The sequence below is a fragment of the Marmota flaviventris genome, chromosome 7 (assembly GCF_047511675.1).
Source record: "Marmota flaviventris isolate mMarFla1 chromosome 7, mMarFla1.hap1, whole genome shotgun sequence".
NCBI classification, from domain to species: Eukaryota; Metazoa; Chordata; class Mammalia; order Rodentia; family Sciuridae; genus Marmota; species Marmota flaviventris.
Window position 1 is genome coordinate 145,267,346 of NC_092504.1, and position 72,089 is coordinate 145,339,434.

General features: G+C 38.6%; 1 protein-coding gene and 1 pseudogene across 1 annotated transcript; one reads left to right on the top strand and one right to left on the bottom strand.

Annotated features, from left to right (window-relative positions):
• Positions 1–2,426: 2,426 nt before the first annotated feature.
• On the bottom strand, positions 2,427–38,608 carry LOC114105754 (zinc finger protein 420-like). The gene is made up of 3 exons (XM_027952322.2): positions 38,524–38,608; positions 12,171–12,297; positions 2,427–4,842 (listed from the first exon to the last, which is right to left on the bottom strand). Exons 1-3 carry the CDS (start codon positions 38,524–38,526, stop codon positions 3,614–3,616), a joined length of 1,359 nt encoding a protein of 452 aa, XP_027808123.2. The 5' UTR covers positions 38,527–38,608; the 3' UTR covers positions 2,427–3,613.
• A 12,477-nt stretch (positions 38,609–51,085) lies between these two features.
• LOC114105750 (PRELI domain containing protein 3B-like) lies at positions 51,086–53,712 on the top strand (annotated as a pseudogene).
• The last annotated feature ends 18,377 nt before the right edge of the window (positions 53,713–72,089 follow it).

The following is a 72,089-nucleotide window of genomic DNA, read 5'->3' on the forward strand; positions in this document are numbered from 1 at the left end:
AGAAGTGAGGCAGGTGGTATCACAATACCATTCCTTAAACTATATTACAGTGCAGTAGTAAGAAAAACAGCATGTAATCACACCAAAATAGACTTGTAGATCAATGGTACAGAACAGAGGACACAGAGACAAATCCACATAAATACAGTTATCTCACACTAGACAAAGGTGCCAAAAACATATATTGGGGAAAAGATAGCCTCTTCAACAATCAGTGCTGGGAAAACTGGAAATCCATATGCAGCAAAATGAAATTAAACCTCTATCTCTCACCATGCACAAAACTCAACTCAAAGTGGATCAAAGACCTAGAATTAGGCCAGAGACCCTGTGTCTTATAGAAGAAAAAGTAGGTCCAAATCTTTTATCATGCCAGATTAGGCCACTACTTCCTTACAAGACTCCTAAAGGACTAGAAATAAAATCAAGAATCAATAAATGGAATGAATTCAAACTGAAAATCTTCTTCTAGCAAAGAAAACAATCAGTGAGGTGAACAGAAAGCTTACAGAATGAGAGCAGATTCTTACCACTTGCACATCAGATAGAGAATTAATATCCAGGATATATAAAGAATGTAAAAATCTTAACACTAAAAAACAAATAACCCAATCAATAAATGGACTAAAGAACTGAACAGATACTTCTCAAAAGATGATATACAATTGATTAACAAATATATTTTAAAAAGTTCAACATCTCTAGCAATTAGAGAAATGAAAATCAAAACTACTCTAAGATTTTCTCTCACTCCAGTCAGAATGGCAGATATTAAGAGTACAAAGAACAGATAGTGTTGGTGAGGAAGTGGTGGTAAAGGCACATTCATACATTGCTGGTGGGACTGCAAATTGGTGCAACCAATATGAAAAGCAATATGGAGAATCTTTGGAAAACTGGGAATGAAACCACCATTTGGCCCAGTTAGCATATTCCTTAGTTTATACCCCAAAGACTTAAAAACAGCATACTACAGGGAGGTAGCCACATCAATGTTTATAGCAGCACAATTCACAATAGCTAAATTGTGGGACTAACCCAGATGTCATTCAATAGATGAGAGGATAAAGAAATTGTGGTATATATACACAGTGGAATATTACTTAGCATTAAAAGAGAATAAAACCATGGCATTTGCAGGTAAATGGATGGAGAATGTCATGCTAAGTAAAGTAAACCAATCTCAAAAAAACCACAGGCCAAATGTTTTCTCTGATAAGTGTATGCTGATCCATAATGGGGATGGGAGAGCATGGGAGAAATGGAGGAAGTTCAAATGGGGCAAAGGGGAAGGAGGGGAAGGGGGGACATGGGGGTAGAAAAGATGGTGGAATGAGATGGAGATCATTACCCCAGATACTTGTATAAAGACACGAATGATGTGATTCTACTTGGTACACAACCAGAGGAATGAAAAATTGTACTCCATTTGTGTACTAAGAACTGAAATGCATTCTGCTGTTACGGATAACAAATTTGAACAAACAAATAAATTAATAAATTAAAAAAATTACACACACATTATTACTATTTCCACAGTTCTCTTGCCCAGAAAAGTTATCATTAGATTGCAATGTTTTATATCCAAGTTAATTTAAATGAAATCAAAGTTTGTGGGTGTTTTGTTGACCCACAGTGCTAACACATGGAGGAAATATAGGATAATTTTTGTGTGTTTTTGGTGTTCATTTGAATCAAATTTTGTGTGTTTCTGTGTGGAGACATGTGCTACTGTACCTGTAAGACCTAAAAAGGGACAGGTTTAGTTTACAATATAAGGACTGCGATGTGCAGATGTACTGGGAAAGCATGCCATATACTATCTATCCTACAATCTGTAATAGCCCTTATATATTATAAAGTAGAATAAAAGAGGTCTCTAAAATCAAAAGATACCTAATAAAATAAATTGTAGGAGTTTTAAAAGTTTATATAATTTTAAACTTTTTTTTTCTGGTCATATTTCCTTGTGGGGTGTCCAAGACTAAACAGGTGGTCCTATTCTGGGCTGTTTTTCTAAATTTTTGGAGGTCAGTCAGGAGTTACTCTTATTTAGTTTATGAGGAATGCTTGTCTTCCTCAGTCTTTTTTCTCTACCGAACATGCCAAGAGCCATGATAGGCCAGTTTCTTGTTGACCACAGGATTTCCCATGCAAGCACTGAGAATATCTCTCTCTTCAATGACTCCTTTAAACAAAATATGCACTGTAGGATCCTAGTCTCTGGGGTGTTCTTAATCCACCTGATTGGGAGATTTTATGACTTTCCAGAGATGCCCAGCCTTTAGGAGTACTGTCATTCTATAAGGTAAGATATTAACATTGTAATTCAAAATATAAAGATCTAGGGCTCATTTTCATCTCTCTATATCATTCTTATAACTGTCTTAATATCTCCACAAACACAAACAGAAAAACTATAACAATTTGATTTATGCAAATTATATTTCCCAAATAAGTTTGATTAATGTGTTAAATAATTAAGAGATGTTACAGTACTATTTATCCAACAGTATGTCTGTTACATAAATCCCTTAGTCAAGTGGAAAACTGTGATATCTTTGAGATAATGACATGATTCAATACATGACAGTGTTAACATATTAACATTCACTTATATTCATTAACATGTTGCATACATAATGTGAATATAGGTAAAAATGCACTGTAAACTGGGCATGGTGGCCCATGCCTGTAACCCAAGCACATTGGCAAGCTGAGGAAAAATTTTCACAAGTTCAAAGTCAGCCTTAGCAACTTAATGAGGTTTTAGGCAACTTAGCAGACCCTGCCTCAAAATTTAAAAGGGCCAGGGGGGAAGACTGGGAATGCGGCTCAGTGGTTAAGCATCCTTAAATTTAACCCACAGTACAAGAAATAAAGTTTAAAACATTAAAATTTAATGTAAAGCCTCTTATAATTGTTTCTTATAATTGTTTTCTCCAGTATTCAAAAGTGCAAATATTCAGTAATCTTTGATTTATAAGAAATGTGTATCCTTTCAAAGATGAGTTATTTGCATTCTGGATGTATAATATTTACAATGATGTTGTTATTTCTCCATATCTCCTAATAATAATTAATAAATTTTAAGCAAATGTTAAAGCCAGTTGCTCATTTTCTATATTTAAATGATTTTCTCTTTTACTGACTCTCAAATATATCAAGTTATGAGGTATGGATAAGGACTTTACTATACTTCTTTTATACTTGTCAAGGTTTTTTATTGTAAATATTTTGCCTTTATATACAACATATATTTTGGACAAATGCTGTTTAACCTTCACTACAGGTATAAGGTTTCAGATGTTCAATAAATTTGAAATTTAAATAAAGGCTTGGAAACATTATTTAACTTTTTAAGATTGCTAAGCACTATGAATTCTCCAAAGTTCAATAATGTCTGAGCAATGGCTATGAGTTTTAAAACAATTTTTTCCACTCATACTCTCTCCTACTAGTATGTTTTCTCAGGTGCTGAGTAAGGGGTGACCAACTGTTAGAGACATTTTTACATTGTCACAGTTTTTTCATTTGAATAATTTTTCTCTGCTGTAATTACTCTGGTATGGAATAAATTTTGACCCACCCTTGAAGAAATGGCATAATGTTATCATTTGTAGATCTTGTCTCCAATATGAATTCTCTGATGTCTAGTAAGGTTTGATGGATGATTAAAAGTTTTGCCACATTCTTTGCATTTGTAAGCCTCTCCAATATGAATTCTGCTGTGGTAATTAAGGGCTGATTTTTGACTATAAACTTTGTCACATTCTTCACATTTGTAGGGCTTCTCTCCAGTATGAATTCTGCTGTGGTAAATAAGGCTAGTTTTTCGATTAAAAGCTTTGCCACATACTTTGCATTGATAGGGCTTCTCTCCACTATGACTTCTCTGATGGCGAACAAGGCTTGATTTTTTGCTAAAACCTTTGTCACATTCTGTACATTTGTAGGGCTGCTCTCCAGTATGAAGTCTGCTGTGGCAAACAAGGCTTGATTTTTCATTAAAAGCTTTGTCACATTCTGTACATTTGTAGGGCTTCTCTCCAGTATGAATCCTCAGGTGGGGAATAAGGTATGCTTTTTTAATAAAAGCTTTGCCACATTCTTTACATTTGTAGGGATTCTCACCAGTATGAATTTTGCTGTGGTAAGTAAGGTTTGATTTGTCATTAAAAGCTTTGTCACATTCTTTACATTTGTAGGGCTTCTCTCCAGTATGAATTCTGCTGTGGCGAATAAGGCTACTTTTTCGATTAAAAGCTTTGTCACATACTTTGCATTGGTAGGGATTCTCTCCAGTATGAATTCGCTGGTGGCGAATAAGTCTTGATTTTTTACTAAAAGCTTTGTCACATTCTGTACATTTGTAGAGCTTCTCACCAGTATGAATTCTGCTGTGATAAATAAGGTGCATTTTTTTAATGAAAGATTTGCTACATTCTGTACATTTGTAGGGCTTCTCTCCAGTATGAATTTTCTGGTGGTGAATAAGGTGTGTTTTTTTAATGAATGCTTTGCCGCATTCTTTACATTGGTAGGGCTTCTTTCCAGTGTGAATTCTCCGATGGCAAATAAGGTGAGATTTTTCATTAAAAGCTTTGTCACATTCTTTAAATTTGTAGGGCTTTTCTTCAATATGAATTCTATGGTGGTGAATAAGGGCTGACTTTTGATAATATAATTTCTGATGTTCATTCTCACTTACAATTTTCCATATTTTTCTTTGTTGTGAATAGTCAAGTTCATAATTTCCATATTTTCCATTTATTACTTTTTGACATATATGTTTTATGCCCTGTTCTTGTGAAAATTCTTGCATATAATGAGAAGCCATGCCTGAAATAAACCAATATAGAAATTATTTTACTTACTAGACTGGGATGAATATATTTTGCATAGATAAGATATGAAATTATCACAATGTAAGGAAATCAGTGGGATAACATATTAGTAAATCGAAGGTCATCATTACTCCAGAAATATATAAGTAAAAATGTACAGACAAAAATTACCTTGTGAAAATTACTCAAACTATTGTAGAGACCATAGTATCCAAGATGATTATATTACTAAGGAGAATAATATAGTAGAGAGAAAAAAAATGTAACTTTTTCCAAATACAGCCATTGCTTCTCCACAATATAGCATTGTGCAATTAGAAAAAATCCACCAGCTACCTTCATTCTCAGTAGAATAAGAAAAATATAAAAGACACACACAAGCATTTGTGGCTTTCTTGAAGTGTTTGAAAACTACTTTCCATCTACCATGACAGAGAGATCTGGAAATAACAGATAGATTTTGGATGATAATACCACAGATCCAACAAGAGCAAAGAGACTATGGACTCCTAAAAAAATAAGGACAAAATTTTTAATAAGAAAAATACACAATATGTCTAGAAAATTCTCCATGAAAACTAGTTTGGGAGGGAATAAAAACCTTACACAGCCTACATCCATATTATTTGGATGAAGCCAACATGGCACTCAAAACTAATAAGTTGTTTTTTATGTTTTTAAATTTGTGTTATTTGCTGATTTGTTTTATTGAAAAATTCAACTTTGTGTATTTGCTAAGTATATCATGGTATTTTAAGGTATATATATATATATATATATATATATATATATATATATATATAAAGCGAAATGACTAAATGAAGTGAATTAATACATGTATTAATTCATATATTTATCAGTTTTGTGCTTAACAAAATATTGCATTCATTCTATTAGTACTTACTAAGAACATAACATACTCACCATGTGATACAAAAATACTCTTGACCTTCTTATGCCCATTCAAATAAAAATTTCTAAACTTTGACTAACAATATGCCAACACTCCACAAAACACAGTACCTGGTCACCACAATTTTACTCTGTGGATTTCTGACTTCCACATGTTAGTCAAATTTTCCTGCAACTGACTTTCTGTATCTGCCTTATTTCACTTAATGCAAAGTCCTGCATATTCATCCTATGTTACTTTAAATGGCAAGATATTTTCATATCTAAATAGCAATGGCATATAAATACCACAATTTTACTAACTTGATCATTGATGGGCACACAGGTTGAGACCATATCTTGAATATTGAGAACAATGTTTTCACTGAACACAATAGTGGAGCTATCTCTTCCACGTGCTGATTTCATTTCTTATGGATACATATTTAATATTGGCATTTCTGTATCATGAGGTCATTCTACTTTTAATTATTTATGTGTTGTGCTTGGGATTAAGCCCAAGGGTTCTATACTACTAAATTACAACACAGCTATTAAAATTGTTTCAGACATGATGTTCCTAAATTTCTGTGACTTGCCTCAAAATTGAAATCTTTTGCATGGCCTCCAATTAGCTAGGATTACAAGCTAGTAGCACTATACTTGCCTTTTAAAATTTATTTTAAAACTATTTTCCACAAGGACTATATAATCTACTGTTGTCCGTTTTTTTTTTTTTTTTAATGGACAAATCAATTAACAATATACAGCACATAAAGATAAAGGAAACCGTGGTTTAATCAAAGTAACAACAACAACAACAACAAAAAAAAAAAAAAAAAAAAAAAAAACCCCAAAACATTAGGAATTGAACATTAGGATAGTGAGAGTTATAAATTACCCAAAACTACACTAAGTAAACATTTGAAGGGAGATTAGATAACTAAATTTAGACAAAGATTGTTAATATAAATAAGCAGAAATTGTGAATGCGAATAATTCCTCAAGAAAAAAGTGTCTGAAAGAGGCAGTCATGGTGTGTAAAGCTGTAATCTTAGCCATCTGGGAGAGGCTGAGCAGAAAACCCATAAGCTCAAGTCCAGTTTTAGCAACATAGTGAGATCCTGTGCAAAATTAAAAACCTATAGAATATATAAAGGGAAGTGGTAGAGAAATTCAAGTATGCCATTATGAAAAGTGATAAGCCACAAGTTAAAGCATTAAGCAAAGTAGGAAAAACAATTATAAGAAATATAGAAAACAACTTTCAAAGTAACAGTAGCAAGTTCTTCACTTTTAAAAATTCATTTGATTATTAATGCATTATTACAAGCCACAAATCAAAAGGAAAAGCTTTACTAACAAAATTAAATCTAAAAAGGAAAAAAGAATTGCTGAATTAATTCCACAGAGTGTGGTAAAAAATGGAGCATGGCCTGCTCCCTAGGGTGCTCTGGGGTGCTCCAGCCCCAGGCTAGTGAGGAGCTGGGGAGCCCATGAAAAGCCTAAAGTTTCTGCCCTGCAGACCCCTGGAGCTCCCAATGTTACTGTCCACTGGTTGGCCAAGGCTGTGAAGAACCTAAAAGCCTCTCCCCCTGCCTGGATGACCTGATAATGGCAATGATCTATAGAACCTCAGACCCAGGATCTCTGGGCTGCCAAATCTCCTGGCCCGATCCTGTCCATCCTAGCCAAAGCCAGCACTGAGAAAATGGCAACTCTGTATGGTGGGGGCATAGCATGTCAAGAAGACTGGTGGCCAACCAAATGCCTAGAGGCCATCAGGGGCTTTAAGGGCCTAAGAAGGTGAGTGGATGATGGGTTGTGCAGCCAATCAGCACAGACTAGGGCTCTCAGTGACCACTCCAGGAGGGCTTCACAAGAATACAACTTGTCCTGACAAGGAAAACAAAGGCCTTATCCATCCTGGAATGTGAGTGAAGCCCTGGAGCATAATGGGTGGAAGGGTGAACACCCTTGGGTATTTGGTGTTTATTCAACCAAAGAGAGAAACTGTAGGGTAACATACCATATTTGATCAATTGAAAATGTCTACCACACTTCAGGTAGATTTACTGGCCTGTTGTACAAGGCCTGTATATATAATATGAAAAAGCTGTTCTCAACTTTTAAAACTTTTGCCACATCTGGACATTCATTTTTTTTTTTTTTTGAGAGAGAGAGAAGAGAAGAGAGAGAGATAGATAGATAGAATTTTTTAATATTTATTTTTCAGTTTTTGGTGGACACAACATCTGTATTTTATTTTATGTGGTGCTGAGGATTAAACCCAGCGCCCCGTGCATGCCAGGCAAGCGCATCACTGCTTGAGCCACATCCCCAGGCCACACATCTGGATATTCTAAATGTAAACAGTTTGACAACATATAATAGAGTTACATAATAATGTCTTGAAAATGGCCATTTGTTTTAAAAAATCAGAAACATCTTCTGGAATTGATCTTGAAATGGAGTTTTTAGACCACATCTAGCAGTGGCAGTTATCCACATTTTTTTCAGTGGGTTAGAAGACATCACGAAGACTTGGACCACAAGAAGAAATTGTCCTGTGCCAGACTGGTTATATATAAAAGAAATTTTTCATATATTATAACCATTATTTTGTATGTGTATTTTACTCCTCATTACTAAGTACTAATTACTAATGCTAAGTACTTTTTAAAAGAAATATCTAGACTTTCTAGATGTACTTAATATATGTCAAAAGTAGAAGTAAATATAACACATTGTATAATTTTTTTTTTAAATTTATATAAAAATTTTTTGGGGGGTGGGGAAATAGCCAAAACCTCTGTTGAGTAATACATATTGTGTGCTGATTCTCTGGAGCACCATGCCAGTGTGCTTACAATGAGGCAAGAGTAACCACTGTTCCTATGTCTGTGGGTTTTGTTTTACTGTGCTGTGTACTTAGTGTATATAAAGGACCAACAAGTCCTAATCTACATCTAGCTTTTCTAGCTGTTAAAGAGGTTGCCAGTGTATGACAAAAGTATAATTAGTAAACAAGTTTTGTATGTTTTGTGTTAAAATTCTTGGGAAGAATTGTCTTCTAAAAATGTGATCATTAGAGTTCACAGGGTTGGGGAAGGGCCAGAATGATCATATTTTGAAGACATTTTCAAATTAGGACTCTTGTTACATATGTGCAATTTATTCAAGACTGTCATGTATGTAGTAGACAAATTGAGTCCTTAATTGAAAAATCTAGTCTGTATAGATGTTTAGAAGTGACTGTTGTGTATTAAATATAGAGGAAGTAAAATATTACTTCATAAGACTGAATGTTATCTCTGATATGCAGATGCTTATACACAATAAGGTGGGCAAAAATAGAAGTTCATTTTGGATAAGACAAAGGGGAATGAAGGGAAGGGAGTGGGATGGGAATAAGAAAGAAAGAAGAATGAATCAGATATAACTTTTCTATATTCATATGTTAATACACAACCAGTGTAACCCCACATTTTGTACAACCACAAGAATGAGAAGTTATACTCCATGTATGTAAAATATGTCAAAATACATATATCTACTATGGTATACCTAAAAAGAACAAATAAAAATTTCAAAAAATAATAAATCTGAAAGAAATTTAATTGTATGTAATCTACAGGGAACTCTAAATCTAAGGAAAGAAGTAGATGAAAGCAAGAAAATATGAGTGTTACATACAAAAGTCACCAAAAAAAAAAAAAAAAAAAAAGCTGGGGTTGCCAAATTATGATACAGAAACCATTTAAAACAAGAAGTTATATGGCATAAAATATATTCTAAATTAAAAAAAAATTTAAAAAGAGGCAAAGTAGATTATACAAAGATAAAAAGAACTTTTCCTTAGAATACTGCCATGAGAATAGATATATTTTCAAGTCTTCTCAGACATTAAAAAGGTAAGATTAAAAAAAGTAAATACAGAAATAGAAAGCAACACTATAATACTAGGAGACACTAATCCCCATTTACTGTAAGAAAAAGTCAAACAAAATGGTAATCACAAAACAAAAACTTTGAAAAATACTTTAAACATATTTGACTTATATACCAAATGTTCTCAATAGCAAATAGAATATTAAACTGGATTGACCAACTGGTAAGGAATAAAACAAAGGTTAATAGGTATGAAAATAGTAAAATTATTTTGTAAATATCTTAGCATAAAGTTAGAAATCAAAAGTGGAAGGGATGCTCAAAAATCTAGAAATATGTGGCAATTGGTTGAACAATCTTGAACATGGTCTTGTTCCAGAATTGAAAGATAAAATTAAGAGACCTTTGTACACCTCAGTTAGCTGGAGACTTCATGTAAATATCTATCAAACTCCCATTTCCTTTTGCAAACAGAAAAACATATTCCAGAAATTTTATGGAATCTCAAATTGTATGAAAAGCCCCCAAAATTTCAAAATATAAACAAAATTGGGAGAATGTTGTGTCATGACTTAAAAACATTGTAAGTTACAATATTCAATGGGTAGTACTGACATCAAGTTAAACAGATAGGCATATTAAATTGGGAGTGTGATAATCTCTTGCATATGTAGCAAATTAAAACATTTCATGCCATTGTTTGTTACAGTATTATCTAAAAGAGCTACCATGAGAAAGCACACCAAATATTCCTTGAAATAAGTGGATGAGACAATTTGTAATATAGAAACTAGAGAATATTTTTCACGTTAAAAAATCCATAAATTTTTGCAAAATCTATAATCAGGATAAATCTTCAGTATATTAGGTTAACTGAAATAAGTCCCTACCAAAAAGAAAAATATGGCAGAATTCTACTTATATAAGATGCCTAAAACAAAACAAAACAAAACAAAAACAAACATACAAACAAAAACTTTCTGAACAGAAATGAGAATGGCATTACTGAGGAGAGAAGATAGAAATGAGCCTTTGTTTACATAAGAATTTATGTATTGATTTTTGAGATGTAAACTTTCTACAGATATATTACATAAAAATTTGAATTAACATTACTGAACAATATACTTGATATGGTGGACAGCAAGTTTTGTTTTGTGGTTTTGATTAAAATTTCAAACAACACATAAAATATAAAAATAATTCCAAAATATTTTAAAGCTACCTTAAAAATGTCATTACACACACACACACACACACACACACACACACGTAATCCAGGTACTAGGAATTCTGAGGCAGGAAGATTGCAATTTCAAGACCATCCTCAGTAATTTAGTGAGAACCTTCCTCCAAACATAAATAGAAAGGGACTGGGGCATAGCTCATTATTAGATCATGCCTGGTTTTATCCCCATTACATTAACATATAGAAAATTTACATTACTCTGTACATAGGGAGAATGAAAAACTAATACAGATAAAATATAAATGTCATTAAAAGGGAATAATATTTATGCAAGCAAGTAAAAGCACATGTAATTTTATTGGCAATAGAAACAAGGATCATGCATATCTTAATTTCAACTTACATTGTCCTAATTTGTAAAATAATGGAAATTGCCATCTAATCATAAAAAATGGATAAAAATAAAGCAGAACCAAATTATTTGAGAAAATCTACTCCACAACATAAAACCTATTCAATAAAATGGAAGAAAAAGAAAATTTAACCAACAAAATTGTATATAACCACAGATATACTATTTTACAAGCCCTTTTATGTAACTACATTTTGCAACTGTGACTACAGACCCCAAAAGAGTATTCATTGAAAACCTTGATTCACTTCACAGAAAATCCATTACAAGTATTTTAGAGCTCTAATAAGAAAATTTTAATAAATAAATATATGAATATTATTAGAGAGACTGCTTTATAATATTAGTTTATTACAATGGTTTGACCTAGAGTTCTCCAAAAATGTGCATCAATTTCCTAGAGACCCACAAATAATGGTATCTCTTTTAGACCATGCTGATCCTCATAAGCTAAGGGGAGTTTTGGTGGTTAATTTGAATGTACTGGTACATCACTGGAGAAAAAAGGAGACTTTAAAGAATTTGAAAGCATGATAAATATAGAGCATATGTGTTCAATGATAACAAGAGAAATAAACCTAAGCTTCTAAAAAAATATTTTCTGGTGGATAACTTTTCCATCAACATTTGAAGTTTGACGTCCTCCTTGACATTTGGGCCTCTCAATGTGTCCAATGCTATGTGTAGGCCACAATATTTTACATCACTGAATTCGTCTAAGTACCACTTATGTAAAGTGAAGAATATATAACTAACCAAGAAAGGAAGAGATTAAAGACTCAAAGGAATATCATTAACACTTATCTGTACCAAACAATTCCTTTTTCTTGAAAGCACAAACCTAAAACTCATTCTTGCAGAGAAGTTCCCAGAAGATATTCTGCAAGGGAAGAAAATTAAATAACAATAATTAAGAATTCTGAATGGAAGTTATACATACCCAGGAAGACCATGTTTCTGTAGTTCTCTAACATTACATCTCTATATAATTTTTGCTGAGCAGGTTGCAGGCATTCCCACTCCTCTTCAGTGAAATCAATGGCCACATCCCTGAATGTCAACAGTTCCTGAAACAAGAATAGGTAAATAAATAGCACATTGACCAAATGATAATCCACAGAGTTTGTGATCTAATTAAAGTTGAGATGAGAGTTTGTAAAAAGACTCTCATGTGATGACTTTAATTATTTATAAAGATACTTTTAAACACAGTGATACCATTATCTACCTCTGAAGAAAAAGTGACATAAGTCCAAAAAGAGTGTATATGCTCCACTTTTATGAAATAAAATATAAAAATTCAGGCATCAACACAAGAATATACATTTGTTATTTTATATCATAATCTAAGTTGTATATATCTCTCAGATGAGAAAGTTATGATGATTAAGAAGGGGAATTCTCAATTTTAATTGCATAACCATGAATCAGAGATTTACTAAAATGCAGAATATGATTCAATAGTTCTGGGATGGAACTGAGTTTTCTGAATATGTAGCAACCTCTCTAGTGATTCCAATACCAGTGGTATAAGACAAACTTTTGAAATGCAATGAGGTAGAAAACTAAAGGAAATATTTACTTTAGTAAATATTGAATTTGAATTCAAATATTTTATGGTATTTATGTATATTATTAAAATAACAAATAGCAACAACAATCTTGTTTGAATATTTTTGTTTTTTAAATTTAAACTTATTTTTAATAATAAAATAAAAATTGTACATATTTATGCAATAAAAATTTTGATACATGTATAAATATGTGATGTTTCTAACAGCATAAACTTATCTCACTCTTCAAACAATTTCATGTTTTATTTAATTTTATTGGTTCTTCTTAGTTCTATACAAGCATGGGATATATTGTATTCTAATTAGGATCCTATTCTTGTGGGTGGGCATGATGATAGGAGAATATTGGGAGGGAGGATGGAGATAAAAGAAGGTAATGAGGATTGAAAGAGAGCAAATCAAATTGAACCTTGTATGATTTTGTCAAAATAAACACAATTAATATGTATAACTATAATGCTCTAATAAAAAAATTCCTTTTTAAATTTTTTTTTTTTTTTTTTTTTGTAGTGGTGAGAATTAAACCTGGGTTCTTGCACAAGCAAGACAACTTCTCTACCATGGAGTCACATCTCCAGCACAAATGTCTTTCTAATCTTGATTATTTCTTTCTGTTAAAATAATCTAATCTCACTCTTTCTTATATTTATTGTTTTATACCATTATTATTGTTAAAATGATTTTTTTCTCATATCTTAAGTAATATCCTATTATTATAATCATCATCATCATTATTATTCTTGTTATTATTAATTATCTTCAATACACATGCTAAGAATTCCATGTGATCAACCACAATCTTGTACTATTTTACACACATGTCTTCTATAATTGCCTGTGTATCTAACTCAAAATCAAACCTTGTTTCCCTGATGATCAGTGTCATCCCTCTCACCATGTATTCAGTACTCTGGACTTTATAGTCTCCTCAGTCTTGCATTAGCTCCAATCTACACTAGTACATAAGCCCTACTTTTGTATCTACCACACCTAGACACAAGATTGTGCTGGGAAAAACAAACAAAACCTACATCTGATATTCCTGTACTAATACAGAAGCAACTGTACAAAAGGGACAGTCACCTGCATGAGAAATGAGCCATATTGACAATAAATAATAGAAAAATGAAACCTGACTAATAAGTAGAACATAAGAAGATATCTAACATGTTATTTTTAGATTGTCCTTATGAATATTGTAGACATAGGCTCATGACAAAAATCCAATTTAGATAGCTACCTGATCATTTTATTACTAACATCACTATTTCAAAATCCAACTCCCACAGGTTTTCCACAGTTTTATTCCAAGTTCACTATGATATTTGTAGGGATTCTGACTGTGGAAATATACAGGGAAGCATTCCTCTGGTGAGCAAACTCCTGGGGGATAACAGGCACCCTGTTTCCAACCCTTAGAATGCTCTGCAGTTACTCCCTGGAACTAGTAAGATAACTAATACATGTGCAATGCCTAGCTGCTATGATAATGTCCTTTATGAGGAGGCTCTGTGCTAGAGTCTATCAGCCTTGACCTTGATCTCAGGCACACACTTCCTAGAAATAAAGGATCTCTCTTGTTAGACACCACAATGTTTCACTGAGCCTAAAGCTGCCAACATAACAGTAACTTTTTACAATGGATTTTCTTGAGAGCTACACAAAGCTCATAACATTGCACATTGCAACTTATTATATAACTGAGAGATAAGCTGCATAATGTTGCTAAGTCTGTAACCTGACAATGAACAATGTGTACTAATGAAGCCAATGACCTAAAGTAATCTATTGATATAAATAAAGCTGGCATCTAAGGTGAGCAGTTTTTGCTTTTGCCTCTGCACTTCACTTCTGTATCCATTTGCCTTCCCTACAATCATATGAAACTGATCTAACACGACCATATCTACCTTTCAATTACAAAATCAACCCTAATTTTAAAGAAAACAAATGGCTTGCATTCTATCACACTATAGATAAAATGGAAATAATAAGGATCTATAAGATATTCTGAGTAACAATAGCTGATCACACTTTATTTTCACCTGATCATGGAACTCTCTCCAAAATAAATCATATTTATGGCCACAAATAAAGTCCTAACAAATAGAGAAAAGTAGAATCAATGCCTTGTATCTTATCAGATAATTATAGCCTAAAATCCACAGCAAGAAAAATTAAGCTAGTATACAATCATATGGAGATTGAATCTCACACTTTTGAGTGTATGTCATAAAAATCAGGAGATAAAAATCTTAGAATCAACCAACAGAAATACAATGTACCAGAACTTCTGGGATATTCTAAAGGCAGTTCTAAAAGGAAAATGCAGTTGTGTTCCTAAATAAAATACCAGAAAGATTCAAATCAAATAATTTACATATCAATCTCCCAGTCTTATAACAACAACAACAAATTATTCCCCAAATGAGCACAAGAAAAGAATATGAATCAGAGATGAAATTAATGAAATAAAGAATAAAAGAATATAAAGGATTGATGAAAAAAAAAACTAGTCGGTTCTTTGAAACAATAAACAAAATGAATAAACCCTTAGACAAACAACTCAAAGAAAAGAGAAAACTCAAATTCATAAAATTAGAGATGAAAGAGCTCACATTATCACATAAACCAATGCAATTTAGAGGATTATCAGGGAATTATTTTGAAAACTCATATTCTAATAATGGGAAAATCTAAAAGAAATGGTTAAATTTCTAGGTACCTATGACCTACCCAAAATGAACAAAGTGGATATTGAAAACCTAAAATAACAATAAAAAGCAATGTAACTGAAGCACTAATACCAAGCCTTCCAACACAAAAACTTCTGGACAAGTGAATTCAATACTGAATTCCATCAGATAATCAGAAGAAATTAACACAATGCTTCTCAAGTTATTCCTTGATATAGAAAAATAAAAACCCTCCCAAATTTATTCTATGAAGCCAGTATCACCATGATATTAAAAACCAGCCAAAAGACCAGCACCCACATGATCCAAAATTTGGGAGGCTGAGGCAGGAGGATCACAAGTTCAAGACCAGCCTCAGTAACTTAGCAAGACCTTCTCTCAAATAAAATTAAAAGAACTGGGATTCTACTTAGTGTTAGAATTGTCCTGGGTTCAATCCCCAGTACTATTTTTTTTTAAAGAGAGAGGAGAGAGAGAGAGAGAGAGAGAGAGAGAGAGAGAGAGAGAGAGAGAGAGAATTATTTTTTAATATTTATTTTTTAGTTTTCGGCGGACACAACATCTTTGTATGTGGTGCTGAGGATCGAACCCGGGCCGCATGCATGCCAGGCGAGCGCGCTACCGCTTGAGCCACATCCCCAGCCCTCCCAGTACTATTAAAAAAAAAAAAATCCAAATCCCGACAAGAACACTTCTCTGATGAAAGAAAACGACACACCAATATAATTGATGAACTTAGATAAAACCCCCTCAATATAGTAGCAATTCAAATGAAATTCAATAGCATGTTAAAAAGATCATACAACATGATAAAGTTGTTTTCATTACAGGAGTGCAACAAACACAATTCAAAAGAAATTCTATATATGACAAACCTAAAGCCAACATCCTATTTAATAGGGAAGAGCTGAATGCATTTTTTCTAAAATGAGGAACAATAGAAGGATGTTCTGCCACTATTCCTATACAATAAATACTCAATTTTTAGTTGAAGCATTTGGCAAGAGGCAGAAATAAAAGGGTTACAAAGAGGAAAGGAAGGAGCCAAATTGTCTCTGTTTGCAGATGATATAATTCTAAACTTAGAAGATACTAAAAGTTCCACCAGAAGATTCCTAGTGATGATAAACAAATTCAGCAATGTTGCATAATAAATAAATCAAGATATGAAAACCAATAGCTTTTGCCCACAATATGAATCTGTTGGGAAAAAATGAGGAAACTTGTTTCATTCCAAATAACTAAAAAATTCTTAGTAAGCCAGTTACAGGGCCGTATGCCTGTAATCCCAACTTGGAGGATCAGCAGTTCAAAGCCAACCTCAGTAACAGTGAGGCACGAAGCAACTCAGTGAGATTCTCTCTCTAAATAAAAAATATAAATAGGGCTAGGAATGTGGCTCAGTGGTTGAGTGTCCCTGAGTTCAATCCCTAGTACAAAAAAAAAAAAAAAAAAAAAGTTTAGTAATAAGTCTAATAAGTCTAACCAAAGAAAGGAAAGATCTCTACAAGAAACATTACAAAAAAAATTACTAAAAAACTTAAAGTCATCTACATATAAACTAAAGCCACATACATTAACTACATTAAATAAACTAAAGCCATCTGGAGATTAAATAAAGACATCAGATTAACTAAACCCACCTACAGAATCAATACAGTCTTCATCAAAATACCCATATTATTCTATACCTAGAAAAAAACAATCCTAAAAATCACATGGAATAACAAAAGAACCAGAAAAGCAAGGAATTCTGTAAACTATAACCTGAAGGCCTCATTATACCTGACTTCAATTTATACTACAGAGCCATAATAACAAAAGCAGACACAGAGAAAAATGAAACAGAATAGGAGCTACACAGACATATGAACCTTGATTCATCTAATTAGTGATAAAGGTCCCCAAATATACATTGGTGAGAAGAAATCCTCTTTACCCAGTTATACTGGGAAAATGGGAATATCCATTTATAAATGTCAATCCAAAATGTATCAAAGGCCTGAGAATAATCCCAGGAACTTAAAAACTGCTAGAATAAACCCTAAGGGTAACACTACAACATTAAGGAGTAGGCAGCCTTTTCCTCAAAAATACTCATATATCTCAACAAATAATATCAAGAACAAATAGCATGGGAGCAAAACAAAAATGCTTCTGCAAGGCAAAGGGGAAAAAATGAACAGCATGAAGAGACAACATACTGAATGAGATTTTTTTTGTCATTTACTACTGACAAATGATTAATATATAAATATATGGTGAATTTTTAAAATCTCAACATGAAAAAAAATATTCATTCATCAACTTGGCAAATAAACAGAAACTTCTTAAAGAAGAAGTTCAAATGGCCAACAATTATGTAAAATATTTCAACATCTTTAGCCACCAGGGAAATGCGAATCAAACCTCTACTGTGACTTCACCTCCCTCTAGTCAGAATGGGCATCATCGTGAGAAATGGCAAGCATCTGGGGAAAGGCAACCCTGTAAAATGTTGTTGGGAAAATCATTATGTGTGGAGAGCAGTGACAGTGATTGGGATATCAGTGTCTGAGATTGGGGTCCCTAATGACTTCATGGCTGTAGCATGCTTGGTGCCTGGGAAAGTTTCTGTGCAAAGGTGCATGGTGCCTGGTTGCTATGGTAATGCTTTCCATGGAGGCTCTGTGCTTGAGTCTTATTATCAGCCTCAACCTTGCTCTCAGGCACAGAGCTCCTGGGAATGAAGGAATTCTCTTCCTAAGACAACTGCAATGTTCCACCAGTTCTGCTGCACATGAACCTGCCCACATAATAGTAACTTTAAACAATGGACTTTCTTGAGAGCTACACAATGCTCCTAACATTACACATTGTAACTGTAGAATATAACTGAGGAATAAGTTGCATAATGTTGCTAATTCTGTAATTTTCATGAACACAAAGAATAATGCTTGAATCTGATTAATGAGAAATATATAATAAAGATTGCTGGTGTAATTCTTTAGACCTGCTTCTCCATCAGAGAGCTTCACTCCACCCAATCCCAGCTGCTTTATCTTCAAGACATGCATATGTGAGTCCTATTTCTTCCAATCTCCCATCACCCCTCATGGAACCTCCTAATTTGGCCACACTGGTAGTGGCAATTATGAATACTTCCTTAGAAAACTAAAAACAGAATTATCATATGATACAGCTAATGTATACCACTCCTCACCATCTAAAAGACTAAAAAACAGCACGTTATAGACATATTCCTGTGTTTACAACAGCACAATTCACTATGACCAAGTCATGGACTCTGTCCAGATGTACATGAACAAATAAAAGGATAAAGAAAATGTGGTATATACACACAATGAAGCTTTATTCAACCAGAAAGAGCAAAAATCAGCTGTTTGTAGAAAAATGTATGCAAATGGAGAGCAATATGTTAAGACAAATAAGCCATGACCAAGTAAATGTTGTACGTTTCCTCTCATATATGGAAGCAACAGAGAAAAAAAGAATCTCATGAAAGTAAAAGATAAAATATTAAGATAAAGGAAAAGAATTGAGAGGGGGGCATGGGGAGATCCTGTGGAGTGACATTGATCTAAAGGGGCATTCTGCACCTGAAGTGCTGATCTCTTCCAGGCTGGTGGCCAAGGAAGATAGAGCAATAGGAAATAAGAAGTTTAACTACTTTGAACCCTTTTGTAGAAACTCTTTTGCTGATAGTCCTAAGGTCAATTATGGTGAAGATTTCTGGAGAAACTTAAGATTTTCTGTGGAGAGGGGGTGCCACTACAAGGTGAAATGATTAGATTATGACTACAAACAAGTATTATAATTTTTACCAAAATCAGACTTTTGATCATTAAATACTAGCTACTCTCACATTTGTTTCAACTTTTTTTTTTTTTTGCATTTGATTTTCACCTTTACTTTTTACTTTGCAGTGGACAGATCCTAAATTTATTTATTATTTTTCCTACATTTGTGAATGGATTTGTGTCTCAATTTTGACACTGCTCATTGTTAGAGTAATTTATATAATTTTATGTTGACCTTATAACCTATGCTTGTACTAAACTTGTCGCGACCCCTCACCGGCAAGGGAAAACACGACACAGGATTCTTCTTTCAGCAGTTTATTCAGGCCTTGATTAAAGTATCATCTTCTAGCGACCCCCCCCAACGAGCGCCCAAGCACAGCCTAATAAAGCCTCCCACATACCAATCTTAAGCTGCCACGTGGATCTTTCTCATAGGGTGGTCAGGGATTGCGTGCCAATCTTTCCATAAAAGGAGTTGTTTACCACAGGCCACAGTGGAAGCCGGCGCCATCTTCTAATGGCGGCCACGGTCCATAGGAACGGCTCACCACAGTTCCCCCTTCTGTTTTATAAAACAATGCAGGCGAAAGTAGAGGTCCTATCCCACTGTGCAGAAGTGGCTGCAATGTATGGTTCAGTCCTAAGGAGGGCCCTTCCCTAGACCTGGTCCCATATCAGCCGACGCCTTTTTTCGTAGGGCGGGGCGTGGACGTCAAACCCGCACGCAATAGGACATGCTTTCCTTGAGGTCCATTGAGGGATCACTCAAGTGCAGTGCCTTGCCTCGCATCCTGCATCGTGACGACGGTGAGAAGTAGGATAACACAGGTAGCCTGGTAATGATGACAAAATTTAAGTTGGCAACACAATCCCTAAGCCCCAGAGGAAGGTAAAGAGTCTGTAGCCGAGAAGAAAGACCAGTCCTGAAACCCATCTGCGTGCAATGGTAACAAGACCTGCAGAGTGCAAGGGCTATTCAGCACTGAGAAAGCATAGGAAAGAGGGCACGCCAATCCCAGTGCAATGTGAAATTAACTTGGGGTGCAATGGCCATGCCCAGAAATCACTGTTTAAGATGTGCAAGCCAGATTTGTGGAGAAATGCCATTTTCTAAGGCCGCAAGAGCCTGTACAATCATAGCCTTCTCTTGCGCATGGCGAGCTTTAAGGCGACAGAGAAGCCACAAACAAAGTACAACACCGAAGCAACACATTGCCCCAAAAATGCCCACTCCCACCCATTCCTTAAAAAAGGAAAAGGCAGAGGACAGCCAACTGGTGAATTGACCCAAAGTCACTGGTTCGACACGGGTGCTATTCAAAACAGCAATATGAGTTAGTTGAGACTGGATCAAGTTTTCTGCTTCCAAGGACCAGGTTCCGGATAGATATTCCCCGATGATGCGGGAGGCATTTCTGGAATCATTAAATCTGACAGAGGTTATACATAAATGCACACGTTGATCGACACAACCCAAATGTACTAGATCAGATAACTCCTCAACTTGAGCTTGAAGCAGATCTATCCTTTGATTAGCAGCCAAAATCCCAGATAAAATGTGTTGATTAATTTTACTTTGGGATTCAAGTACGGTGGATGTTTGTTGAATAACCTGATTAATAGTGGCAGCAGTTTGTACTTGGCTGGCCATGGCTACTCCAGCTGTAACTGCTGCAGCAGCAGATACCACCACAGCTGTCACTATAGCTGCCGTAATTCCAAAATCTCTACGGGCTCTAATCAATTCAACAATAGGAAAGGATTTTGGATCTGCAGTAACTGGGATCGGGACAAAGGTTGGAATTTTCATAATCACTGCCATAGTCCAGGAGCCATTCCAACACTCAGACAAGTAGCAAGTAACATTAGAACAATTAAGCATCCCCTGTGATGTATCATTAGCCAAAAGAAACAGAAACGGAGATTGGAGACAGACTGCTGTGGAGGGTAATGTAGCATTAGATAAAAAGCATATCCTTATCCCAGGCAGGGCGTCCCGCTGCATGATTTTGTGCAGCCTGCTCTACCGCGCCCTCTAGCATAAATGCTCTCCAGTCCAAGTATTTGCCTGGGGAGACACAAGCGCGCACCAGACTAGCCCAATCTGAGGGAGTCATGTAAAATCTAGTAAGTCCCTCCACCTGAGTAAGAGTGAAAGCGGCATCTATGCCATAAGTGCGGATGGATTCTGCCAAGGTTTTAACTATCTTAAAGTCTAAAGGCTCATGATATCTTCCCCTGTTATTGTCCTGAAATACAGGGTATGCAAGTCCCATATCTGTATTAACTGTCCTCCAAACTTGCGCATGAAAAGACCTCCCGGAACCTTAGCTCCCCCCCACATACGGGGGTGGGGCAACAGGCATCATATCTTCTTCTAAATTTTCAACCTCCTCCTCCTCAGAATTTTGTTGACCAATATTAGATCCCTCCCCCTTCTTGCAGTAGGCTTGCATGCCTTGTGTCTCCCTTTTCTTCTTTTTCATTTTTATCTTATGTAGTTGTTGTAACAATATATCAAGGTCCTCAGAACTCTCTGAGTCGCTTGTGTTCTCAGGCGTTCTGAATTCGGTCAAGTCTGGGTAGAGCCTTCTCCTATTTTTATCTTCAGGCTCTTTTGCCTTCTCACTACTGTTACTTTTGATACTCTCTGCCACTTCACTATGTGATCCTTCAGATTTTTCCTCATGTAGTTGTTCAAGAACAGCTTGACCCTCACTCACAGCTTCTTGGCATTTACCATCTGTTATACATCCTCTAACTAACTTCCAAAGTGGTATAACACCACCCTCTAAGGTGCCTTGCTCACGAGCGAAATCTAGATCTTTCCCTAATTTGTCCCAGCTAGGAATCGCAAGACTCCCTGAAAAAGCAAACCAAGGAGCCGCTATATCAGCTTCTCTTAAAAACATCTGCAAAGTACTCTGCTTTATCTTAAGTCCTTTTGAATGTAACAACCCATCTAGGGCCAACAAAATTGGGCTTGAAGAGGTAACACCCATAATGTTTTCAGAGCTATAAAGAAAGTGAAAGTACAAAAGTCCCGCTCTCTCTTTGTTTACAGAGGAGCGTCCCGCTATTTGCTTGCGGATTCCCACTTACCTGGGAACTTACCGGTGCACCACCCTGACTGCTGAAAGTTCTGGATCCTGGGTTCGAGGAATATAATTCCCCGTACGGGCCACCAACTGTCGCGACCCCTCGCCGGCAAGGGAAAACACGACACAGGATTCTTCTTTCAGCAGTTTATTCAGGCCTTGATTAAAGTATCATCTTCTAGCGACCCCCCCACCGAGCGCCCAATCACAGCCTAATAAAGCCTCCCACATACCAATCTTAAGCTGCCACGTGGATCTTTCTCATAGGGTGGTCAGGGATTGCGTGCCAATCTTTCCATAAAAGGAGTTGTTTACCACAGGCCACAGTGGAAGCCGGCGCCATCTTCTAATGGCGGCCATGGTCTATAGGAACGGCTCACCACATAAACTGATGTAGTTCTAATGTTTGTTAGTGTGTGAAAATTCCTTAGAAACATTATATAAAAGATAATATCATCTGCATATGCTATTTTTTCTTTGAAGTATAATATCCATGTTTAATATTCTCAGAATAATATTTAGTAGAAGTCAGAAAATCATACTATTTTTTTTCCTTTTTCCCAAACTAAGTTGTGAAGCACTTAGATTTCTATCATAAAATATGATTACTGAAGGTAGCTCTCAGCTGCCCTTTAGTGGATTAAAAAAAAAGTTTTCCTCTGGTCCTAATTTGCCATGTTTTACCATAAATTGGCATAAGATTTGCCAAAAGATTTTCTATATTAAAATGATTTTTTGAACATTATTATAACATATTGCTGAGTTTGAGAGATGTCCCTCTTAGTCATGAGGTCTAATTTTCCTTTTTATGTTGTTACCTTCCGTTTACTAGCAGTTTTGAATATATTAGTAAACATCCATAATGGCAGATAGCCTATAATTTTCTTTCTTGTGATGTGTTATCTGGTAAACCTGGCCTTATAAAAAGAATTGGTAAGGTCTGCTTGTTCTCTTTTTAGAAGTAATCATGAATTATTATTAGTGAGTCCTTATTAAAAGTTTGGTTGAAATCACCAGTGTCAGTGAAGGTACCTTTAAAAAAATATTAATATGTGGTGTTTAGTTTTTTATTGGTTGGTTGATTTTTGGTCTAGATTACTACTCTGTTGTCCAGGTTGAACTCAAATTCCTGCTTTAGCCTCACAAGTAGCTGGGGCTACTGGCACGGACTCTCATGACCAGTTTTTCAGGTTCTTATGAGCATATTTGTAATTAAGTTAAATTTTATTTTTGTCGTGATGGACAAAATGTGCGACTTATGCAGCTGAGGGGGAGAAACAAAGAATGTCCGTGTGCTTCTGCCTTTGTCAATGCTGTATTCACTTAATTCATTCAATACAATTTCACTCTACAGGTTCTTAATCAAGAAAACGACAATCCTTAATGCTAGACACTGCAATAGACATAATCAATTCACAGCAAAAAATTCCAGATTAATTCTAAGCAGTCCAAACACACTTAATCATGAGAGGCTCATGACAGACATTCCCTCTGCATGCTAAGTTCAAGTGTCAGATCAAAAGTCTCCAGCCTTAGGCTTTAAGTACAGCAGATGCACATTCACTCAGACCATGGTGATTACGTCAGGAACCAAGGCAGGCTTCTCCTGGGGTGGAGCTGGCAGCCAGTTGAGAAGAGGGTCGTAGGAAGAAGTTGCAGTACAGTTTGACAGTGGTGTGGAAAATGCAGAGGATTAGGCAAACAATGAAAAGTGTTGGGACATCAGTCCAGGTCCTCATCAGGCTCTCAGTGTGAAGGCATCATTTTCAGCTGGCCAAATGTCTGTTCATTTGCTCTATTATTTATACCAAATCTTGGGGCTTTTGACTTCCCTTTTAATCCTTATCAGCTGCCACTGGGCCTCTAAGTGACATCATTCACCCCGGGGTTAAAACATCTGGTGGTCCCCACCTTGATCTTTTTGCCTTTCCCTCTTGTTGGATGAGGACAGCCTGCCAGAGACTTCACTCTGAGTTTATCAGTGTGGGAAGTGACTTGTTTGTGCCTGAGGGCCATAATGGAAGGCTCTGTTAGGCATGCCTGGTGAGCCTGCAGGTTTCAAACTGAAGTTTTTAAAATGGAGTTGCTTAGGCTCAGGCCTAAGGCCATCCTCACAATTTTGTAGGTCTTTTATGTTATTTTTCTTCACATCTAAGTCTATTAGTGTATTCTATATATTCTTGAAGTGATTTTTAAAAATCATGGCTATCTAGTAATTTATCTATAAGCTGTTATTTTTCAGTTTCTAGATTTTCTTGACAATTAAGATGGAATAATGAGAAAGAATAATGTGAGGAAATGAGGGTTCAGCATTTTGTGAACTAATGCCTTCTGTAGGATGGAGAATATATACTATTTAGCACTCACACTTCTGTGAGATAAATGAGACAGAGAAGCTAAATTATAAATTTGATTGGCATTTCTATAATAATAATGCTTAGCACCTTCTACATACCTTTATATATTTGTTTAATTTTTAGGAAAATGTCTACTTAGGCATTTTACCATATTTTAATTATTAGTGTTCTTTTCTTGTTTTTTTTTATTTTTTGATGAGTTGTATAATTTTCTTATATTTTGGATATTAAACTTTTCCCAGATATGTGGTTAGCAAATATTTTCTTCAGTCCATGGTCTACTTTAACATTTCATTGATTGATTCCTTAGCTATATAGAAACATTTTTAGCTTCATATAGTCTCACTTGTTTATTTTTGCTTTTCTTGTACATTCTTTGTCCTATTGCAAACTATTACTAACACTAATGTCAAAGAATTTTTCCTATTTTCTTCTGGGAGATTCATGGTTTCAGGTTATATCACAATGAGCTCCCACCACATGCTTGTTATGATGGCTGTTAGCAAAGTCATAGTAGATAACATGTACTGCAGAGGATGTGAAGAACAGCAGACTCCTGGATTCACTTGTCAGAAATACAGACTGGTACAGATATCATGGAAAACAATATGGGTGTTTTTCAAAAAATGGAAACAAGATATACCATATGACTCAGATATTTTGCTGAGCTTATGCATATCAGAGTTTTTCAGAAAAAAACAAAACTAATAAAATATGCAATGTATAAGTGTACATAGAAGGGGATTATTAGATGGATTCACACCATTATGTAATAAAATTCCCAAAACTCCTTTCTGCAGGCTGGCAAAACTGGGGGACTGGTAACAGCTCAGTCCAAGCAACTGGAAGCCTCACACCCTAAGGAGGTCAATAAAGCAGCTACAGTCCGAGACTAAGGGCTAGAGAGACACTTGAGGGATTCAAGCCCACAACCAAAAGTTAAAGAATCTGAAGTCAGATGCTCACAGGTGGAAGGATAGGGGAAATAAGTCCAAGCACATTTTCCCTAAGCTTTTGTCATTTTAAATCCCAGTATTCAGCCAGAGGGAAGAAACACAAAATGAACTCCACCTGACTGGCATCTGACCCCAAATCCTAAAGGGTTACTTGAAACCAATACAGTGAGCCCCAGGAAATTTCCTATTCACATTCATGTCTCACCCTAATGTTCAGCAAGACCCCAATACAGTGGACACCAGGAATTGTCCTCCAGTCCCACCCTAATGGGTCCACAGGACCCCAGTACAATAAACCCCAGGTATTGCCCTCCTGTCCCAACCTAAACAAAGCCTATATAACCCAGATTCTTGCTTCAGTGAACCACCATTTTTTTTTGTCCCCAAAATAAGCCACACCAGGGTTCCACCAATTGGAATAAAGAATGGCTTGCTGATCCGAGGTTTGCTTCCTGTCTCTAGACTTCATATTATGTGTGTCGTTTGTCCTAATGCAGGTAACACATCAGAAAAAAGGACCCTTTCAAGAAGCTTGGATCTCAAGCCAGTGACAGGTTCCCCTTCTGCATTTTTTAAAACATAAACCTGTTGGTTGGTACTACACATTCATGAAGGTCTTTCCCACTGATGTCCAACCCAATCTTCTGAAAACACACCAATAGACACATTTACAGGTGTTCTATACCAATTTTCTAGACATACCTCAATCCACTCAAGTTGTAATTAATCATTAAAATAATTTAAAAAGATGAAATACGCCTTTAGAAATATATACTCTACCAAGTTCATTGCAACAATATCCAGAATAGCCATTTCATAAAAATGACCTAAATGTCCATGGAAGAATAAAAATATATATACACACACATATATTTAGCTGTGTATATATACACACAAATTTTACATACATATATAATAATTTTTTTAGTTTTTAAAAAATATTTGGAGACAGGGTTTTTAAGATGTAGAGGGTCTCACTAGGATGCTGAGGTTGGCATCAAACTTATGGTCCTCTTTTCTCAACCTCCCAAATCCCTGGGATTACAAAAGGCATGTATCACCACACTTGGCTTATCATTCAGCCTTTAAAAGAAGTATGTTGTTGATGGGAGTGGTGGCAAAAATTGAAGGGAACCCTCAGTAATTTAGGAAGTTTTGCTAGTCTAGATTTCATCCTTAACCAATGTAATATAAAAGGCACGTATAATCTCTGCCTGGCAACCCATGCTTGTAATCCCCATGGCTTAAGAGGCAGAGGCAGGAGGATTGCAAATTCAAAGCAACCTGCCTCAAAATTAAAAAAAAAAAAAAATTAAAAAGGGCTGGTGATGTGAATTAGTGTTTAAGCACTCTGGGTTCAATCCCTGTTTTTTTTTTTTTTTTTGAATGCAATCCCTGCCAGGAGGGGCCAGGAGGGGTCACACACACACACATGTAATCACAGCTACTTTGAAGGCTGAGTCCAGAGGATCACAACTTTAAATCCAGCCTCAGTAATTTAGAAAGACCCTGTTCCAAAATAAAATAAAAAGGAATGGTGATATATATCGCAATGCGCAAAGGTGAGACTTATGCATTCGAGGGGGAGAAATAAAGAATGTCCACATGCACCAGCCTGTGCAGGTCCCAGGTGCACAACAGACCTGGTCCACCCCTCCCCCTGTGGTGCAGATACCCACCAGAGCCTAGCCTCTGGTGCAGGACCACCCCTTCCAACCAATAGACTACTGAGGGAGCTGAGATCCAGCCCAGACCACCCACACCATCTCTCGCAGGACCCATGCTCTCAGTAGGCCCAGTTCATCCCTCCCCCAGTGGGGCAGACACCTGCCAGACCCTAACCTCTGGCCCCTTCCTACCAACAGACTACCATAGGAGGTCAAGCCTGGTGGGAGATCAAGCCCAGCAGCCCAGATCCACCCCACCAGCCTATGCGGGTCCCAGGTACACAGCAGGCTTGGTCTACCTCTCCCCTGGCAGGGCAGACACTCACCAGAGCCTCGCCTCTGGCGCAGGACCATCCCTTCTGACCAGCAGACACTGAGGGAGGTCAAGCCCAGCAGCCCAGACCCACCCACACCAACTTGCACAGGACCCAGATCCAGGATGCAATAGCATTCATTGGAACACCAGTAGGGTCTGGAAGTCCAACATCAAGGTGAGATACAGACAATCTGCTCAGACACTACAAGAATATAGGAAAGAAACTGTAATGTCTCAGATCCACACTGCAAGAAAGGAAGACACATAGACCACATGAAAAAACAAGGGAGGAAAGTGCCCCAAACAAACCAGGACACTATAATAATAGAACCCACAGAGAGTGAAGTTGATGAAATGTCAGAGAAGGAGTTCAGAAGGTTCATAGTTAAAATGATTTGTGAATTAAAGAATGACCTAAATGAGCAAATACAGGCAAAAATTGATCACTCCAACAATGAGAAAAGAGAGCAAATACAGGTAGCAAAAGATTACTTCAAGAGAGATAGAGACTCCTTGAAATGAAGAACACAATAAATCAAATAAAAAACTCAATAGAAAGCATAACCAACAGACTAGATCACTTGGAAGAAAGAACATCAGATAATGAAGACAAAGTATACAACCTAGAAAATAAAGTTGATCACACAGTGAAGATAGTTAGAAATCATGAACAGAATATCCCAGAATTATAGGACAGCATCAAAAGACCAAATCTAAGAGTTATTGGGATAGAGGAAGGCACAGAGTTTAAAACCAAAGGAATGCTTCAATGAGGTAATATCAGAAAATTTCCCAAGCATGAAGAATGAATTGAAAAACCAAATACAAGAGGCTTACAGGACACCAAATGTACAAAATTACAACAGATTTATACCAAGACATATTATATGAAAATGCCCAGCACACAGAATAGGATAGAATCTTAAAAGCTTCAAGAGAGAGGAATCAGATTACATATAGGGGGAGACCAATTCGTATCTCAGCAGATTTTTCAACCCGGACCCTCTAATGAGATCAGTCTCTTGGAGGCAGCATATTGTTGTCCCCCCCCCCCCCATCCACTAGTCTATGTCTTTTGATTGGTGAGTTTAGACCATTAATATTCAGGGTTATTATTGAGACATGATTTGTATTCCCAGCCATTTTTGTTTATTTTTGGGTATTTAACATAACTTGGTTTCTTCTTTGATTAGATCCACCCACACCAACTTGCACAACACGGTGAAAGGTTGGGAAAAATCATACCACTCTCATGGGCTGCAGAAGCAAGCAGGGGTCTCCATATTCGTACCAAATAAAGTAGACTTCAAGCCAAAGTTAATCAAAAGGGATAAAGATGGACATTGCATACTTCTCAAGGGAACCATACACCAACAAGACATAACAATCATAAATATATATGTGCCTCAAACAATGGTGCAGCTATCATCAAACAAACTCTTCTCAAGTTCAAGAGTCAAATTGACCATAATACAATAACCTTGGGTGACTTTAACACACCTCTCTCACCACTGGACAGATCTTCCAAACAATACTTGAATAAAGAAATTATAGAGATCAATAACCCAATTAATAACTTAGACTTAACTGACATATATAGAGTATATCAACCAGCATCAAGTGGATACACTTTCTTCTCAACAGCACATGGATCCTTCTCAAAAATAGACCATATATTATGCCACAGGGCAACTCTTAGCAAATACAAAGGAGTAGACATAGTACCGTGCATTTTTTCTGATCATAATGGAATGAAATTGGAAATCAATGACAAAATAAAGAAGAAAAATTTCTGCATCACATGGAGACTAAACAACATGCTACTGAATAAATAATGGGTTACAGAAGTCATCAAGGAGGAGATTAAAAAATTCTTAGAGGTAAATGAGAACACAGACACAACATATCAAAATCTCTGGGACACTATGAAAGCAGTATTAAGAGGAAAATTCATTGCATGGAGTTCATTCCTTAAAAGAAGAAAAAGCCAACAAATAAATGACCTCACACTACATCTCAAAGCCCTAGAAAAAGAAGAACAAATCAGCAGCAAAAGCAGTAGAAGGCAAGAAATAATTAAAAATCAGAGCTGAAATCAATGAAATTGAAACAAAAGAAACAACTGAAAAAATTGACAAAACTAAAAGTTGGTTCTTTGAAAAAATAAATAAAATTGACAGACCCTTAGCCATGCTAAGAGAAGGAGAGAGAGAACTCAAATTACCAGCATATGTGATGAAAAGGGCAATATCACAACAGACACTACAGAAATACGGAAGATAATTAAAAATTATTTTGAAACCTTATACTCTAATAGAAATTAGAAATTAGGTAATGTGAAACAAAATCACATTATATACATACAATTAAATAGTGTTGGTGAACATATGGAATAAATGCATTCTCATAAAGACAGAGTTTAAGCTGTTATTATCCATTTGTAGAAACTACTTTGTTATCCAACATATATTATACACCCACACCAGGAATACAGATTGAACTTACAGCACCTGTACATATGAGGATATAACCATATTCCTCCAGAGTTGAAACCCAGGAGCATGGTTAAAGAGGATGAACAGTTAGGAATAAATAAACAATAAACTGTGAGAAATAATAGTTTCTAGAAGCTAGACATATTTTTGTTATGTTATATCCACTGACAAATACTATAAAACACTATGTATGTTTTATATAGATGTCACATGAATGTTGCATTTCATATGGAAGCATATTTAAAAAGGAAATGTGCAGAATTTGAGAAAATAAAAATACAGAAAAGCAAATAAAAGAATCAATTACACACCCTACGTATAGATGATAAAACTCATCAATATAAAGATGACCATTTTGCCCAAGTTAATCTATAATAATACCCCATCAAAATTTCACCATGTTTACTTTTAATTAAAGAAGGGACCAAAACAAAAACTTCTAAAATTCTCCTGGAAGGTTAATTATATATGAAATTAGCTAAGAAGTCTCTGAAATGTTAGAGCAAAAATACAAGTTATCATTACCTGACACTAATGTGTGGTATAAAATTATAATATTACAGTAATTTAAAGCTAATAAATATCAATACAGAGAATTCCATAGGTAAATCCATATGTATGTAACTATCACTTTTATTGTTAAGGGCAATAAAAGAGCCTACATAAATCTAAGCACATCAAGGAAAGTATTTAATGTGAATAAATAATGCAATCCAATCTAAAGGTAGGTGTTAGAACTATAGGCCCAGATCACTGGTAAGGCTTGTGTGCAGAATGTGATGCTGGAAATATATCCCAGCACTCCTCAGAAAGCAGATAGTAAGAGAGAGAATTTTAAAAATACACCAGAATATGAGCCTCCTGACTCTCCCTCCATTCATGGATATACCAAATAAATTATCTACTCAGTTTTGAGTCCCTCTTAAAGTTATAGGCACATACATTGGACAATTGAAAAAAATATTTACCATCAGATGAGTAGAAAAAGTTGGAGTATACTTGGGCACTAGCCTGCCTTGGGCAATGTGCCATTTAACTAGGACAGAATCCCCAAATCTCAAGGGAGGAGTTAAATCTCGAGGGTCCCAGTTTATCCTAAAAAGGGATTTGCCAGCATACTCTGCAAACTGCTGTTGACAACAGCTGAGCTTTTATCTAGCCAGCACCAAAGGGTTTACAGGGGAAATTTAGTCCACCACTGGCAGCCCAGGTGGTAGTTCAGCACTTCCTGAGCCCTTCTCCCTTGCTCACCTCACTAAAAGCCTAACAATTCTTTCTGTAAAGAATTTGTCACAACTTCATCTTTTTCCATTCAATGTATTATACCCTAAACCTCCAAGATTTGGGAGCAATGGCAACTGTGTGTGCATGTATCCCTAGATCACAAAGGAGTGGATTCACATTGGTGTACAAGCATTTCCATAGGCTATACAATCCCTACCAGGAGTGAGGGGGAAAAAAAAAGAGAGATTAAAAGTACTGATCCCCATTTATTTCTATAATAGGTTTACATCACCTTTCTTTCAGTGAGTATACGACAGCCTGGATTCTAACAAAATTGCATCAGGAATTTATTGCAGCAATCAACTATAAAACCTTCTGCAGCCTGAGCACAGCTGTAGAAAATGGCTAATATGAAAAGTTGAAGAATAACTAGTACTCCAATTATATGAATTTGGAAGAAAGCAACACTTGTAAGGCAAGGATCACTGGTAAGGCTTATATGCTAGAATATGAATTTAGTAGAGCCATTTTTTTTCTTTTTAAAAAGCATTGGAAGTTGAAAGTTCTACAATATCTAACACAATAATAATAATTCTGGGTGCATTTCCACAGTAGTTGAAGTCAGTATGTTAGATAAATGGTTGCATTCTCATCTTCACTGGAGCAGTATTCACAGTAGCCAAGAGAAGGAAACAACTAAAGTGCCTTCTGGATGCAGGGTACACTGGGGGATTTCTCCCAGTTTTAGAGCACTCAGCTACTTCCCAGGGAAACTATGTTCCCTAAATTTAGACTGCTCGCTCACAAGATGAGACCCAAGAACTAATATTTCTAGACTCTCAGGAGACATTAGAGGTGTTAGCTGTGGGATCCTCATATCAGACAGTTCTGAAACACAGTACCAGGAAAATACCAGAAGGGGAAATGAGAACCCTCTGACATAAATTCCACAAAGGGGACACTCGGCACAAAGACATTCTGACAGGCTGTCTGGCCTTGAGAGACAAAGGGAGAATACAAACATATATTATTGCAAAGGTCAAGTGATTCTTCTCTACTTTTCTATCATGTGAAATGCTCATAAACAACAACAACAAAAACCTTTGCCTTTGATTCTTTCTATTGTACTGGGGATTTGATACAGGGGCATGTTAAATATGAGCTACATACACAACCTTTGTTTTAAAATTTCAAGACAAATCTTTCTAAATTGCCCACGGTCTCCCTAAATTCCTGATGTTGACCTTAAAATTGCAATCTTCCTGCCTTAGCCACCTGAGTCTCTGGAATTATAGGCATGTGATATTACACCCAGCCAGTGGGGGAAAAAAATCCTTTAAATAATTTCACCCAATTCTTGGTAAAACAATTAAAAATACTGTGTTCATCTGAAATGTAATATGGGAAAAATAACTGACAATACTGAGAAGAGGGGACGTTATCATTGGGAATGTGGAGAGGGAGCTGGAATTTTAAGATTTTATTGACATACACATATAAAGGTTTAGGCTGGGAGACCCGCTTCTGGATTTGACATTTTGTTTCCATACACTGAGAACATTCAGGAGGATACAGGCAGAGTGGAACTCTCCTGTAATCCCAGCAACTCTGGAGACTGGGACACAAATTCAAGGCCACACTCAGCAACTGACGCAAAATAAAAAAAGAAAAAAAAAAAAAGTACCAGGGATGTAGCTCAATGATAAAGGACCCATGGGTTTAATCCACAATGACACTATCCTCCCAGGAAAAAAAAAAAAAAGCAAGCTCATCAGGAAAGAAAACCCTAGATCACTACAGAAAACACTCCCCTCGTGCAGGAAAACAATACATGGAGTTGAGATTTGGATCATCATTCCACTCCACAATCCCCCACCATCCGGGAAGGTGCTGGAATGCTGGTACATATGTGCTCAGACAGGACTTCCGGTAGGGGCTGAAGATAATCTGCAGGGATAGGACAGGACTTCCAGAGTCCACTGCTGATATAAGCCCATTTGACTGACCAGTGGGGATTCAGGGCTAAACTTCCCCAGAGGAGGACCCAGGCCTGAGACACTAGAGACTGCCACAGGATTCCAGGCCACAACTGCCAGTTCCCACCATAGTCGGTGCAGCCGGTTACAAACAGCCTCACCCCCTGCCTCAGGATGCCACTGCACATTCTCCATTTGCTAGATTTTGAGGGGCCCAGTGTCCTCCATATAGATCTTCCAGCACCTGCAAATCAGAGCAAACCAGGTCCCCTCAACATAAAAGAGGAAGCTTAGAGATGGACACTAACACTGGTGGCTCCAGAGAGAAAAGCCACGCCAGATGGTCAGAACCTGCTCCTCTTTACTGGCTGTGTGCTGGATTGGACAACGGTTACCTAAGGGGTCCTGAGTGGACAGGGCTTACCTCTTCACATGCTCAGACTGAGCCTAGTGAGTCTTCTGAGTGACAGGAGGTGACATTAAATGCAGAAATGAATGAGGTCACGATGGCAGGCCCTTGCCTGTAGCTTTTTTCTTTTGAGGTGCTGGGAATTGAAATCCATATCCTCAGGCTGCAGCTAATTGAAGGTAAGGTTTCCTTAGAGATGTGGGAAATAGCCCAGCCAGGAGGACATTTGTATTTAACCTTGCATATAAGGCCTTTCAATTTCTGGATTATATAAGTCTTATATTATTCATGGATGGAAATAACAAAGTGAAAATCCTGCAAAATTTCATTAACTTCCCTGCTCTCTTCTCTTATTAGGAAAGAGATTGACCTGGGAAGAATCACCCTAAGGCAACAATAATCAATACTAATATGTGGTGCAAGGGTAATTAAAAAAATTTCTAGTGTTCACATAAAACAATAAACAGTAGAAATTGAGTTTAATAACATTATCCAACATACCCATTATGTAAATATTACCAATATGTGACCATAATTACTAATGAAGTATTTTGCAATTTTGCAAAATTTTGCAATTTGGCCTTAGACCTAATGGCCAGTCCATTACATTTTTTTCATCCTATGATGAAAGCCCCTCAATAAGCAAGGGGTTTGGAATCAAGATGAATTTTGTTGCGGGGCTGGGATTGAGGCTCAGCGGTAGAGCGCTCTCCTAGCATGGGTGGGACCCGGGTTCAATCCTCAGCACCACATTAAAAAAAAAAAAAATAAATAAAGGCATTGTGTTGTGACCATCTACACCTGAAAAATAAATATTAAGAAAAAAGATGAATTTTGTTGCCATGCATGTGGCACACACCTGTGATCCCAGCAGCTTGGGAGGCTGAGGTAGGATTGCAAGTTCAAAACTGAGCAACTTAGCAAGACCCTGTTAACTAAATAAAATATTAAAATGTGCTAAGGATGTGCCTCAGTAGTTAAGTGCCCCTGGTTTCAATCCCGGTATAAAAACAAACAAACAAATTGCATCTAATTTGAAACCCAAATACCTCCACTACACCATATGACTCATACAACTTTTCTTATTAATTTAGGAGTTGTTAGTGATATTTGTTCAAAAAAGCAGGATTTCTATGTATGAGTGTGTACATACTACTATGTAATATATACACTTATATATTGTACACTATATTTACATATACATATATATTGCTTGCTGTCTGATATATGGAATGGAATGGATCATGGCCAGCATTTGGTGGGAAAATGTCTACTTCTGGAAACTTTCTGGGTAAACTCCCTGCTCTCACACAGGGCAATATCTCTCTTTTGAACCTGAGAAGAAATATTGGTAAAGAACTGTATTCCTCACCTAAAAGAAATGCACTCAATAGACTTACCTACACCTATGTGTGTGTGTGTGTGTGTATAAATAAATATGTATATATTATATATAATAAGCACATATGTAATATCTATATATAATGTATAAACAAAACCTTTTCATGTACCTGATTGGTTATGGGGCTCCCTTTCCAGGACCCAGGAAAGTCCTGGTTCAATTTATAACAAGGACTGACACCAGCCAGAAGTATTCTCAACCCTCCTCTACAATCAGCAAATAATAAAGGTTTCTATGTCATTTTCTAAACATAGCTAAACAGTAATAGAGGCATAAAGCAGAAAAATATTTTGTCAGGAACACAAAGTAAAAAGACAAGGAGAAACATAATGAAGTTTTGCCACCTTGAACAAGAGAATTGGAATCTGGAATTCAGACAAAGAAGATTCAATCTTTTATATTTGGGAATGTGGATGACATGGTTGTCTACAGTGAAAAGATTATTATAACCTTTTGAAAGAAAATTCATGTGAGTGGCAAATAATGGTTAAACAATTAGTATCTGCAAAGTGGTTTGTTAGATGTGGGCCACAGCACATACATGTATTAGTAGCTCCATGAAGAGCATTATTCATCTGTGTCCCCTAAAATCATTCCCATTGTAAAGATGAGAAAACACAGGTTTCTGGACATTAAATGGAAACTCGGTAGCACACAGAGAACTACCCAGAGACAGAACTGTATGAAATCCCTTCAAAGCTCCTCAAAGGCTGGTTTGCTCCTGATATAGGGGATGTCAGTCTGGAGAAATATTTTCTCTCCATTTTGAAGAGAGTGCCTAGAAAAGACATCCCAGGAGCAACACAAGTGTTTTTCCTTCTTTAAGGTTAAGGAACTCTTAACCAGCACAACTATCAACCCAGATTCCTTATGAGGGTAAATGCTTAGAGCTTTCAGGGTGCAAAAAAGCACACCACAGGACCGGAGTCTGACTCAGAAAAGAAATACATCTAAAAGGCTTATAGCAAATTGAAAAAAAAAAAAAATGATGTAACTATTTCAAAAAATAAATATGTCTCAGCACATCATTCAGTAAACAATAAATTATGGATGAATATTTCTAGGATTTGCCAAATCTTATCGCATATGATTTTGTAGTAAATTCCAAAATCCAGATAATAAAATGCATGATTCACTGTCAAAAACTTTCAAGAAGAAAAAAAAAACCTTCAAGGAAGAGGAGTGTATGTTTTAGTAAATGTGTCATTCAATAATTTATTTACTTACTAAATAATTTTGAGGAAATATATTCATTTTCCTGCAGCCATAGGGAAGGGAGATTTTCCTTATTTATTTTTCCTGTTAGAATTTCCAAATATAAGGGCTGGGTATAGCTCAGTTGGTCGAGTACTTGCCTTGCATGCACAAAGCCCTGGGTTCAACCCTCAGCACCACAAAAAAATAAAAATAAAAATAAAAGAAAGAAAAAGAATAGAATTTCTAAAGATAAGGTCTAGAATTTCATTTGAAATAACCTCTAAATATAAAGCAGACAAGAAACATACAATATATACTCAGGGGAAGAAAAAAGGTGATTTTTTTTTTAATAATTAAAAGTAAAATTATTGGCTTTTTCTTGAAATGAAACTCTATCTCCCTTGTTGGATTTATTTTCTTATTTTTGAAGCCAGAAACCACAAAAGAAATACAGGGAAGAGCCTTGAACTGCCAATTCATACAGGAGATAATCTAAGTATTCAATAATCATAAAAAATTCAACATCTTTAAAAATTAGAGAAATATAAAATAAAATCCCATCACAGACAAAATTAAATATTGATGAAGATATAAAACAAATGAATATTCATAAACTCAAGTGCAGTTTAAGTTATTATTACCTGCTTGTGGAAACTGTATGCTATTGAATATATACAATACTCCCCATCATAGACACTGAAATTACAGCATATGTGACCATGATAATATGTAAGAACACAACAATACTCATCTAAACACTTGAAACCCAGGGGGATGTTCAAGAGAATGCACATCTTGGAACAGATAAATAATAATCTGTGGAAAAATAGTCACTAGGGGCCAGTCACATTTTTGGTCATAGTTATCCAGTTTAAAAAATAGTGTAAAACACCATGTTTAAGTTTTATATATGCATGTGTATTTCACATGTACACATGTTTAGAAAGAAAATATGTAGAACTTATGAGAAAACAAAAGTCATCAGAACTACATCAGAGACTCAATTACACATCCATGTGTACATGATAAAACTCATCATTATAAAAATGACAATTTTTCCCAAATTAACCTACAAAATATATTCCCACCAAAATTGCTATTACATATATGAACATATCACAGTAAATTCTAGCTTTAAGTGTATCTATAAAGCAGTAATTTTAAAAACTATAAATAAATGGAAGAGAGGGAAGGGAAGAGGGAAAGGGGAATCACTGGGTAATGAAGTGGAGCAAATTATATTCCATACTTGTATGATTATGTCAAAATGAACCCAATATTATGTATAGCTATAACGCCATAACAAAAAAATTCAACATTCTTTACTTTTAATGAAATAAGTAACCAAGGCATGAAGTTCTAAAATTCATCCACAAAGTTATATATAACTTTAGCCAAGAAACTTTTCAATTATAAGAGCAAAATAAGTACTTATCATTACCTGACATTCATGTATATTATAAAACTATACTATATTACCATAATATCAAGGAATCACAATTTAGCAAAATCAATATATGAATCCATATGTATGTAAAAAATATATACTTAATTGCAATAGAAAAGTCTAGATAAATCAAACCCTAACAAAGCCAATCTCAGCAACTTAGCTAAACCTGTCTCAATAAACAAATACGTGAATAGTACCAGGGATATATATAGCTCAGTAGTATAATATCCCGCAGTTCAACTTTCAGTAACTAAAAAAAAAAAAATGAAAACGAGCTAGCTCAGGAAGAAGTGAGGTCCCTATAGACCACAGCTTCTCTCCTGCAGGAAAAGAACATGTGGAGATGTGATCATGATGATCGTCCCACCTGTCACCGCGCTCCTCAAGAGTCTGGGCTGCAGGCGCACACCTGCCAGATAGTATTTGACGCAGGGGCTGAGGAGGCCCTGCGAGGATAGGAAAGGTGGCTATGGATCTCTGCCACTGACGTCTCCCCACCTAGATGGCCGGTAGGACTGGGGCATACTGCCCCAGCGGAGGGCTCAGCCTGCAGGCTCCAGAGACTGCCGGAGTCCCGTCTGCGAGCTCCCGGTCCTGCCACAGCCAGTGCCCAGGTTCCCAGCCTCCCTCCCCAGCCTCCCTGCCCAGGCTCCAGGTGCCACTGCACACTCACCATTTCCTGGTGCTCAGGAGCCAGGCTGCTCCCTAAGGACCTTCAGAACCTGCAGAGCCACCCGGACTCCGAAGCTTGAGAGTGAAACTTGGAGACAAATGGCAGAAATGGCGGACTCCAGGGGGGAAAAGGACCCGATTTCGGAAGCCCGCCCCCTCCTCGCTGGCTGCACACCGGATTGGACAGTTCTCACTAAGTGCTCGTGAATGGACAGGGCTTCAGACTGTGCCCTGAGTCTGAGCCCGTAACCTTCTTTTTGAGTAACAGGAAATAATACCCAATCCAGTCACGAATAAGGCCAGAATGACAGATTCTTGGTTGCAGGTTCTTTTTTTCTTTTTTCTTTTGAGGTCTGGTAATTACACCTCAGAGCCTCAGGCTGATGCTATTTTATGGCAAGATTTCCTTCCAAAAGTAGGATCTCGACCAACCAGCAGAACATTTGCATCTAACCTTGCGTATAAGGTCATTTCAGTTTATGGATTATATATGCCTGTATATTATTCATGAATGAAAATAATGCAATGACAATTACTATAAAATTTCATTTAACTTTTCTGGCCTCTGTTCTTGTTAGGAGACAGATTGAAATTTGAACTGGGGAGCAACCCCCAAAACAACAATGTCCAATGAAAACAACACGTAAGGCACAAGGGTAATTTAAATATTTCTAGTATTCACATTAATAATGTTAAAAGTGACAGTTGAAATTGATATTAATAACATAATTCTCTAGAATATTATCTTTCTGTGACTAAGAATACTACTAATGAAGTATGTGTGCTTTTGGAACTACATCCTCAAGTTTGACTCGCTCCATCATATCTCAGTTCACAGGAACCACATTCCAGATTTGAGCGCTATGGATCCCCTAATATCAGGGACTTTAAGGGCATGGTCTATCTCTTTATATGCTAGAGCTGAGCAATACAGTTTCTCACTAGTATTTCTCCTCAAGCCCCAAAATTAGGAGAAACAGTGCCCTGAGTGGGAGCAGGAAGCTCCAACCAGGAAGTGTCCAAAAGTAGATCACTCTTTCCCACATCATACTGGTCTCAGGTTCTTTCCCATTGTAGGTATTGGACAGCAAGAAAAGGAAGATGGGGGCTGGGATTGTGGCTTAGCGGTAGGGCGCTAGCCTAGCACGGGCAGGACCCAAGTTCCATCCTCAGCACCACATAGAAATAAAGGCATTGTGTTGTGTCCATCTACACCTTAAAAAAAATAAATAAATATTTTTTTAAAAAAAAGAAAAGGAAGATGGGATCCCAGGAGGTTAGAAACACATAGGCTGTAATCTTCAGCAGTCTTTACTCTATTGTTTAAATACATCAAATGCAAACATATTTGGCAATTTGGGTTTATACCCAATGGCCAGGCTGTATTATATGTTTTCTCTTGTGGACAGACTCTCACAACTAATAATCAGGTGGGCCAGGACACAGGATGAGCTGTGTCTGATTCCAAAACTGAAACACCTCCACCAGATCACAAGACTCTTGCAACATTCCTTATTCTCATCAGACTTGGAAAGTGACTTATTCAAAAGAGCAGGCTTTGTGATATATGTATATAAAATGCAGTCCTGCATATTACAGAGTGCCACACAAACAGAACATTCTCATAGATCTCTGTTATCTTGGGGCTCCCATTCCAGGCTCCATGGAATCATGTTTCAGTTTACCTCAAGGGCAAACACCAGCTAGAATTTAATCAACACCCTTTACAAATGAAAATATAGGTTGATATCGAATATATGTAAGTTTAATCAGGGTTTATAAATTATAGAATAGGCTGATTTAGAGGGATGTAAAGGACTACTAAGCTCTATGTTTTCAAAGCAAAGAGGGACAAGGCTATAGAGGCCTGCAGCACATTTCTTTTGTTGATGGCATAGAGCAAAAGGAGGCCAAGGATGACATATAATTATTGGCAGTACACGAAACATCAGAGAATTGGAATCTGGAGGTCAGACCAGGAAGATTTGAAATACTGTATTGGGGCATGTGAAGGACATGAGTGCCCATGATAAATAGGTTATAAACTTCTGAAAGAAAGTTGATATGGTGTCAGAGAAGGTTAAGCAGTATCTACACAACAACTTCAAGGTGTTTTATCAGCTGTGGAAGCACAGCACCTACTTATATCAGAGCCCCCACGAAGCCATTATCCACCTGAGACCTCTAAAACATCCAATTGTAGAGATGAGAGAACACAGGCTTCTAGGTATCAAATGGCTTCTCAGCAAGCAGCTTGTGTCAGAACTGAGAGCTGCCCAGAGAAGAACTGCATGAAATTCTTTCTAAGCTTCTCAGTCTGGTTTGCTACTGATATAGCGGATGTTGCAGGTTTGTCTGGTTTGTCACCTCTCAAATAGAGAAATATTATTGCTTCTCCATTTTAAAGAGCAACCCTAGTGAGGATGTCCTAGGAGGTCCCTTTGAGTTCAGAGACTATGGTTTATCCTGCTTTCATGTTAAGGGAAGACTTTAGTAACAGAGGTATGTCAACCCAGGTTCCTCACTGGGGCAATTACAAGAGAGCACAAAACAGGGCCCAAAATATGGGTTGGACTCAGGGAAGAAAAAAATCTAAATGGTTGATAAATCAACTGAAAGGTAACTCAAGTTTTCAGTTGGGAAATTGGAAAAAAATAGAACAGTGTGAATTTAGTTGCCACATGGAAAAGAGATTAATCAAGAAAAATAATTTTTAAAATGCCAGCACCCAGAGAAGCCTGGCTGCAGAGAAGCAGCAACAACCAGAGATTTCTTGTGGCAATGTAACTTCAGCAGCTCTTCTGTGCTGTAATCTGATTGTAGCTGTTAAAATGTCACATGTGCATATCCCTTCACTCAGTATTCCCTTTCCAGAAAGTCTGCCTTTAGCAGGAGACTAGTTTATGTTCTTAGCTGAATTGTGTCCCCTCCCCAAGTCTCATATATTGTGGTTCCAAATACCTAGCGCCTCAGACTGTGAATCTATTTAAATATATAATTTTTAAAGACATAATTAATGTTAATCTAGTTAATTGGTATAAAGTCTAATCCAATTAAATTTTTCTCCTTATAAAAAGCAACAATAAGGACACAGAGAAGCACAGAAAAATTTCATGCAAACTTAGAGACAGAAGATAGCAATAGACATGTCACAGAGTGGAGTCAAAGGAAATCATTCCAGCAGGCACCTTGATATGGAGACTATGGAATTAGCTCAAATAAATTTCTGTTTCACCTCATTTGTTACATTGCCATGACAGACTAGTGGTACTGATACAATCCACTAGGACATGTATATTCTGTCCCTGCAGCTTGGCTGAATGAAGTAACAATTGAATCACATCACATTCCACCAGCATGGAAAGGCTAAACTGCTGCAAGAAATAACATTTTTTACTGCAGTATTATGAAGGCTTGTGAGAACATACTCCTTATCTTATGGGGCCATAGAGAATTGTTTTGTGGTATATTATATGAAAAACTTGTCTTACCTCATTTGTTTGTGAAACTCTCTTCTTTGTGTCAATACTTCCCTGGTAAAGGAGTTAGTTTTTAAGCCTTGTAAAAGAAGTAGAAGTATAGTGATGACTGGTACATGGGCTACCTGGGGCAGGTAGCTAAAACAAAAACAGTAGCATCAGAAAAGAAATATTTAGTGCACAGTAAACATTGAAAATGATGTGGAAATAGTTTCTCTGTTATTTCCACAAGTATGTAATCTAGAGATTTACACCTATTAGGTCGCCAAGGGAAGTAACACAGTCTAGATTTCTTTGGGAATTGGAATGTAAGTCTTTCAAGTGGTAAATTCCTGGTATAGTGTTTAGGGGAGTCTCCATATTTGGTATTTGTCCTGGACCTATCTTGGCTATCTCCAATTCCTGGCTGTGGAGATCCTTCTCCAGAAGTCTAATCTAACCTTAGAACAGAGATATTGTTGGTTGTGTAGTGCCCTTGTTCTTTCCCTAAGATACAAAATGAATAAATAGCTCCAAGATGATCTGCATAGAAGTCTGCAAAGAGATTGTTTTACATGTAGGAAGATAATTAGCTCTGGTCATCCTGGCTGCCTCCACCGGGAGCACTCCCATTGAAATTTTTTATACCTAGATTAGCTATATACGAATATAGGACTCCATACATTGGCGACACTGGGTTATGGTGTTACTTGAGTTCCATTACCTCATTCCATTACAATGCTAGAGGAGCAGCCAGAGTAAAGTATTCACTTGTGAATATTCACCCTGATTATAAACTCTTTGAGGTCAGGGTCAGTGCTCAATGCCTAAGCAACATTGACACATTCGGTCAAGTTCTAGCCTGAATATTCAGGGGAAAAACCATCAAAATGATTTGGATTCTGTAAAATTCAGTGCCATTCTTCTTGAATTTCACCTTCCGTGAGGCAAGGAAGGCTAGGTACACCTGGATGAGCTTCCAGGCCTGAGTTCCCAGTGACAGTGAGGTAGGACATGCAGGGCAGAGTTGGGTTCCCAGGCAGCTCTGAGGCTCTGAGTGGGGCAGGGACTATAATTGGGTTATATCTTTCTATATTTCTACATTGCCCCACATGCTCATTAATACCACCACAGTTGTATAGGCTTCAGGCATTTTTCTCAAGAAATACAGCATCAAATAGCACAATAGTAATCTCATCATACATGCAATTTACTATTTTTTACATTTATTTATTTTTAAAAAATATTTTTTTAGTTGTTGATGGACTTTATTGTCTTTATTTTTATGTGGTGCTGAAGATGGAACCCAGTGCCTCATGCATGCTAGGCGAGCATGCTCCCATTGAGCCACAATCCCAGCCCCAATTTTTTTACATTTAGCATTACCCGAGTTACTCAAACCATCCATATTTTTGAACCATTGTTCTTAAGTCTGCAAATGTTGTAGAACGGCTGTACCATGGTTGATCCAGCCATCTTGTTCCTTTTTCAATATTTGGGTTCCTCCTAGTTTTTAGCTATCATAAAAATAATCTATAAAATATGAAGAACTTACCCAAAATAGTAAAACCAAAGAGTGAGGGTGGAGGAAGTATTTTTGGTTGAGGGAGGATTTCTGTTCTCTCCCATCATTATCCCACAAGACCAGCCTTCCTTGGAATTCTGTTTCTTTGGTACATCCTCTGCCCTTAAATTGTTTGCACCCCTGTCCCCTTCGACTCCTTCTGTCTCTCGTGCCTACTCAGCTCTCCTTCTGTCTAGTTGTGCTGAATCTGGGCAGGTGGGAAGCAGTACCCCCTCATGCCATCCTCCACCCGCAGTGGGAGAGGAGCCAGAGGTGGCCAGATTGAAGCTCAGTCGAGGAAAAGGGCTGAGCAGCAGGGAGCAGAGTGGCCACCTCTGAGAGAAGGACCCACACCACAGCCTAACTCCTCTAAGTCCTTTCTAAGAAAAATGAAATTTAATCAGCATATATGCTGGTTTGAGCTTCTCCATCCACAGAATGGGAAGTCTTGGAGTCTTCAGGATGAGAGTGGGGTGGGGTAGGGCTCTTTAGATCTTTTTAGGTGACACAAGCCTCTGATTTCTTTTTATATATGATCATTAGAGTCTATGAAGTCATGTGGTTCATCTCCCAGGTGAGAAAATGTCTTTGTGACTACATGGGCATACCACAGAAACTAGGTTATTCTAGAGTGAGGGGTTTGCACTCTCTGTCCTTGAAACCATGTGTTTAATGTAATTTGGGTTGGACATATTGTCATTTTAATAAGTGATAAATTCATGCCAGCAGTCTGGGGACATTGATCCAATACAGCTCTGTCTCAGATGATTGTGCAAGATTGGGAGACAGGGGCCATCAGGACTTGGCTTCCTTCTCTGTACAGTGAACTGGCTCTCTCCCATGCTCTCAAAAGCTCTTATTGTCTTTGGAGTTGATGGGTCCTCTATATTCTCATGGAGATTGGTCTCTGGCAGACATTTTAGCAGCAGCTGGACAGAAGGACAGTGGGCAAAGATATGACTGTGCTCAGCCTAGTACTGCCTGGCTTCCTGGGGACATTGTGCAAACCCTTCCCAGAACACTTAACAAGTAATAATGACAAAAGAGGTAATTTGAGAGTTACATGACTAAATTTTCATGCAAAAAGTGCCAGAAGGTGCCAAAGCTCCTGAGTATCATAGGTTGGCAAGGGTATGTGGTCAGAACTAAGAATGCAGTGACCAGAACCAGGAGTCTGGTGATGAGGCCACGTGTGGGGCAGAACACCCTGGCCTCCTCAGTGACACAAGCTGGGACTTCCCTCATCTTGCTCTGAGAGTGCAGGGAGACTGCAGGCATGCCTGAAGATGGCTTGTGGCAGAGGAGCACAGAGGTCACTTATGTTCTGGTGTGACCTGCTAGCTCTAACTTTCCAAAATGAGCCTGAAGACTCTGCAACAGGTGCAGGGTGATTTTGAATGGTGCACAAATGGGACCACTTTATAGAATTATTCTCTTAACTTCATGTACTCACAACTCACATCTCTCTGTCTCCTATCATTTAACAGGAAGCAGTCTTGCTTTAGTCACACTATGGTTGAGAATAGGTTTCTAAGAGTGGGTTCCAGACCAACATGGTTTTCACCAGGAAACTTGATAGCAATGCAGATTCTTAGGCCACACACAGACCTACAGTTATCAGATGAAGGGATTCTAATTTTCATGACCCCTCCAGGTGCACACTTGGGGATTACCTCCTGTTTTGGTCTTTCCTCCAAGAACACAATCTTTTTCACCACTTAAAAAATAGCTTTTTTGTGACGGCCTAACACCCCAGCCAGACTGTGTTCCAGAGTTGGTCAGTTCCAGCCAAGACAGACAGACCCTGAGATTAAAGGGGCTGCACATGAGGTTCCCATGTGCCCAGGAGTCCAGAGAATCCTGTTGCAGTGTCCCCTTTAAGGCTCACAACCACACCCAAGCCTAATAGTCAAAACCCTGTAAACATTTTGACCTTTACTTCTCTTCCAGAGGTGGAAGCAGTACCTAATCTGTTGTTTAGGGCCTGAAATCCATGTCACTCTTTGTCCATGATTGGGAGGACCATGCTTTTCTTATATGGAAGATCCTGGGTCATGGTGTGGAGATCCCCGCAGTTGCCCCTCGAGACCACTACAGGGAGAGAGTGCACTTTTCTTCTGGTAACAAGGAGCACTTCACAGCCAGGCTACTGGCTCCCCTGAGTCCCATCAGAGTCCCTAAAGTGTCAGTGTGCTGAGGGCAATTTTACCGCAGTGTCCAGGAGGTGATATGCAGCTAGTGGCATTGAGTAGAGGCAGCAATAGCCATGGTACTGTAGCAGGAAAATCCATTAGAATTTTACTGGTTGTAGTCCCTGTGCAAGGCAGGCTGACCATTTCCCACAGTGCTGAGTCCTGAGACTGGCAGAGCTCTGGTCACAGGCCCTGATAATACCAGTCAGGAGGAGGAGGTCATAAAATCAAAACAAGCTATTTCCTTCTCATGGGAAGTCTAATCTGATTGTAAGGACACCCAGAAAAGAAAATAACCTGCTTTTTTAATACTTTAAAGTGTTCATCAGAAAGGTAATTGAGAAGGTGGGAAGAAAACTAGCATTTAAATCTTGGCTCCAAGTCTAGTCTACTTCAGATTATTTTGTCTGCTCCTGTGCGTCTTCTGTGACCTAGCTAATCTGTAGCACCAGGGTTGGTTAGGAGGCAGAGAGTGTGGTAGGTGAGGGAAAACGTGGGAAAGAGACTTTCTTTTACTTGTGCAGGAAGAAAAGATGAGCAGATTTAGGTATGTTTGTAGCCATGACAGAAGGGAGTGTGTACAACAGAAATAGTGCTTGCACAATTCCCATATTCCAGGTGCAGCAGCCTTCCTCCCCTCCCACCTCTCTCAGTCCTTCTTGTTTCTCAGCTCTCTAATGGGGAGGGCCCAACAGAAATCAGAGGACTGGGTGCACCCCCATGACCCAGGCCCAAGGGTCCAGGATATGAATGCAATTGACCTGACCCTTTTGAGAAGCTTGGCAAGTTTGGCCTGGTTGTAAGGGTACCTTGGGTGTGTTTCAATCTAGTATGGTAAGACTCACAGAAAGAGTTTGGACTCTCACAGACTTCTACAGTTTCCTCAAACAGTTGTAACACACCATACGGGAAGCACCAGGGTTGGTCAGGAGGCAGAGAGTGTGGAAGGTGAGGGAAAACATGGGAAAGAGACTTTCTTTTATTTGTGCAGGAAGAAAAGATGAGCAGGTTTAGGATTAGTATGTTTCAATAATTTCAGTGAACTCTAGGGGACAAGGCCCATCTCTGGTTCTCTGGCATCTGGACCTGTGCCGCAGTCTGGCTGGGCACAAATCATGAGCCATTCAAGCAGGAACAAACTTTATTTCCGTACTCCCACAGCACTCCACGCACACTCCCCGGGAACTCTCCCAAACGCCACCCACGTGGCTCCTCCAGGAACACACCACACACCAACCGGAACTCCCCCCCCTCCAACTCTCCAGGAACACCATCGGGCTGCGCACACTCTCTCCGACCCCGTGAGAACTCAACGGGAATTCCAAAGCAGCAGGCGCCCAAGGCAGCAAAAGCTGCCCTATTGCGGAGAGTAAAGGTCATATATACAATTGAATACACAGCTTAACCATCATCATCTCAATGGCTCGCTGGGTCACCTCTCAACCACTCGCTTCTGGCAAAAAGCCATGCGTCATCCCGACTGGGCTGTGGCCCTCAACAGACCCGGTATGATTAGAGCAGTAGGATAGTGGCCCCGGAGGGTGGGAGCCCAATAGGGAGGAAACTGGTGGTGTGAGAACTGGATCAGTTTGGGTAAGAGGTACATGCTGGAGAGAGGGCAGCCTCTCTAGGAATTAGCTATCTTCAGGAAGGAATACCCTGAGTGCATAGGTAAATGTCTGTCATCCAAGGGACTCAAGGGCAAGAGGGTCACAAGTTTGAGGCCACCTGAACCATTTAGTGAAACCCTGCCTCAAAATAAAATTTAAAAGGGGCCAGGGATCTAGTTCTATTGTGGATGAGTTGTAGAATGCTCCTGGGTTCAAGCTGAGTACCCACCCACAATGTACACCTACACACACACACACACACACACACACACATTCTCTCACACACAAAGCAGCCTAGGAGGGCATACCCTTCAGGGTCAAAAAGCCCCAAAATCAAATAAACAGAGTACCAATGGTAAATGCCATGATTAAGGCAAGCACTTTCCATCTCCTGAAAGAAAGTGAAACCTGCAGGTGCTCCTAGCAAGCCTGCTCTCTGGTCTTTCCAGGCCAGGGCCTGTGTTTAAGGTCTTTCAGATCACATACTTCACAGACACCAAACAGACTTCTGGGTGACTGCAGAGCAGAAGGACTCTTTGTTTTAATGGAGAAACTTCCAGTTTGAAATAAAGCTTGGCCAGCAGAGCAGAGAATGAAGATGCGTATCAAGAGTCTGTCCTTTGATCTTCAATCTGTCACCAAGAGATGCCTGTCTGGAGAGAGCTCAGCATGCTTGGGACAAGGACAGCTTCTCAGAGAGCAGAAGGCAGTGACTGGCTTAGCAAGGTACTGTTTCTCATTGGAGCTTATATTTTCTCTGATGGCAACTTGTAAGTGGAAGTAGAGCACTGCATCGACCACTCTGGAATGTTTGCAATCAACAGTCAACAGGTTTTCCTTGCAGCTGGGATGAGATCTTCCGAGGTCACCAGCTCCAGCAGGGAGCAGCGAATTCCAGTGACCCTGCTTGTTAATTTTTATGTTCGTGTGTGTGTGTGTGTGTGTGTGTGTGTGTGTGTGTGTGTACATGCAGGTGAAGTGCTCAATGACTCATTCATTGTACATGCTTGGGATAGAGAAGGAGGAAAGACGACTTTCTCAACTAGAGGAAGGTCACTGCTGAGGAGGAATCGTGCCGAGTATTAAAGGAGGGACGTCTGGCTTGACATCAACAACTAAACTTGGACTGGAAAACTTTAGAAGTATGGTCAAACTGTTTGACAGAGAGACTGTAGCACAAGAATCAGGCTCAAATTAGTAATTCCCCTGCCCCAGGCTTTAAGTTTCTCCTGAGAATATGCTGTATGTCTCCCTCTCCCCTTTCTTTTCTTTTCTTTTTTCCCCCTGTTTTTCCTTCCTCACCTACCATGAGAAAATCACTGTGCTTGAAGCACTGAGGACAAAATAATGAACTGGAAAAGGCCCGGTGTCTTTCTGTGTAGCATTTATGATCTAGACCAGGGTTCCTGAGCCTCAGCATGTTAACATGAGAGACCGGATGCTTCCCTTGTTGAGGGGCTTCCCTGTTCATGATGATGTGTTTAGTAGCATCCTTGGTTCCTGTCTAATAGGTACCCTAGCACGGTCCCCTACAATTTTTGACAACCAAAAATGCCCATAGACAGGCCCAATGTTCCCTGGGTGTGACCACTGCCCTGATTGACAATTACTGAGCACTGAGGCAGATAGCTAAGTTCATGCTTGCAGTGAAGTTTGCACAGATGTCTCTATGCCTACGTGGGGTCTGCTTAGGAATCTGCTACTGCTCACAGAGTCTGGGTTAGTGGGACTTGCTTTGGTGTTAGTACATGCCTGTTTTGAGACAGTAATTGAATAAAACTCTGGTGAAGAGAGGTTCCACCTTAATATCATGGTGGGTTGTCATGAAGACATTTCAGTGACAGCAAAAATCAGTAAAGTTCAGTGAAGATATCTGCAGGTAAATTAAAAGTTAAAATGGCCTTCCCTGTTATTCCCTCTCAGACTTTCCTTCACCTTGAAATAACTGCAGGGTGGGAGAACGATCCCCCTGGTGCAGACCTGCATCCTGAAGTTTTTCTTTTCACATAAAACTCCAAGTCCTTCTGTGTCTCTGTGTCCTCTTAAATAGGAGGCAAACAGTGTAAATGGCTTTCTTTGTGCCTGATATAGGGGTGAGCCTCAGCGTTGCCAAATGCTTGACCCTATATGACACTTGTTGAAGGCTTATGTGTCTGTTTCCAATGACATCTCACAGAAGGTACCATTTGATTCTGGATTTCAATACAAAAGTTGCTGTCGATACCCCTGCTGTTCCTCTCCCTGTTGAGCTGAGGTTCTTTCTCTCTGTTCCACTCTACAGTGTTGATAGGTAAGTTAATAAAACTGTCATGATTCAGCTATGAGATGTCTCCCAAAAGCTTGTGAGACAATGCAGGAAAGTTTAGAGGTGAAATGATTGGGATTTGAGAAACTTAACCTAATCACTGGATTAACCCACTTGAAAGAAATAATTGGTTGTGTTTATGAACAATTCTTTCTTATTCTCTTATAATGTAGGGAGAATTCATAAAAGTAGGATAGAGAGTTCTACCAGCAACCTCCCTGTGCATGAGTATGGACATTGCATTATTTGTTATCCGACTGAGGTTTGTGACCCCCTTTCCTTCGTGGCAATTCTCAAGGAAGTAACTGCTTCTCTGGTGTTCTCTTGCTGCTTTCTGCAGATAAATTTTATATCACTATTTATACTTTCTGTAGGTGTCATTCTCAGTTTGCTTATATATTCTGGAAGGCTGAGGTTTCCTAAAGAGGACAGAATAAGTCATTCCTCTCTGTGAGTTCATTGCTAAGTGAAATATATAAAGGCTGATTTTTGAGTTAAATATTTCCCAAGTATAAGATTAAAAGTGTTAGATTGAGGCTACAGTGTTTAACAGTGAAATAATGTGTTTTAGATGTTATCAGACTCAGATGTACCAAAAGTGTAAAATGTTTGTGAATTCCATGTAAATAAGGTGATAAATGATGACAGAAATAGCAAAACCTGATTTAAAACTAGTCCACATGAAAATAACTTTGATAGTTGCCATTATTTTATTTTTCCATAAATACTTTTATTTTAGACACACAAGAAAAGCTATTTCAGGATCTACTAATTTAAAGCAAGCAACTGTATACAGGTAACAAAAGCATCAACTTGTTACAGCTCAGCACAGCAGCCAAAGGAAATAGGCATGAGAAAATGCATATTTATGCAGCATTAAAACATATGAACAAGATATTGCAGGGCAGGAGGAGGAATGGAGGAAAAAAATGGAAATAAAACATCAGAGCTTCCTAGTGCTTCAAATGTAGTGCATTACAGCAAGAATGGTAAGAATGGAAATAATTGTTCTATATACCTGCCTAATACATAGTTTGCTGGTAGGTCTTCTTTCAGTGGTAAACCATTTGAATATATTCTGTAGTTACTATGTAATGACACCTTACTAGACTCAGGCTTAAAACTCTGTAGGTAGAAACAATAAATAATTTTATTTTATAATGAAATTATGCTTTCATAATACATTATGCTACAAGTTTCATTAAAAGCATATATAGTACTGATCAATGTTAAAAATTTTTGTATTCAGGAACTTAAAACTATAGATAATAATGCACAAATATTTAAATGAAGACTTAACATATTAAAAAACCATTAACTAGAAAAATATACACATGCTCTGTGTTTCACTGAATGCTGGTAAGGCAGAACAGTATGCCTGTGTGCCTCATTGTCCCCTGACATAACCAGGACAGGGCTTGGGCTGCTGGCACCATGAAGCTCTGGACCTTGGAGTATATCTTCAACCCGTGGGAAACTGTTACAACAGCTACAATGCAGAAATGCCCAAACCCTGTGAACCTGAATGTGGTTGGAATTAATGTGCTGGACAGCCATAGAGATCCCTTTGGAAAGCTGCACAGCCACAGACTTCTCAGCACAAAGTGGAGACAACCTTCCACCCTGAAGTCTTTTATTGGTGCAGCAAAAACCAAAATGTTGAGAGCCACAGCCGAAGGAACAGGAATCCCATACAATCCACAGGGACAAGGCATAGTTGAAAGAGCTCATCAAACTATTAAAATGTACTTATTAAAGCAAAAAGACGGAATTGGGAAGGGGTGTATATTCCCCAAAGATAAACTTAAAATAACCCTTTTTACTCTAAACTTTTAAAATTTGGATTCATCAGGACTTAGTGCTGCGGAAAGGCATATGTGTCCAAAAAATGTGCATAAGCCCAAGGTACTTTGGAAGGATATTCTAACAGGACAATGGAAAGGTCCTGACCCAGTAATTGTCTGGAGTCGAGGGTCTGTTTGTGTGTTTCCACAGGGAGAACAGCAGCCGATTTGGATTCCAGAGAGATTAACTAAAGCGATTTCTACAGACCAAAAAGAAGATGATTTGACTCAAGTCCATAACAGCTGATATCCAGAGCTCCAGCTTGGCTATTCTTACATCTGCGATAGAACCAGGATGCTTTTTTCAATATCAATTTTATTATTGCCCTTTCCCACATTCTATTTCGTTTTTTGAGCTCATACAGACCTAGGTTAATGTTTTGCTGATCAGTTCTATTTTTTGACTATAGAGTTTTTAAACATTGCAATGGAGATTTCACCTGTAAAAAGTTATAAGGCCTTTACTATTAGGTTATGTGTTGTATGTATTATATGTGTGCACACTTGTGTCTTGTGTTATATGTTTGAATGTACGTATGTCCATATATCATATATGATGAGCGCTCATGAAAAAATGGATCCAAATATATATATTTTTTTATTCACGTGATTTAAATGGTTTAATTTAAATTGGGTAAACAACTGTTGAGGATTGTTTTAATATGTAAACAAAAAAGGAGGTTAACAGATCTGTTTGTTTACTTTCACCTTTCCTTTTCATTATATTTAATAATTCTCTTAAAGATAATGTAAATTGTTAAGAAAATTGTTTTCTTTTAGTGCCTTCTGTAATGTTACATAATTTTTTCTTTAGCCATTATTGCCAGAATTCCTATCTTCATCCCAGTGCCGGTGAAGACAATGTAAATTGTTAAGAAAATTGTTTTCTTTATTGCCTTCTGTAATGTTACATAATTTTTTCTTTAGCCATTATTGCCAGAATTCCTATCTTCATCCCAGTGCTGGTGAAGTCAAAGATAAAACCAATCTACAGCTTCTGCAATAGCCATCACTGAACTGCTTGCAGAACTTGCCTGGACACATTGTGAACTCACCTGTATGCATTGTGAACTATCTGTTGGTGCAGCGACTTGTGGTAGTGTTGGGGTATTTTTGCTGATGATGTCATCGGTGGTACAATTTTTCCAAAAGGAGCCGTCAATTGGCTTGGTGTATCTTCCTCCCTTCTGCTTGTCATGATTGTCCATCTAAAATTTGGGGGCCAACAGAGGTGAGGCAAAGAACCTCACCCCCCCCCCCCCCGGTGGTACAAAGACCTCTCCACAGGTGTGGCTGTATACTGGACCGGTAGTCAGTGACGGGTAAGATCCAATTGCAATGGTACCAACCTAACGGGTAAGGACCATATGTACTATTGGACAACCTAAGGCAGGCACGGTCCCTAAGCCACATGCTTTTTGTTTAAACAGAGAGGGGGAGATGTTGAGAGCCACAGCTGAAGGGGCCCCAGCAAACTTCCAGCTGCCGGCTGATGATTGGCTCACAGCGGCCCCAGCAACATCTAGCTGATTGGCTCCTCTGCGGTGATGCTCATTGGGCTGTTTCCCTGCCCTTTCAGACCACGGAGCTGCTCATTGGGGGACTTTTTTGGCTCCGCCCACGTGACCCAGCCAATCGGCCTCAAGAGCAGGAGGATTGTGGGAGGTGGAGAGAGGCTTGTTGGAGAGAGAGGCTTTTGTGGTTGGAGAGAGAGGCTTGTGGAAAGCGGTGGTGGCAGTTGGGGCTCTGAGGGTTTTTCCTGAGAGGCTGTTTTGTTTGGCATGTGTGGTTCTAAAAATAAAGTTAGTTTCTTTTGACAAGTGGCTCCTGATTGTGCCCAGCCAGACTGCGGCACCAAAACATATCTCCAAGAACATTCTGTAGTTGATTCTCTAGAGAAAACAATGGAACTTAAATCTACTAATATTTCCTTTACAAATATAGTTTCAGTGGATGACAGACTTATATACAAACCATATCCTCAAGACCCAGAAAAGACTTTGGCCTCAGGAAATCATCATCTCTGTGCAGGAAGTCAGCCTTAGCAGTTACCTGGAAGGGTTAAGGGTAAGCATGGTATCTTCCAATGCTAGAAAAATCTGAGAAGCAATGGAATGGGTAATACATAAACTAAATGCTGAGATTAAATTGTTGATGGCCTCAGCGAATGGAAGTATAAGGACACCGATGGCAATGGCAGCATTTGTAGAGAAATAATAAAGTCAGTAAATGATATCAGGTCCCCTGGTCTCTTCAATCAGACAATGTATTTATTTGTTATTTAAAAACCACAACTATATTTTAGGTAGAATTAAAAAAAATAACCTGGAGTAAGGCTATGCAAGTTTTGATCAAAATAAAAAGATACAGTGCTTCTAAAATCCAAGCAATCATCTGAGGGTATTGTGGTTTGGACTGACTAATTTTTATGATTCTGATATTTATGTAAAAATTTAAAAATTTTTTAAGAGTACTTGGGAGGAATTGGTATTGACATTAAGTCTCCTCAAAACACAATTTTAACACTTTTCAGACATGGCAACTCTACCTGTTTTGGACCAACCTCAGAACCAAGCATGCAGAGCCTCCCCTTATATACATACACTCACCTTGCTAATTCAGACTAGAACAGCATACGTGAAGAGTCTCACTCTAAAAGGAGAAATTGTATAGTTTTAAAAGACATTAAATTCTATAAAATAACTTGATGTGCTATCAATCAGTGTTTTGATTTGGTACTTAAAGATAATTTTGGAGTGAAAATTATCATTAAATCTAATATATGACTCCCAACATAAATAATAGTTTATTGTATTAGAGAGTACTATATTGATTTACCAAAGTTTTGTAACCCAATAAAGTAATTACTTTCCTTGGATTTGAACTGTATAATTTAGCATGCTATATTGTGGGCTGGTTTGGTTAACTAAAAAAAATAATCATTACCTGAGTTTTGTAGCACTCTTAAAAAGAATATTCTCTTAAACAGAACAGTTGTTCACATCTTTTAGCATTTCACATTTACCTAACTTATAAATTGCCACATCGCAAATAATTCAAATGCAGGTCAGCATGAGCAAGGAAGAAGAAGAAGAAGCTCCTTTATTGAATACAGCAGTCCTTTTATAGTATTGTGAACAAAGAAGGCAGCATTCCAATAGCAATGACTCAGGTCTCTAAGTTGCAAAACATTGTGTGCAGAAGTAACTTACTAATCAGAAGTAACTTGCTGATCATGTCTTAATCTACTCTTGGGCTGGAGCATTCTGAGTTCTGCTCTTTGATAAGAACATACAAACATTCTTGTTTGCAAGTAATTCTCTTTTCTCAGAGCCCTCCTAGCCCACTTGGCAGAACATCATGTTTGCAGGCAAGCTCCACCAAGGACTGCAAAGCGTCTCATTTGCAAGCACGCATGCAGTCACGTCTGATTATCTACATTTTCCTCCTTTTTATTTTATGTATATATTTTCGTAATGTACGATTTGCCCTTTCTATAATAGCTTGACTCTGACTATTATATGGTATACCAAATGTATGTGTAATGTCATATTTCTGTAAAAATGAATGTAATTTTTGTGATGTATATGCAGGTGCATTATCAGTTTTAAGTTCTCTAGGAATTTCCATGATAGCAAAAAAAGATAATAAATGAGAAATGACTGCATCAGCTTTTTCCAAAGAAAATGCTGTGGCCCATTGAAAATGAGCATGAGTATCAATGGTATGATGTATATATCTTAGTCATCCAAATGACTGAATTATAACAACATCCATTTGCCAAAGGGCATTAGGATGAAGTCCCCTTGGATTAACATCCAGAGGACAGTAAGGGATATTAAAAGTAGTACATGATGAACAGTTAGCTATAATGTCACATGCTTGTTTTTGGGTTATTTTGTATTTTTTGTAAAGTCTTTTAGTGTTTGTGTGATGTAAAGCATGTTCTTGATGTGCCTTTTGAAGGGGAACAATCAATATATTGATTTCCTTTAGTCAATGGTCCTGGCAGTGTAGAATGTGCCCTAATATGAGTAAAATATACTGAAATAGTTCTCTGTAATAATAATCTTTGTGTAAATGCAAATAATTTCTCATTACAGTTTTTGGATTGATAGGAAGACTAACTGAAGGTAGATGTGTGCACACCAAAACTGCATACTGAGAGTTGGAAACAATATTAAGAGGAACATTGGAAAAATCTAATAAAGCTAAAGTAATAGCCCATAATTCAGCAGGTTGAACAGAGGAAAACTCATGAGGATACACCTTAGAAGCTATAGGAGTCCAATATCCTGCTGAAGTTTTTTTTTGTGTGTGTGTGTCAGTAATACCGGAAAGAGGAGTCAAAGAAATAGGGTTTACTAATATCATAGAATATTTTCTAAAAAATTTAAAGACTTTAGATTTAGGATATTGAGTAGAAAAAGCTCCAGAATAACCAGCTAAAGCAATTTGCCAATTTTCATTTAATTGTAGATTATAAGAAATTTGTTGATGAGTTATTTGAGTAATAATTTGATTTGGCTCTCTACCACTCAATTGTAACAGTCTAGATTTATCTTTAATTATTAAAGGCTAGTTTATCTATACATGTAGTTAATTGTTTATTATACTTATTATACATGTAGTTAATCATTTATTATACTTATTAAATCCATTTTATTATATGATCAGTTTGAGTTAGCACTCCAGATGGGGAATGAGGAGTATGGAAGAGAATTAGTTGTATGGATTTTTTTAAATCTATATAAGATAAATATCCTTCATTTAAATATTGTTTAACCAAGGCTAATTCTTGTAATGCTTGTTTAGTTAAAGTTCTAGAACTAAGTAGTTCAGAATTACCTTCTAGAGTAGTAAATAAATGTTATAACTGATAAGTAGGGATCCCTATAGATGAACGAATCCAATTGATATCCCCTAGTAATTTTTGAAAATCAGTAAGAGTCTTTAAATTATCCTTTCTTATTTGAAACTTTTGAGGCTTAATTTTTTGTTTATCCAATATAAATCCTAAATATTAATAAAGAAAATTAATTTGTAACTTTTTGGGGGCTATTTGTAATCCAAATTTTGATAAAGCCTTTAGAACTGCTTCATAAAAACAATCACGCTCATTGTTTGTAGGGGCTGCTAATAAAAGATCATCCATATAATGATATAAAATGTAACAAGGGAATTGTTGTCGAACTGGTTCTAAGGCTTGGGCAACAAAATCCTGACATAAGGTAGGACTATTAATCATACCTTGAGGTAACACAGTCCATTGATAACATTTAACAGGTTGATGATGATTATATTTAGGTACTGTAAAAGCAAATTTTTCCTTATCCTGAGGTTGGAGAGGGATAGTAAAAAAAAACAATCTTTTAGATCAATAACAGAAATTGATCATTTATTTGGAATCATTGTAGGAGAGGGAAGTCCTAATTATAATCCCTCCATAGGTTTAATACATTTATTAATTTCCCTTAAATCTGTCAATAGTCGCCATTTTCCAGACTTTTTCTTAACAACAAATACAGGGGAGTTCCAAGGTGATGTGGAATATTCAATATGTCCAGCCTGTAATTGTTCAGTAACTAATTGTTTTAATGCCTCAAGCTTTTCTTTTTTTAAAGGCCACTGTTCAATCCATTTAGGAGTACCAGTTAACCTTGTTAATGACAGTGCTCGAGGGGACTGAACAGTGGCTACAAGTTTTTTGAAGGAATGTGAATATGTGCTCCAAGTTGAGATAAAATATCTCCACCCCAAATATTAATTGGAACATTATTATGTAAAAGGTTGTTAGAAACCTAACATTTTCTAAGGTATGACATGATAGAGGGCCAGAACTGAACCACACATCTGTTACTTCCCCTAATCCATTTAATGTTATTTGGCATTTTTGTTTTTAGGCCATTCTTGTGGCCATTGTTTTATGGAAATAACTGAGACATCAGCCCCAGTATATAATAATCCTTCAAAACATTTTCCTTGAATATTTAGAGTTAAAGAGGGTCTCTGATCAGTAATTAAAGTTTCCCAAAATATATACTTTCCTGTATTACCAAATCCTCCAGTTCTTGATTGATTTTTAGAAGGAAATTGAAAAAAAGGTAACAAAATCTGGGCTATTCGTTCTCCACTATCAATGAAAGGGTTTGGGTAGAATATGCCATGATTAAAATTTCACCTGCAAAATCAGGATCAACAATTTCAGGAATTACGTGGATTCCTCATAAGGCAGAGCTATATGTAGGACAATTAATCCAAAACTCTTAGAGGGAAGAGGTCCATAAACACCAGTCTTCATTTTGTAAATACCACCTCCAGGGGATATTAAGACATTTTTACTAATAGGTAAAATCAGAAGCAGCACTTTGTTGGGTAGCTGCATAAAGATTATCAATAGTTAACTTAGTACTATTCTGGGATTGTTTGGTGGGTGACTCGACTTGGGGGTCATGGTTGCCGGGAACAAATGAAAGGTGGTCCTGAGAAACTAATGTGGCTCCATTTTTAAAAATAAAGAAAGAATAGCAGCTTCTACCTCAAGGCCTGTCCTAAGGAAGGGGGCATGACCCTTGTCCTTGGAAAAACCCACAGAGCACTCCTACTGAGTACGTACCCACCTGCTGAGTTGTTTGTCTGTAAATAACAGGAGAGGTCTTGTAAGGGTCCGGCGAACGTCGGAGGAAGAGACCACCAAGAGACCGGCTCATGCAACAGCAAAAGGGGTTTATTGAGGATCCAATCCAGCGCGCTGGGGCTCCGTGCTCACTCAAGAAGGGAGAGCAGCCCAGAGCCCCGAGCAGGGCTTGAACAGTGTTTAAGTACACTTTTTGGGAAGGGCAGGACTTTACATACATCACAGTCTCCTTTAACAAATCATCATACACCGCAGGAAAATCAAACAACAATTCTTAAACACAATTAGTACATTCATTGGCAGAAACAGGTTGGGCGGGAGTGATAGGTCACTCCTAAGGGGGGGATACATTCAAACTGATTGGTTTAGGTCCTGCGATGCCTATGTGCCAGGCCGCACAGGGTCCTAGATCATTAAACAACCAGATGGTCAGGGGGAATATTTACTGGGCAGTTCCGGGTATTGTCCTAACAGCTACAGGAATTTCAGGTTTTGGGTGTAGCATAGGAACTTAACAATACCTGGTCCTTTACATTTTAACTCAGGCCTTGCAGCTTAGAAACTTTACAACACCCGGTCTTTTATACTTTGACTTCAATTTCTTTTACTCTTACAGTCTGTGGCGCCAGATGTCCCTGACTCAGTTAGGCTAGGTGGGGACCCATAGCAACCCCCTAGCAACTTCCAATCAGCATGAGACAGGGAAAATACCTGGGATGCCAGATGACCCCCAAGTAGTTTATGGTGGTTGATAACATGTTGGGAAACTGATAGACCCAACCTGATCTTTTCTTAAAATTGGGCATCTCCCCACAAAACCATGAAAAGATAATTTCGGCTTTACTATAAATTACTGCAAATTCTGAACCTGCTTGGAATGCCTGCCCGTGCCTTGAACTCACCCATGCCTGGCTCTCTGACCAGAGTGCAGCCCTCTCTGAAACTTAGTGACACCTCATAAATATTGGCCTTCCCTGGCCAGACAACGACCCTCTCTGAGGCTCTAATGGTCCTCATAAATTCTGATGTTGGGGCCAGCAAAAAATGTAAACTACCATTAGTGTGATGCTCATCAGAGTTCTGTTATCTGTAACCCCCCTTTGTGTAACTTTCTGGGCTATAAAGCTGGGCTGCAGGAAAGCTGGGGTGCTGTCTTGTTCCCGCCGTTTTGGGAGGGAGAGGCAGCCCGGCCGGTCGAAATAATAAGCTTGCTTTAATTTGATTTTAATTGGAGTTAGTGGTCTTTTATTGCATCCTGGTCTAACAAAACCATGTAGTTTAGCACGTACACCCCTCGTGACCTAAACCAATCAGTTCAAATGAACCCCCCTCTTGTACTAGCCAATCACCCCTACCCAACTTGTTCCCACCAGTGAATGTGCTAATCAATGTTAAGAGTTGTTGTTTGATTTTCCCGTGGTATGAAATGATTTGCTGTGTGATGTTGTGACACATATAGTATCCCTCCAAAACCTATAAAATCTCACTGAACACAGGACCAGGACTCACTCCCTGGGACCACTGCATCGGGAACGGTTGTGAGTCCAGGCTCGAGCTTGCAATAAAGACTCTTGTGTGCTTGCATCGGACTCGGCTCCTGGAGGTCTATAGGGTCCCACGAATCTGGCATAACATCTGGGGGCTCGTCTGGGATCCCCAGGACCCCAGGACCCCCAAACCAGAGAGTCTAACACCGGTGAGTCTTGTTTGTTATTCGTGTGTCTGTTGTCTGCTTTATTCTGACTATGGTATGAAGCACTTCCCTCCACCCCACTCTTCTATCATGATGTTCTTCCTCACCTTGATCCCTGGAGGAATGGAGCCAGCCTTCTATAGACTGAGCCCTCTGAAACTGTGAGCTCCCAAATAAACTTTTCCTCTTTTATGATTGTTCTTTTTGGCTCTTTTAGTTGCAGCAGTGAAAAAGCTGAAGAAGACAACTGCTTTCTCCTATGTGCACATACCTACAATAAGGTTAATTAAAAAATGAGGCACAGTAAAATGTTGACAGTAACTAATAACAATTAACAATAATAATAATAATTAATAAAATATCAATGAATGTAGTTTTGCTATCTAAAATGCACTATTGTGCTCATCTTCTTAAGATGATGTGAATTAACAGCTTTTACAGATGCTCTTATGTGTATTTCAAGAATCATTGCTCTTATGCTCTGGGGCTCTTGCCATGTAAAATTAGTCAGTGAAACACAAACTCTGTAATAGCATGACAGTAGATCTGATAACCAAAATGGCTAGTAATCATTAGGATGCAGGCAGTCTATGCACTGGAAATGAAGGGAAAATAGGTAACACATGCCAGGGGGATGGCACAATGAATACAGTCACCAGCATCAAAAAGAAAGAAAAGGAAAAACATGTATGCTCTCATGTAATAAAAAATGAGAAGCTTGGGGCTGGGGTCGTGGCTCAGCGGTAGAGTACTTACCTAGCACATGCAAGGCCCTGGTTTTGATCCTTGGTACCACAAAAATTAAATAAATAAATAAAAGAAATAAAGGTATAAAAAAAATGAGAAGCTTTTTTTTTTGTAAACAAATACTACAAGAAATGCCAAATAACTGACTAAACTTAAATGGAATGGTAAAAGACAATACCATAAATCCATACAAAATAATAAGAAGTGATATTAAAGAGAGCTAAGTAGATAAATATAGAAAATAGTACAACAGCATTTTGAACTTGTGACTTCTGTATTCTATTTTATTTGAAAGTATAAATGCAAAAGGAATACTCACCAATTTATATTGAACAGCACATATTATCTCATTTCCTGATGCTATAAAAAGTACTGGGCGGAGCTGGGGATGTGGCTCAAGTGGTAGCGTGCTCCCTGTCATGCGCGGGGCACTGGGTTCGATCTTCAGCACCACATAAAAATAAAGATGTTCTGTCCACCGAAAACTAAAAAATAAATATTAAAAAATTCTCTCTCTCTCTCTCTCTCTCTCTCTCTCTCTCTCTCTCTCTCTCTCTCTCTCTCTCCCTCCCTCTCTCTCTCTTTTAAAAAAATACTGGGCCCTGTACCAGGAAAACAAGACTTATTTAACTTACAATTTTGGGACTAGAAGACCAATATCTAGGGTACCATCAATTTGATTTCTGATTGGTGCCCAGTTTTCTGCATTATAATATGGTGGATGGCATCATGACATGAGTGTGTGGGACAGGGGAAAATGACATAGGCAGGCAGAAGTTAGAGATAGTCTTGACTTGTCAAAATCTTACTTTTTTCAAGAACTCACTGCAAGACACTAGAATTAGTCTCTTCTGAGTGTGATGGACCAATGACTTGATAATCACACACTAGATTCCACCTCTCCCTACTTAAAGATTCAATCAGCTAAACACTACCAATTAAGAGCTAAGTATGCAATGCATAAACCCTTGTGGGCTAAACTCCATTCAAACCATTGTGCTCATAAACATTTTATAAAAATAGCCTATCATGAAAATATGGATCAGAGTTGAGGGACAGGGCTGTAAAGAAGCACAATTTTGTAATCTTATGATACTAAGTAGATAAAAATGCAAATTCATTTTGTAAGGTTAAAATATTAATTAAAACTAAGAAAAACAAAACCATATGTTAACATGAGATAAAAACTGCAAGATGCAACAGAAAGCATAGAGCATGAAGAAAATGAACAGCAAAATACCAGAAATATTGCTTTAAATGAAAATAGATCCAACTCTCCAATTTTAAGGAAGGTACTAAAAAATAAATATGAACATGAAAAATAAAAACTTAGGAGGTTGGGATAGGAGGATGGCAGTTGGAGGCCAGCCTCAGCAACTTGTCAATGTCCTATTTCAAAAAATAAAAAGGGGGGCTGGGGATGTGGCTCAAGTGGTAACACCCTGGCCTAGCATGAGTGAGTCACTTGGTTCGATTCTCAGCACCACATAAAAATAAAATAAAGATATTGTTTCCACCTAAAAAAAACTATAAAAAATTAAATATTTTTAAAAAATAAAAGGGCTGACAACATACTTCAGTTGAAAAGAACACGTGGGTTTAATAGCTACTACTGCATAAAAAAGATACAGCTGTGTACAAGGATTTCACTTTATATTCAAAATCACATAAAGGTCAAGAATGAGAGTGAAACACAAAAATAAGAACCAAAAGATGGATGGAATGGTGATGTAAACACCATACAACAGACATTGTGACAAAACTGACATACTTCTGACATTTGTAATTTTTACTAAAAATGTATATAAATTTACAGGTTAAGTAGAAAAAAGTTAAATACAAACAGAACTGAGATAAAAGAACCAGTGAACATAAATGAATTTCATTTTCCTTAAAAAGATTAACAAAATTGACCATTAAATCTAATCAGAGAGGGCAAAAGAGAGAGAGAGGAGAGGCAGTCAGACAGACAGACAAAGAAGATTGAAATTACCAGAGTCAGAAATAACACTTGGGACATCAATTCAGAATTTACAAAAAAAAAAAAAGAGGACTGGGGATGTGGCTCAAGCGGTAGCACGCTCACCTGGCGTGTGTGCGGCCTGGGTTCGATCCCCAGCACCATATACAAAACAAAGATGTTGTGTCCGCCGAAAACTAAAAATAAATAAATAAATATTTAAAAAAAGAAAGAAAGAAAAAAGGATTTTCTCAGAATACTATCAACAACTGTATGTAAAAAATAAGATAAACTAGATGATGTGGACCAATTTCTAAAAACAAACTAACTTAAACTAACATTTTAAAAAATTGAAAATCTAAAGATATGTATAATAAGAGAGTGAAATAATAATAAAAAAATCAATATCTAATAAATGACATCTAGTCAAGAAGTTAAGAAGTGGAACTATATTAGAAGAAAATATGGCTTTCTGTGTAGAAATCTATAGAACTTTTACAATAAAAATACTGCACCATGTTTTCTGGATACAAGAACAATAAATGTAAAGTAATTTCAACTTTTCTTTTCAATATTATATACTTGGGTCTGGGGTTGTGGCTCAGTGGTAGAGCTCTTGTCTGGTACATCACTGGGTTTAAACCTCAGTACCACATAATAAAATGAAAGTATTGTATTCATCTGCAACTAAAAAATAATTTTTAAAAAGATGAGGTAGTTTGTCTTTGAGGCCTGAATATCTGTTTCAAGTGATCTAGTCTGTTGGTCATTCTTTTCTTTGGATTTTTTTGGGGATGGGTGGGTGCTGGGGATCAAAGCTAGGGTCTTGTGCATGCAAGGCAAGCACTCTACCAACTGAGCTATATCCTCAGCCCTCATTTGATTTTTAATTTGGTTTTTTGATTCCTTTTGGGGGGGATTTCTGACTGACTCTTCTTCAGAATCTCTATTTATTGAAATATCTTATTTCTTGTATTTTCTCTCTCATTTCACTTTTTATGTCATTGTTCAACTCATACTTCAGTTTAACCATAAAGTTTCCAAATTTCATCTCTGACATTTTCTCCACTGTGGTGCAGGCAGAGTCTGTTGTTGAGGTATTCTGTATTGTTCTAAATGGTTTATTCCTTTCCTTTTTCATACTGTTTGTTTTTCTACTTATCTATCTTGATGGATCTGAAGCTGATCACGAGTTTAAAGCCAGCCTCAGCAATGGCGATGTGCTAAGCAACTCAGTGAGACCCTGTCTGTAAATAAAATGCAAAAAAGGGCTGAGGATGTGCCTCTGAGTTCAATCCTTGGTACTCCCTCCCCCTCCGCCAAAAAAAAAAAATATCTTGAACAAATACTAAGTTCTTCTCCTATTAAACAGAATTCTCTGTTTGGTTGGGTGATGTATATACTTTCTGCCAAGAACAGTCTGTGAGCGTTTTCATACTCAGAGCTGTGCCACTTTGCAGCACTGGAGGGGATGTTTTAAGAGGTCTGACTTCCCTTGTTTTTATTTACCCAGCAATGAACAACCTGCTTTCTGCCACTTCATCTGCCCCATTAGATTATACTCACCCATTATATAGCTCAGAAAACATTTGTTGAGTGCCAACCCCATGTTAGATGCTGTGGGGATACCAAGAAAATGAGTAAGGGGGAGCACCCTGTTCAAGAGAGAGAAACTCATATGACTCAATAAAGTGGAATCCCAAATAACCATGAAAACTAAATGGTTGAGGCTGTCATAAAGAAACAGCCTTACTAGAACCCAAGATGAACTTACAGAGCAAAGTGCCTAGACTTTGTGTTTGTGGGTTGCTACGCTAATTTATTTTCAGCTCCAACCCATGTGGAGAGGCAGTTGTGTAAGGTCTTTTCAGAAGTTGTTTCCTTCTTATGCATTCCTGCAACCCTAGGCCTGCACTCTGGCTTTTGCATGCCTTGCATAGCACTGGAATTATGTCAAATAAACGTACTGGGCTATTTTGTCACCTCTTGCCAGCCAAGGCATTCCACCAGGAGACAGCCTGCTTTTCTCCTTCGTGTTTGTAGCATAGGGGAGAAGAACCAGTCTTATCCATGCCTACTACCAGGACTTTGGCTGAGACCCCACCACAAAGCAACATCACATCCACAAGAGAAAAGCATGCAAATGAATTCAAGATGAATGTTTTAGGTTTTTGTTCTGTTTCATCATTTTTGGGTGCTGGGGATTGAACTCAGAGCTTCACCCATGCTACACAAGTGCTCCTCCATTGAGCTGTATCTCCAGCCTTTTAATGTAAATCCAACACAGGGGCTTTCAGAAGAGGACCCTGGGACTCAGGGAAGCCATATGCTTATGCTTAGTTTGCTGAAATGAACCCTTGTGAAGAAGCACAACTGGGCAAGGGGGTCTGACTGATGGGAGGAAACTGGGGACTCTGCAAGTCCTGTTTGCACAGGCTCCTCTGGGCCTTCTGTCTTAGGGCCTTTCCTCCAGGCACAGAGAGAACTGTAGGAATGATAGTCTTATGGCCTGCCTTAGAGGAAGGTCAGGGTTCTTTTATGGCTGCTTCAGGGTATGCAAAATAGAAAGTCTGTTGGTCCATTTTCAGAATATAGTGTTTAACCTTAAATGTAAAAATGGGATGTAAGAAAGGCATCCTGTAGCCTGTCTAACTTCCTGGATCCAGTCTCCAGAGGATGGCCCAAATGCCTCCCCTCATGTCCATCCTGAGCTCCCCAATCTGTGTCCAGTCTAGTCACTTGAACTACAGCCCTTCCCTTTGCCCACCCCCATTTTAAAATGATTGGTTAGTCACGTAGATTGGAACCCCCAGTTCATCCTATCTGAGTGAGGGGCAGTGCTGCCTTAGGGATAAAAGTAGTGGACTGCCTGCCCTCATGTGCCTGCTGTCCAGACTTTCTTGGTAACACACTCTTCTACAAAAGTGAAGTTTGTCTGCTTCTGAGCAGATGTTTGATTCCTTGGGCACTCTAATTACTAAAAAGGGAGAGCAGCAAGAAGAAGCCAGCATGATCTCTGCTCCTGGTGCTTCTCAAATGCCAAGGTGCCAGAGGTTGGGGGAGTGCGTCCTGCACCCCAGAAATATCCATAGTGTGTAGAACCATGCTCAGTACAAAGGAGGGCTGGTTCCATTTTTAATCAAACATGCACTTCCAGTGTCTTGTACAGTTCCTGAGTGCATCTATCAAAGAGTGCAAATCACTCTTCCTTTGAGTACAGATTCACAGTGCAAAGCCCTTTTCCCTCTTCCTTAATCTTGGTTGGGTTTCTGGATACAAATTTGTTGGTGTATAAGTATTGATAGGATTATTATAAGTGAAAATAGAATTTCCCCTTGACAATATCTGCAGAAATTCAAAAAGTGATGTCTAGGGGCTGGGGATGTGGCTCAAGCGGTAGCGCGCTCACCTGGCATGCACGGGGTGCTGGATTTGATCCTCAGCACCACATAAAAATAAAATAAAGATGTTGTGTAGTAAATTCTACCCAGGGTCTGTGCAGGTCATTCATGGCTGCAGAAGGGAGAGAGCAAGAGGGACATGGGAATGGCGGGCCACCCTCTGTCACATATAGGCCCTGCCCACTACCACGGCCTGGTCTCTCAGGCTCTGCAGAGCTTGCTTAGGAGCTTCTGTGGTGGTCTTGACTCCCGAAATGGATACACAACAGCTGTGTGCATCAGGTTGAGTGTGTTGTGTGCCCATTTTCTCACTTGCAGTGCAAGGTGGTTTGAGCCTGGAGTCATGTCAAGTTCTTGAGACAGTCCTTGCTGTTGAATGGCAGTGGCTCCTCAGGGGGACATCTCTGTCCACTGCTATAGAATCTCAGCTCTGTTCTTCAACCCAGGCCCAGGCAGGCTTGATGGGCAGGACCCAGGTACAACCTTCTGCTTGGGCAGAGGCTCAGGCTTTGCTTCCAGCTTTGGGCTTTCTGGAAGCCTTCTGTGGGATACCCTTGGGAACCATGTGACATTCACTGTCCCTCATGCTGGAAAGGCAAAGGACTTGATCTGACTGAGTGCCTGTGACCTGGGAAAAGTAAGACAGTAATGAGATGCTTGCCTTTCCCCAGCTCAGCAGTTCTGACACGTGTTTCATGAGGGCCCCCGGAAGGTCCTGTGGGACAATGTATCCACAGCTCAAATTCGGGACCCCCAAAAGACCACCAGAGACCAAGATCGATGTAAGCAGCAAAGAGGTGTTTATTGTGAGCTAGCTCAGTCCTCCACACTCACACAGCAACTGGTGATGCTGAGAGGCCCCGAGCCCAGGGTTTGCAGCAGTTTTATACATTCTTTGGGGAAGGCAGGGATTTCACATACATCATAGCATCTCTTAGCAAATCATCACACACCACGGGAAAGTCATAAAACAACTCTAAAATATGATTAGCACATTCACTAGTGGGAACAACTTGGGTAGGGGTGATTGGTTAGTGCAAGAGGGGGATTCATTTGAACTGATTGGTTTAGGCATGAGGGGTGTACATGCTAAACTACATGGTTTCCCAACATGTTATCAACCACCATAAACTACTGGGAGGGTCATCTGGCATCCCAGGTATTTCCTTGTCTCAAGCTGATTGGTGGCTGCTAGGGGGTTGCTATGGGTCCCCACCTAGCCTGACTGAGTCAAGGACACCTGGTGCAGGAGATCTCTCCTGTTATTTGTAGATAAACAACTCAGCAGGGTGGGTCAGTGCCTAGGAGGGCTCTGTGGGTCTTTCCAAGGACAAAGGTCATGTCTCTTCCTTGGACAGGCTTTGCTCTGAGATAGAGGCTCGTTTTTCACTCATTAGTATTTCTTATATTAATTACATATTCAAATGATACCATTTGGGATACAGAGCTAAATAAAATGTATTATCAATATTAACTTCATCTATTTTTTTTCTACTTTTTCACTGCAGATACTAGAAATTTTAAAATTGCACACATGGCTCACATGATGGGGCTGTTGGATAGGACCCAACCTCTGCTGCTGTCCCCAGCCTGATTCTCATTTCCAGCCTCTGTGCTCCCAGGATCAGCCTGGCTCTGACATGCTCCAAGGCACTCCAGCCTCAGGATCCATGCAGCTGTCTCTCCTCTGCCTGGGATAACCCCTGGGGCTCCCACATTTTCCCTCCTGACCTCCTCAGAGGAAGCCCCTCTCCAGCACTCCCACTGCCCTCACCCTGCTATATTTTACTTTGGAGCACTTAAACTGATACTGCACCCTCATATTACAGGGACAATAAATGGACAGATGAATGTGATGAGGTTTTGTTTTCTTGTAAACAATGTTTGGATGATGCCCAATCCAAAAAAAGAAAAACAAATTGCCACCTCAATGGTCCATGTTGTCCTATGGCGGTGGCCTTTCAGACCTACCTGACTCCCTCCCCACCTGCATAGATCCTTCAGTGATCCTTGGTGCCACTAAGTCGCCACCAAGTCGCTGCCACCAACCTAACAATAGTTGCAGAGAGGCCAGCTCACCCGGAAGCCACACACTGGCTAGTGGAGTCAGGCCCCACGTCCAGGTCTGACTACCCACACATGGAGCTCCCACCCAACTGGCAGAACTGACTCTGCCCCTTACCCAGCCTGTGCTCACAGTGGCTCATAGCACTGGGATTTGGATTTTCTTTCATTGGTTTAAAAGCAGTGTTAAAAGAACCCCATTATATAGCAATAGAAAGTACAATAGAGTGACCTAGGGCTCAAAGAGTTGGAGAGAGATATGGAAATTGACTGCTAATGAGTGGAGGCATTAAGTTGGAGTGATGGAAATATTCCAAAAATTGATCATGACTCTAGAGGCACAACTCTATCAATGCAAACAACAAAAACAACAACAACAACACATTTCCACACTTTGAATGGGTGAATTCTACAGTATAGAAATTGTATTCAATTAAGCTGTTCCTGAGGTAAAGAAAGACTCCCTTTAAAGGTTTTTCGCTTAATGACAACCAAATATAACATGTGTAGGAAGCCACTGCTATTTGTCAAATTCACAACCAGTAAGTGTTCAAAGAGAGGCTTTACTTTTGTGTACCTGTGGGGTGCAGGCTCTGTGTGTCAAGAGTCTGCCTTTCAGGCCATTGCTGATCAGGCATGTTGTTACCGCAGTTGACTGGAGACGAGTCGAGTCCTTGCTTCCCCAATGTTGAAGAATAACACCAGAGAAGCATGCTGAGGCAAGGTCAGAGTGGAACTAGAAGTTTATTAAAGGACAGCAGAAAAGACTTCTCCCGGAGGAAGAAGGGGACCCAAGAGATGGAATCCCTGGAAGCACGGTTTTCTCCTATTTTTATAGCTGAAGTCTTCATTTAGCTTTCCCGCATTCCTGTCACATTCCTGTCCTTTGTTCTGTCAAGGGTGGGGTCCCGGACTTCATTAACATTCCAAGAGTTGTTCTGCTTTTCCCGGAATTCATTCTCAATATGGCCTCCATTTTGGATCTTTCTTGATATTAGACCAAATTTACCTAACTACACTGACTACCTAACTTTAAATCTTGCTTCAACGTCACCAAGAGCCAGTAGCGGGATAGCTGCAAGCAGCTTTGGATGGAGCCAGACTCTCCTGTGCCTTTAGAAGAACATGTGTCCCCAGAAGCAGCACTCAGAGGCTTGAGTGGGGCCAGCAATAACACAAACAATGTTGCCTCAGGTCACTTGCAGCCAGCAAGGACACAGATGGTGTTATCCCAGGCTACATGTAGCATCTCTGCCCTGCCAGTGATGACACTAATGGTGCCACCTCAGGCCACGTGCAGCATCTCTGATTCCAATGACCATACTACCTTCAGCTGAAGATCATTGTTCTGATTCCCAAACCAAAGCAAAGAGAGGAAGAACCCAGGCAATTTGGTCTCCCTGTCCCTTGGTGTTGACTGCTGTGAAGGTCTCTGGTGGGAGGGACAGGACAGCTTTCAGCTTTGAAAAAATGGGCATTCCAGATGAACCCCAACTCACCCAGGGAATGAGAGTGGCTTGACCAGACCTTCTGCTGTCTGCTTCTCCTGACCCTTTTCCTTCAGTACCTAGATTAAATTCCCCTCAACATCACAATGGAACTGATCTGCCTACCTCTGACCTATGGCCTTCTTCCACAGAGATTGCTCCAGGGTACTGTTGTAGGGACAAACAAGGCAAGGCACCAAAGATAGCAGGAAACTGGCTGTAGCCAGGTTCAGAGGGTACAGACTTTGCTGTAATCAATCAATTCCCTGAACCCCAAGTTCAGGGAGTTTCAGAGTTTTATACCCAGCATGTAAGGGGAGGGGCTCAGAAGCTCACAGTCTGCAGAAGTTCACATAAAAGCAGCTTTTTCTTTCACTGTTTTGGGCAAGTTAACTCTTCAAGGACAACACCTGAGAAGGGGAGAGCTTCTTCTCTCCTTTTTTTCCTCCCCCTGCCAGCTGTTACCATGGAGCCCAATTGTAACTTATCTTAAAATTAGACATCTCTGTGAAGCCCAGTCAAGGCCAGAGGCCTTGTTTGCACATTTCTTCAAAGTACTATACTGGATATGTTTGTGAAAACTAGTAAGGGGTCTCCAGCACCTGGAGTGCTGGTATCTTCTCGGCCAGTGGCCAAGTAAACAGGGTGACATGAAAATAGGAAGTTTATCTACATTGGACTCTTTTGCAGAGACTCTTTTGCTGACAGTCCAAAAATCAGCCATGGTGAAGAGGGCTTTTCTGTGGAGAAAGGAGGTGCCCACTTCAGTACCTCCATGTCCTAAGCAACTGTCCATAACAAACTTTCTGTTCATCTACAGCATCATGGAGGACTCTTGTCAACACCCTGAGAAGGGACCTGACATTTACTCAGTTAGCCCCACTTCACCAGCTCATTACAGAGGGTATCAGAATTGTAGGCTGTTTGCTCTTTTCTTCCCTGTGTAGGAGAAAGTCTCACTAAAAGAGGGAAGAATGCCTTGTAAATCTACATGGCAGAGGAGCAGAGCAAGAGTCAAAGGGGAGAGAGAAGATGACACTGGGGAAGGGGGTCTTTGAGGGAGGTGAGCAAGAAAGGAAAGCAGGCTGTGGGTAACAGAGCCCCCCACTTCTGAGCTTAAGGGTGTGGGCAAGGGGTTTCAGCTCTGCACAGTCCCTGGGTTGTGTCTTTGCCTGTCTGCTCTGTCTTTGCATAACACATAGTCCTGAGACTGATGACCTGGGCTAAGCACCATGGACATGTCCACTAAGAAGAAGGTCTCTTAGATCCATTTGAAAAGGCATTTGATGGTGCATTTGGTCAGTAAACTGAGAGCTTAATCATCCTGGGAGTGAGGTTTAGCCACGATTTAAGACCCCAAAGAGACATTCCACCCTGGCTAAAGGAATTGTGCTTTCTTGGGTGTTTAGGAATCTAATTTTCTAAATGAGAATGACTTGAAGAGATAAGAAGCTGCTTTCTTTATAAAGTGCTCACTTGGATGAAGATTTTCGGGGTGTTTTGTGTATTATTGGTGAAGAGTTTCAGATTCCTCATTCTAAAATCCCATTTCTTGTTCCATTTCAACTTGGGGGCAGAGCTGATCTGAGCAGAATCCCTTGACCCACTTCTTGGCTGTGGGTGAAAAAGGAAGACTTGGCCAGCAGATCCAATAGCACCATCTCCGTATCACTTAGCACATGCACTGATGGTGTATGAATGCATGCATGGCACACAGAAGGGGAGAGCAGCAGATGGGGCCTCTGCTGCATGCTCCTGTGTAGCAGACGTCCATCATCCTCATTTTAGAGATATGTAAGTCTGGTCTCCGGAAGCTTTCATGAAGTCAGGTGCCTGGGAAGTGCTAGGATATGTTCACATCCAGGCCTCTTCCTTTTAGTCTTCTTCTGGTGTCACTATCCTTTCCATTAAGAGTAAGGAAGTCTGTGTGGCCTTGGGTTGCTTGGCCCTCCAGATTTCTACCTGACAACATCTTCTTTGTCTAAGGGAAGTTTTGTGTACAGTCGGAAGTGTCCCCTCTCTCTCTCTTTTCTTGGTACTGGGATAGATCCCAGGGGTGCTGTACCATCGAGCTACATTCTTAGCACTTTTTATTTTTTAAAGTATTTATTTTTTAGTTGTAGTTGGACACAATACCTTTATTTCACTTATTTATTTTTATGTGGTGCTGAGGATTGAACCCAGGGTCTTGTGCTTGCAAGGCAAGCACTCTACCGCTGAGTCACAACCCCAGCCCCAAGCACTTTTTATTTTTATTTCAAGACAGGCTCTTACCAAGTTGGTGAAGCTGGCCTCAAATTTGCAATCCTGTTGCCTCAGTTTCTGGAGTTGTTGGGATTGCACACATGTGTTACAGTGCCTGGCAAGGAGAGCTGTGTTGCTTTTGGAAGGTGATTTTGCAGTAGCTAGGCTTTAATGGCCTATTGAACATTTCAGTGCTCCATACCATTAATAACAAAATTGGTCCTGATGAAAACTCGGTGGAGCTTTGCCATCTTACAGCATCTCATTGTTGCCCTTCCCAATGGTACTGAATGATACACAGAGTGAATTGCTTTGTTTACTCGACTTGGGTTTGCAGTGTGAATCAACTGACTGCAGAATA

What these genes read in the sequence shown, in the direction of transcription:
- LOC114105754 (XM_027952322.2), bottom strand. An exon ending in CAGAAACATGGTCTTCCTGG is followed by an intron (nt 4,843 to 12,170) that starts GTATGTATAACT and finishes GGTTTATTTCAG; the next exon opens with GCATGGCTTCTCATTATATG.